At 38.5% G+C, this 72,089-nt stretch overlaps 1 protein-coding gene, 1 long non-coding RNA gene and 1 pseudogene across 2 annotated transcripts in view; all 3 read left to right on the top strand.

The window, feature by feature from the left end:
• LOC139713346 (gamma-aminobutyric acid receptor-associated protein-like 2) overlaps window positions 1-5,581 on the top strand; it is a 6,823-nt gene extending 1,242 nt beyond the window's left edge. Inside the window, exon 3 of the mRNA XM_071625089.1 lies at window positions 5,275-5,581. Coding sequence (XP_071481190.1) covers window positions 5,275-5,368 — 94 coding nt within the window. The 3' untranslated portion in view covers window positions 5,369-5,581. The remainder of the gene's footprint in view (window positions 1-5,274) is intronic.
• Window positions 5,582-13,971: 8,390 nt separating this feature from the next.
• Window positions 13,972-20,761, top strand: LOC139713342 (uncharacterized). Its single transcript, XR_011709633.1, has 3 exons — window positions 13,972-14,268; window positions 18,569-18,825; window positions 20,397-20,761. It is a non-coding gene; the product is annotated as an uncharacterized lncRNA (long non-coding RNA).
• Window positions 20,762-26,007: 5,246 nt separating this feature from the next.
• LOC139713347 (uncharacterized) lies at window positions 26,008-45,714 on the top strand (annotated as a pseudogene).
• The last annotated feature ends 26,375 nt before the right edge of the window (window positions 45,715-72,089 follow it).

The following is a 72,089-nucleotide window of genomic DNA, read 5'->3' as shown; positions in this document are numbered from 1 at the left end:
ATTTCAGTTCAATTCACCTCAATTCAAGTTAAAGCTATTAAGCTACCATTCACATGGATCACACACTGTGCATATTTTCCTGTTTCTGTGAGGTTTACACTGTAGTTTCTGTTTGGAGCACTAAGCTATAAATTTCTTTTACACTGTAGACCACAGAGACTCCAACCCAAAGCACCTTTTGATCTGGAGATTCTCCCGCCTGAAACCCCTAGCAAACGGGAGATTCCAAGTTGATGTGTGCAAAGCGCGAAATTCCCAGGGTTCTAGATGCTCTCTGGTGCTATCTAAGGCTTATTGTCCCCGCCGAACGAGTTCGAGCAGGGGACTATGAAACGGGCTCCGTACGTGTGTGTGTCCGTGTGTCCGTCCGTCCGTGTGTCCGTGTGTGCATCCGTGTGTCCGTCCGTGTGTGATCAAAATCTTCAATTTGCTACTTCTCTGTCATTTATGAGCCAATTTTGATTCTGTTTGCTTTATATGATAGCACTACATGGGAGCTTTGAAACTTCTACACAGAATTTCAGTCGTGACCTTTGACCTTGACCTTTGACCTATATTGTACATTTTGCTACAAAATGCTACTCCTTCGCCATTTCTAACCCGATTTCGATTCCGTTTGCTTTATGTGATGGCGCTCGGTGAGGGCTTCAAAACTTCTACACAGAATTTTGACTTTTGACTTCTTTGACCTTTGACCTTGATTTTTGACCTGTATTGTACATTTTGCTACAAAATGCTACTCCTCCGCCATTTCTAACCCGATTTCGATTCCGTTTGCTTTATGTGATGGCACTAGGTGAGGGCTTCAAAACTTCTACACAGAATTTTGACCTTTGACTTCTTTGACCTTTGACCTTGATTTTTTGACCTATATTGTACATTTTGCTACAAAATGCTACTCCTTCGCCATTTCTAACCCGATTTCGATTCTGTTTGCTTTATGTGATGGCATTAGGTGAGGGCTTCAAAACTTCTACACAGAATTTTGACCTTTGACTTCTTTGACCTTTGACCTTGATTTTTTGACCTGTATTGTACATTTTGCTACAAAATTCTACTCCTTCGCCATTTCTAACCCGATTTCGATTCCGTTTGCTTTATGTGATGGCACTAGGTGAGGGCTTCAACACTTCTACACAGAATTTTGACCTTTGACCTTGATTTTTTACCTATATTGCACATTTTGTTACAAAATGCTACTTCCGGCGGGGACATATTACGCACCGCGTAATTTCTACTTTTCCTTGTTTTTTCAACATGCGATAGCAATAAGTAAGAAATCCTTTCCAACAGGAGACACAGAGCCAGGGCGGAAGAAATTAAATCATTTACAAGCGGGAGAATGGGAGATTTTGCTAAAATGATTTTTCGGCGGGAGATCTCCCGTCAAAAATGGGAGAGTTGGAGTCTCTGAGACCAGCCCAGGTTAAATTCAATGTGTTGTTATACAGTAGTGTGTGTGTGTTTGTGTGTTTGTGGGGGGGGGGGGGGAGGGGGGGGGGAAGGGGGATGAGGAGGAGGGAGGGGGAGGGGGGACAATGTTGGAGAAATCACCAGCCACCACCATCATTTTGCGTGTGTTAAAAGAAACAAAAGATGATTAGGAAATGTATGCATGGTTGAACAAAAAGCAAAATTCTTATATGATTGGAGCTATCCACAGTGTACATATGTATGATTGGAGCTACAGTGTATGTGTCCAGGCACATATAAAGCTGTCGATGTAACTTGCCTTTCTTTTTTATTAGCATCCAAATAATTCCTCAAACTTGACCAAATTGTAAGCTAGCCAGCCAACTCCCGCATATAACCAATTTGCCTGAGTTCAGTTGTTCTGGAAAGCAACAGTCGGTGATTCAAGCAAGATTAGGGTGATTAGGTAATCTCCACTCATTGGAATAGCAATCAGTTTCCAATCATCTGTGCCACTTGGTGAAGAAAGCACATAATGTTCTTAGATTAATAAAGAAAGAACAGTCAGGACATTCACCTGACATTTGATAATAATGCACTATTGGAAAGCTTGTTGAAAAAACAAACAAACAAACAAACAAACAAACTTGATCAGAATGGGTCTGCAGTGTTCAATGCATGAAACACAGGTGTGCATACATATCAATTATGTAAAATGCTGCACACTGGCACTGGTCCGGCAGTCTAGACCGGTAAATAAAAATCACTGTTGGACCAGCAGCTTTCTCAGTAATGGACAAGTAAAAACTGGAAAAACTGGGTGCCTACTGGTCTGACCAGGTCTGACTGGCTTCAGTAGAAAAAAGGGTGTATTGTGCAGCCCTGGTATGAATGTGTAGGCCCAACTCACTATTATTATGCAAATACTTTATGGGGTAATGCATGCACTTGTAGGCTTTCCACACAAAATGGTGGATACCCAGTCTATAGGCCAATCTCTTTACATGTAGACAGGTTTGACTACCCATTACAGGTTGTATTTAAAGTGTGTACATTGTATAATTGCAGGATTCTAAAATACTATAGATGGGAAAGGGGTCAGTAAGGAAGTTCTTGGTCTGTCATCATGAATAGATTCATAATTCATTGACTTCTGAAACCAATGTATAATTTTTTTTTTTTGTGGATAATGTACAAGAATGAACTCGGTGTGCAACTTTCGTTAATGGTGATCAATAGAGAACTTTCATCTGGCACTGCCATCGCAAACTGCTCTCAAGTGTAGGGATGTTACCATTGCGTAAAAATTCCAAGAGGTTAGCAAATAGGAGATAAAGTCTCTCTAGAGAGGACATACATTGTAGTACACACAGTGTACAGTTAAATTTGAAATTTTTGCTCATTTCATGCAATCAGAAACTCGTATGAAAATAAAAACATGCAAATATTTTGGCTTGCAATGTGTTTCAATAGTTGATGTCTTGATTCTGTGGAATTAGAAACATACGAAACTCTTTTCACCCAGACAAGTGCGAAAAATTGCTTTAAGTTTGGAAATATTCACTTTTACAGTGTCTTGATGGTCACGAGCTGATATTGACCTTTTAGTTTAGAATTGTGAGTCTAGTGTGCAAATGTAGTCATAACAGAACATGATGAGTAATCCAGTGAGATTATGAGAATGGAGGAAATGACAAGCTGTGTAATCACAAATATCTTTGCTTAAAGGGGAAACAACCACAAGGGACATACATACATGTATGACCATGAGACTATGAATGGTGGATTGAAAAAGGAAGTCATGATCGTGGGTGGGAAATTTGAGATGGGCTGGTGGGTGTTCTGACTGAACTCGACTGGTTTGTTGTGTACACATCTGCTTCATTTCCATGACATCCTGTCCGGTGTAGTGTGAGAGAAACTGGTGTGAAATAGTTCTGTAACACTCTAAAAGCTGTGCCAGTTTTATCTTTCAATGTAGCTTTATATAGAAAAAAGAGCTACATTGTATGATTATAATCACACATTTTCCTCGAGATATATTAGCCTCCAAATTTTAAACCCATTTGAGTCGTTTCGAGTAATTCAGAAGAACACTTAACTCTTTGCATGTGCCACATTCACAAGCCTGACTCAGTCGATGGCGTGCCAAGTTCGCATACTCTGCTCAATGCACAGACCCACCCAAACTGATCTACATTGTATAGATAAATCGCCAAATGTCCTCTGCACAATTTCAGAATTTCTAGCAATTTCATTCCTGCCACATATACATGTATGTAGCTTGCATTTTATGTGGTGATTGAATATCAAGAACAGTTCCCTGGATTTGCAAGTAAGTTTCTGTCACTGTTTTGTGTGCAAAAGTCACGTCTACAGTATTGTAGCTGTACTTGAAAGAAAAACAATCATAGATTTGTCATACAATTTATGCCATTTGAGCAAAGAGTTGCATTTACCATACAGGTTTGCTCATTACATGTCCAGGGTAACAAAAATCTTCAAAAGTTACAAATAGATATGAAAAATGGAAGGTCTTCCCAATGCATGACTGTGTTGCTGTCTCAGAATAATGTGGCACAGGGCGTTTGCACCCTGGCATATACAGAGTTAAAGTTGAAGTTGGCTTTACAATGTCACTGTGAATTGTCTGAATTATCTTCTTGTGTTCACCTTTTCTAAAAATTTATTGTTGATGTATTCATGCTTAATTGTCAGTATTTCAAGACAAACAATGTACACAATATTGAATGTACGAACGTCAAACTCTGAAAAAATAGTGAAATGCTGCAAGTAATGCAATACCAAAAGCAATAAGAAAATCAAACAACAAACTTGTGTGAATTAACATTTTGTGTACATAGATGATTGATAGTAAAGACAATGAGATACAAAATGGAAGAGTCAGGAGCCTTGTGAAAAGTAAAATGCTTGTTGGGAATGGGTTCCTGTTGTAGGAGAGAGAGAGAGAGAACAAAAAAAAATGAGAAAGACAGAGAAAAAGATAATGTTTACAGAATTACTGTACTTCAGGGACTCACAAGATTCATATCATGCTACAATAATGATAGTTGGTTATGATGATAGTACAGAGGCAATACTTTAGTTACCTACGTATAGCAGTAACGGCAGAGATAGTTTCATCAATATCAGACATGCACAAAAAAGTATCATGCGTCACATCAATGATTTTCTTCTTTTCTTTTTGTTAACAACAGACACTGTGAGTAACATAAAAACAATCAGTGGGATGCAAATGGGATATGGATGAGGTTATTGCCTTTCAGGACTGTAAAATAGTCAATTATCTACTAGACTTTCACTTTGATATGACAATCATTATCGCTCTTTCTGTTTCTGTGTGAAATTTAATCGTGACATATGTAATTTGACTGTTTCCCTGAAGTGGTAGAAATGATAGTAGTTTTTCCTGACCATGAAGGGTGAGAGAAATTATGTTAATTGCATGCAAACATCACTTACAAGTAATGTAACATGTGAAACGTAGACAATTATGCATATTCATGTACATACATGTATATGATACATTTTAAGTATGTTCACATGTGTAATTATTATGAATATTGTGAAAATTTGTCAATTTCATTAACATTGCTTTCTTGCAGTATTTATGTGGTTGTTGTTTTTTAACCTATTGAGGACGGGCTGATTTCACTACAACATGCATTTCCCATAGATCCTTGCCCGAGTATACTGAGGACTTGTCCTAAACAGGTTAATAGGAAAAAGTGTGGTTTATACATGTACATACACTAGCTCTGCACAAGACATAATACATCTTGATTGATGCAAGTCTAACAGCATTTGTTGTTTGTGTGTGCGTCTATTTCTCCCCTGCAGCTCCACAATGGGTTCCGTCTATCAAGATCACAGAGATGCCGATGGATTCCTCTACGTCGCCTACAGTGGAGAAAACACTTTTGGCGCCCACTGAGTACAGCTGAACAACACTTGTGGACACTACAAAGTATACACGGCTAGCCAAATTTTTTTTGTTTGTCATTGGTGGTGCATAAAATGCAACAAACTGAATCAGGATGAAATGTTTTAGGCACTGGACATACTTAGTGATCAGTATTTGGGTTTGTGTTGTTCTGATGAAAGTCAGTATGTACCACTGATGACACTTTTCCTCTTTATTTTGCCTTCTCGTGTATAAAAGGGTAAAGATATGTGACCCGCTACAACAAAATGGTCCTAAAGTCGCGCACGGTCAAAGCCGTGAAAATCGAGTTTGAAGTCAGAGCATCAAAATCGGTCAAAACTTACGATTTTCTGAATTTGACATATTATTAGAGTCTGACATGTCAACTATCATCTGTCGAAATTTTGAAGCAAAATGATGAAAGGAAAGACCAAAAAATAGCGTTTTTCTGGGCCATGTTTTTTGGCGTTTCAACGAAGCAGAAACTGGTTCGAACATTTGGATTGAGCACCACAGATAGGCTCCGCCCCTAACAACGACCAGAGTGATCTCATTGGTCAGTTTGCTGCTTGCCGCTAACCGAAGCGTGAAGCTCGCACACTCCCCAGTCGACTGGTGCGTGCTGGCGGGGTGCGCTATGCCCAGCCGCTTCTCCTGGCATCCTGGTCACTGATTGGTCGGTGAGGAGACCGCCGACACTGTGTTTGAATGAGCATTTCGGGGGTTGCTAGGGCTTACCTTCTATTGTCCGGAGGTGAATACTGACTTGCGTGTCCCTTGATCGTGATTGCATCGCAAGGAAAACTTTTAGGGCACTTTTCTCGAAACAGTGATTTCCCAGACGTCTCGACATGCTCTCTTTTAAACATCGATATCTCCGCAGCCGATTATTTTTATAAGATGTGTTATATATCAATTTAAAGCAGAAAGATTAGGGATTGTGTCATGCAATTTTCAAATAATCGACCTTGCCCGACTTTAGGATCATTTTGATGTAGCGGGTCACATATTTTCTTCTGTTGCTTTTGTATATTAGTGTACAGTTTTCAGAGTTAAAGGTGTCTGGTGTGGGTGCAATGTGAGAGAATAGTTCCCTGGTCGAAGCCACATTGCCAAAAATATTCTCCAGGACGTAAGGTATTAAGATGTTCATTTTGCCATATGGAATGGGAACCGGGTAATTTAATGAATACTACTATCTAAGTCATGTTTTCTGACATTGTGAGGTATGTTTAGCATGCCCACAACAAATCCAACTTTGATCTGTGCAATTTAGCAAAGTGATTTAAAATACACTATTAATGGATCTATCCATAGCAGCTGTGCTTGATCATAATAAATAATGAATTCTGCAATGTCAATCCTATAGCCAAGTAAACCTTCCTTCACAGATATGTTTATTTATAAGTGATATCAAGAACCTGATGAAAAAGAAAAGAATATTATGTCATCTGAAATCACACAATGTCATGGGCGAGAGGTACAGAGAGGGCAGGTGTTCAGCTCATTGTCGCTGGACATGAAAGCTCATGCAGAAACCTGTCACAACTTTGGTTTGTTTCTGATGCAACACTTTTTTTTTTCAACCATATGTGAGTGATCAAGAATAACAAACAAAAGAGATAAAGAGAAAAAGACATACATGAACCATTTTCCAACTATCAGGTGTGCAGCGCATCACCTTGATTGCTCGACAAAAGCATTCTCGGAATTTGTTTCTCTGCTTTTCTATATCAAGAATCTGGCCTTTCAGTGGCACATTGCCCTGTTTAGAACATATCTGGTGATGTGCACTGTAGATTAACAATACAAGTAGAAGGTCCAACTTTTAGTAACAACAACAACAACAAAAAGAAGACTCAAAGAAAATTCAGTATGTTTTTGTTTCGTTTTTATTCGAAGATTATGAAGGTCACTTTTTCTTGCTATTTTATTTTTCATTTTTTTTGGAACAACTGAAATACCATTCCAGGTGCGTGAATGTTACATTTTTGTGTGTGACTTCTTGAGGAATATTGTCAACATGTATCAGTCTATCTTACAACTATCTGGCATTGTAGACCTTAGTAGTCACAGAATGAAATAAACTCATACATACCATAGATAAGGAGGAAGAAAAAAAAAACACAATTTTTAAATCTTATTGTATCACTCCTGCTGGCATTGTGTTGTGTGTCACTGTATTTGTGTATTGTACAATATTAGGGTTATTAATTTAGTGTATTTGTGTGATACATGGCTAAATTTAATGGCAAATTGTAATTGACTGATAACAATGAGAGCCCATGAGTGTGATGCCTTTATACAACATATTTATCAATATTTCTTTCTGGAAGGATATAATCAAACTTTTGTAGCTCTTTTAGGCAGCCGGGAGGATAAAGTTTGTAACAAGCAAATTATAAATGACATTTCAACATACGTACTTGTACTATAGTTCATAAAATTATACGTACATAATATTGTATGTGTATACTTTTGATCGTACATAAACATGCATACATTGTACAAATGTACATCACTGGTGTATGGAAATGATGTCTTGTGTACACATAGGTACATACACATATACATACAATGTAGTAAGTATCTCATGTGCATGCACATAATATATCTAGGATTTGTTTGTAGGGACTGAAAAAATCGGGAAGTGCAAATATGATACACACATTGTATGTACTCGCAGACCGAAACATCACATTTTGGAACGGTGCCAGTGTCATTTAAAAAGGCTTCTGTTGCAAACACTTTACACACAGGCAACCAGACATACATGGTAATGCTTAAAGTGATCAAGCTACACAATGTGTACAGTGTAGTCATCACTTTTCGTTTCAAGAGACTGAAAATAATGTTTTGGTAAATGGCACCAACAAGTAAACATTTAAAGTTCCAAACTGTGCTGACAATACATCATTGTTCTTTATCATGAACTCTTTTCCATAAAAAGTCACAAGACTTTGTGTAGTTATCTTCATAAAATGCATTGTATCTTGATCATAGACGTGCAAACAGAGGCATGTGAATGACAGTGATGCATGTGTAATAGCTATCCATATATGAGCCACCTAAAATGTACATGTTTGATTGACATGACCGTCTATTCAAACAACCACTCCTCTTGAATTGTGATGGTAAAGCAATTTATCTATTAGTCATGGCAAATGATTTCCATCGACTCTTGCTAAGCAAGGTTTCTTTATGGTTCTTGTGTGCAGTACTTGGCTTCCAGTGAGGAACTACATGTACACTATATGGGAAAATCGAATTCATTATATTGAAGCTAGATACAATAAAGTCTGATTGGATTGAACTTATGATGCATGTCTCAATTTAAATGCAGTACTTAATAGGCATTTGATGTTTGAAAACTGGAGTGCATGGATAATCATACCACAAATCTGTTTAAAAAAGAATCACTAAATGTTGTTTCAATAATTATAATGCTATGTAGTCAGTAGGATGTTGCTGTCCAGTGTATGATATAATTCCCTGCATGCATACATGCACAATTCATAGTGTAGGGGCAACCAACTTCATGTCAGAATGGAAGTCATTGGCTGCAAAGCAAAAGGTCATAAACAGTTCCAACAATTTCAAATAACTCCCAAAATAATTTTTCTATCATCCACATTCACAATATGATACTAGTAATGAAATTATGTTTATGTTTATTTTGCCATTGAATATTTCTGCTCCACAGAGGTGCTCATGCTACATTCAATTAAGGCTGATGTTCACTTGGGTACATCATCATTTTTTTTTCTTCTTTTTTGGTTGTTGACTGCAAGACATTCACTTTTGTACAACTGCGTATTTGTTTGGTTTCTCATTGTTATAGAATGCTGATAGAGTATGTGGGCATGTTTGTTTATGATGCTGACATGTCATGCTAAATTATGCATGTATACTTTTTTTTTTAACAGTACGTACTGCATTTTAGCAGGTGTACACTGTATCATGAGGAATATATTACTTATTTGTTTTTGTTTGAGCAAGTGCCATTTGTTATATATTTTGTCTTATTTGTTAATGTTCATTACAAATACCTGAACAATCAATATGTAGCTTACAACTTTGTTGAAAGTGCTGTCAGCTGCAGAACAATGTATGTGCCTTACTTCTGTGCGGGACTGAGTCAAAGAAAAATCAACATTTTCAGATATGTTCTTCAGTGTAAGTTTATTTCCTAGGGTATCAAATTTTGCTTGCAATGGGAGGAACAAACTTAAAGGACAAGTTCACCTTCATAGACATAAGGATTGAGAGAATGCAACAATATTAGTAGAACACATCAGTGTAACTTTGAGGAAAATTGGACAATCGATGCAAAAGTTATGAATTTTTAAAATTTTTGTGTTGGAACCGCTGGATGAGGAGACTACTACAGCTGGTGAGTCATGTGCGTACAACAGTATAAAGAAAATGCAAAAGAAAATTCAACATATTTTCACTTTTTTCGCATAATAAAAGAGCTCTTGACTTCCCTCTTTCTAAAGGCAGGGGGAATAATATTACCCATAACATTTGTCGGTAATGAGTCAGGGGAATGTGTACTTTCTTCAAAAGATGGAATTTTGTGAAATTCTCTTTATATTTTCTTTATATTGTTGTACGCATGTGACATCTAAGTTATTCATACACTGCAGTAGTCTTCTCATCCAGCGGTTACTACACACAAACTTAAAAAATTCATAACTTTTGAACGGATTGTCTGATTTTCCTCAAACTTTCAATGATGTGTTCTACTAATATTGCTACATTCTCTCAGTCCTTATGTTTATGAAGGTGAACTTGTCCTTTAAAGGGTTCATTTTGACGCACACTGATTGATTTTGAGTTAATTCAACAAATGGGCCACAGTGCAAGAGGGAAAGTGTGATTGAACTTGTGGAAGAACATCATAAGTACAAAATGCATATGTATGCAAAGTAAATGTTGATCCATAGAAATTGGAGAGAGGGTAGACTGAAAACATTGAACAATATTGTAATGTTCAAGGAAGATTCAGTCTGCGTAATTTAACTGTAATAATATCCAATTTGATATCCCCCCCCCCCCCCGATTAAATGCATTTGATGATGATACTGTATTCCATTACTATGCACAAGCAAACAATATACAATTCAACGTGAATGTGACATGGAGTACTGATGTACAAATAAGGGCTGTAATCTTGTTAACAAATACTCGTCATATTGTGTTCCCTCGTGCTGATTGGTATCAATTTTTGAATCTTAGTTGTTTCAAGAATGATTATAGCATGAAAGATGTGTTTAGGATGCCGTGGCGTTAGTACGATATGACTGCTCACATAAAGAGTATGAAATGCATAACCCCTTGGGGAAAAAAAATGGGAAAAAATGAAGTTTTAATTTATGACATTAATATAACATTACTTCAAATTCTGTTTGGATAATACTGTGTGATCTGTTTGATCGTTCAATAGGAAAAGTGCCAGTTTATATCTGATTTGACATATTTAATGAATGCTGGCCTAAACGTGATAGGTGTTAAGGTTTATTTTTGATGTTATCTATCGATTTGTTTTTTTGTTTTTGTTTTTGTTTTGTTTTTTAACCGTGTGGAATTACTGCCAAAGTACATGGGTACTATTATAATATATCATCCATATTTATATCAAATCATAACTTGGAATATGACTGACTAGTTTGTAACAGTGGCTGGTGCCTCTCTACACAGATTCTTCTGCTGTTGTGTATAAGCATATGACAATGGAAATAACACATTATGCTTTGCAATCCTCATTTCACAATAAAGACAATAAGAAGCCTTCTCACATTCCTTACTTAAAAGTTTATTTAAACCAAAAGAAAAAAAAGTATTATTTTGTTGTGTTGTAAATGTTATTTCTTGTATGAATGTTTATTTGAAAAATGTGCAAGTTATTCACATTTTTTTTTTTTGCTTTGCTTTTTTGGATAAAATTGTATATAGCATTTCTTATATCATGTACCATTTGAGTATCTTGTTTTGGTTGGCATACCTTTGGGTATCCCTTCTCATTGAACTCTATTGAAGGGGTAGTACAAATAGAATGTATTGAATGCATGAACTTCTGCAATTCCCAATATACTTGTACATGTATATTCAACGGTGTGCATGTATAAGGATCAACAATACGGTATGCATAATAAATCTGCATAATTCTCATGAATTATGGCTTTACATACTCTATTCCTGCAAAAGTGTTTACTGTACATGTATAGATGAGATTGCAGGTAACTGTAAAATGTATAAAATAAGTTGTGTAAAAACGATATCCTTTACAATAAAAGAATATATTATTGACCATGAAGGAATATTGTTCAATGTGAATATGTTACTTGTGAACTTGATGGTGCCTAATTGTGTGTGAGGTTATCAAGTACGTATATGTACATATATATTTTTTTCTTTGTGTGTGTATGTGTGTGTGTGTGTGTGTTGTTGTTGTTGTTGTTGTTGTTGTTGTTGTTGACTTATTCGTCTTTGATTGCTTTTCGCAAAACATGAATAGACAAACAAAGCAGCACCCAAAAAACAAACAAACAAACAAACAAGCAATATGATAATAATAGAGACTGAAGAGCTTGGACACTATAATATTTTGGATTACGAAGTAACTGAAGTAACATGATACACTTGCAATGTCCTTGAAAATGTAGAACTAATTGCTTTTTCGTATTTTCTTTTTCTTTGATATTTTTTCCCATTTCTCTGTCGAGCAATTTGAAACATCGAGACCATTCGTGTCAGATTAATGCCGACAAAAAGCTAGTCTGTATCCGACCAGTTAAAGGCATATTTAACCATTTGCAGATGAAACAAAAACCCAGCATTAGTGCTTCAAAATACATGTAGTTCTAAAATGAGAGTTAGGGATAGAAACAACCAATGTAAAAATTTGAACGAATATAATCGATGTTAAAGGGAACACAAACCCAAAGAGCAATGTGGATTGAGTAAAAGCGTTAAAATTAGTGAAACATCAGTGAAAGTTTGAGGAAAATCGGACAATCGATGCAAAAGTTAAGAATTTTAAAGTTTTGATGTCGGAACCGCTGGATGAGGAGACTACTAGAGGTTATGACGTATAAGTGGACAAAAATGTAAAGAAAATATAAAAGGAATTTCACACAAATTCACTTTTCTAGCAAAATGAAAGAGTACTTGCTTTCAGAAAGCAGGGGGAATAAGTGCTACCCCTAACATATGTAAGTATCAAGTTGATGGAATGTGTAATTTTCATGAAAATGAATTTTTATTGAATTCCTTTATATTTTCTCTATATTGTAGTCCACTCATACATCATAACCTCCAGTAGTCTCCTTACCCAGCAGTTCCAACACCAAAACTTTAAAAATTCATAACTTTTGAATCGATTGCCCGATTTTCCTCAAACTTTCACTGATGTGTTCTGCTAATGTTATGCATTCACTCAATTCACATTGCTCTTTGGGTTTGCGTTCCCTTTAAGTATTGTTGAATAAACAAAATGTGAACAATAGATATGATAAAAATGTTTCCAGACTAAACCATCTACAGTTACGGTTTAATGAGGAAAATAGTGATATCCTTGTATTTCAGGCTGTATTGCCAAAACTTTAATTACGGTAGAATGTTTTGTGATACAACTGACATACACATATGCACCAAAAGTGATATCTTGGACATTAATTTTTGAATCACTGCTCCCAAAGGTAAAAGGACCTTTAAAGTGAAACTTCAGTCCGTATTATTTAATGTAAGAATCACCCTATTCCTTTGATTACAGGAAGACAAGAGCCACGTTTTCGATTTAGAACATTCACGTTGTAGTGTTATGCTGTTTTGTTTTCAAAGTCAGGGTTACAAACACAGACAAAACCCAACTAAAAATGAAACTTGTGGAAATTGAAGTTATATGTTCTCACGAAAGTGATTTCTGTTGTAGGGCCTATGTATACACATAACTTTATAATTATGATACACTAAAAAGCTGAAGTGATGGTTGACATTGTCGCACAACACTATCCCGTTAGTTTTATTTTCCCCTCAACCTTATTTCCGTCAATAATTTTGCTATAATTTATACTACCTATACTCCAGTCATGCCAGTCACGAATTAACGTTAAATCGTTATCAAATTATGTTTGTGTGTAGGTAAATTATTGTGAAAAAATGTCATAATACCCGTATCCAAAGTTGTTTGCAAGAATGCAGAAATCCATATAGGGCCTAATATCAGGAATACCATTACATTTATAAAATTTTGAATAATATCTTTATAATGCTGCAAGATATTTTGGCTAGAAATAGAAGGAACACCACCCCACATGCAACATTGTCCTACTTCATGGTTTTTGTCCAACAGAAAGATGCCTCAAAGAACAGTGAATCAGATCAGTAAACCTTGCCTTTTGTCGTTGATTTTGATGTTAAAAATTGAGAGAGATCATGCAGCCCCCCGCTGTCGTATGTCCCAAAATTCAATATTCCGCAAACAAGTCTAAAAAAGTGCGCCCTCTATTCCAAACAATCATTATCAATACACCTCGTTTTCAACGGTGAGTGTGCATGGAGCGGGGAGCCCCTGGGCCTAGGACTTGCGTCTGTTTCAGCACTGATCACAAGAATGTTGAGTTTTGATGGAGAAAGACACGTATCGTAATTGGAAGGAAACATTGACGAAACAGCCTGACGAAGGAGAGAGAATTTGGGGTTCAGAAAGGGAGGCCACTTGGTCCGGTTACTGTCAAAGTGCACAGCAAATGACGATTATTACCTGAATTCAGCTTCGAAAATTATGGCTCAACAAGTCGACTAATCACCAACTACTCGCGACTGAATTGAGCGAAACGGCATTCGACAACCCATGTCCAGAACTATAGCAATAAGGTGGAACTTCAAGAAAGAAAATCCCGAAGGTAAGACTTTGCAGGAAGAACCTATTAGAAGCGAGACAGAAACATAGTGACAGAGTGGGAGAGAGACAATTATAATGATGTAAATGAAAAGTTTGTTTGCAATAACCGGTAAGTCCATTTTTGAAGATTTTGAAGTACGATCTCTGTCATAAAGTACAAAATAATACCTTTTAAATGATATTGGTCACTACAATCTCCATATAAAGGTACATTTTTGAAGTTATGGTCAAAAGAAGCAAAAATTTTCTTATTATTCTCCTTATTTTTCTTGACCTTTAATCGCAAGTATCTCCATTTGGCAAATATGGACTTATCGGGTTTTGCGAACAAACTCTTCAAATGATTCCTGTCGGCCTATATCATTCTATTTTTAAGCTAAGTGTGTTAGAAAGAGCTACGTTGTGGGAAGTTCAAATGTTCTATAGGGCAACCTTTCCAGGATGAATACCTTTAACTAATAAATATCCTAGACCGCAACGTCTGAATTTGTAGTCCATGATCCAATGTTGCTTGTTCAAGTGTTTACATTCAAGTTATTTCTTATTTTAACTTGAAAAAAAAAAAAACAACAACTGCTGGTCAGACCGATCACGCTGGCTTACATAGAATAATAGCTTCTCGTCACGGGCATGGTGTGGATTATGAAGTACAGAAAGAGAAGGAGAGAGAGAGAGTGAGAGAGAGAGAGAGAGAGAGAGAGAGAAAGAGGGAGGGGGAGGGAGAGAAAGAGAGAGGTATGGTAGAATAGCAAAACGTGAAATCGGGTTAATTCTTGCTTCGATGAATAGGCCCAACTGAAAAATACGTAAGTCATAAAGGGCTGTCGAAACAGGTCGGCAGTTCAGATTATTGTGACCTCGTAGTGTCGCATACGTTTGTGTCTATACTACGCTTTCTCTTTTCCTTTCAAATACTATAACATTCCTTTTTATTCCGACTTATAATTGCTTCATTGGCCTACAATGAGCAGGTTTTGAATGCATGATAGATAGAAGTTTTTAAAAAAATCCTTCTTAGAGTAGAGCCTATGTCCAAAACGCATCAAATATACTCCGTGGTCGTAGTTTTGGGTACTACAAAGTCATAGTCTAAAAGGAGGAAAAAATAACAATAGAAAAGTAATTGCCTCTGAAGCTGATCCTGAGCGGTGAATGCACTGTTGTATGATGATTGTGTCTGCATGGATTTGTATTTATGTAACAAACTTAATTTGGTATGTTCTGCGCATTATATGTGACCGTGCATCACAAAACAAACAAAAAGTCGCACCCTATGATCTTACATGAGGACTCAAAAAAGGTGAAATGGGTCAACCAAGTCAATCTTGAGTTTTTCATATTTTCAGAAAGAGCTCTCCTTTTTCTACATTATTCTTTAGGTTGAAATCATTACATGAATGGGAAGGTGTGTTTTCAGCAGTTTTTCTACAACCCTTTTTGGGGGAGAGTAGAATGATCAGGTGCGTCTCACAGGCCCTGTTGCGACACGGATTGTCGCCTCCTGCTCGGGGCGACAATCCGTGACGGGCGTTGGCGGCACGGATTGTCGCCCCCTACATGGATTGTCGCCCGCCCTCGAAGCACATTTTGCTGGGTAATATCGTTCTGGACATAATCATTGAAATACTTACACATAACTTACATGGCTACATCCATGCAAACATGCCATGTAAAAAGTCATGGTGAGGTTTCAAGGAAGTGTGTATGTGCGCGTGCACATGATAATTTAGTGTCCGTTTGTGCGTGTGTGTGTGTGTGTGTGTGTGTGTGTGTTTGTGATGGAAGAATGTGTTTATTATGTCAGTTTTTTGCGTATGTGTTTTTTAGCTGCGCGTGGGGAGGGATACCTAGTAAGCTGTTGCTGGCATAAACGTTGATATTGATTTTATCAGCAGCTTTGAATTTGATGAGTTTGTTTGGCAGATTTGTATAATTATGAATTCGGAGTGGAGCTTCCGTGCGGGCAGATGCTGCTTTTCTGCAAACGGTTCATTATGTCTTATTTATCAACATTGGGAAATCGTTTCATCAGGAAGGAATGTGGTATCGGTTCGGGTGTGCGTCGGTATGTGGGAAGGGGGTTACATTTCGTTATTGCAAAAGTTTGTTACTCTGAAGGCTCATTCGTCCGAAGGCTCATTTGTCCGAAAGCTCATTATTCCGAAGGTTCGTTATTCCGAATTTCATTTTTGGATCAACGAACCTCTAGGTATAGGGAATTGTGTGTTTCGGATATTAAAATGAAGCCTCGGAAAAAACGAAACTTCGGAATAACGGAACCTTCGTGTGTGTGTGTGTGTGTGTGTGTGTGTGTGTATGTATTTGGGTTGGTGAATGTGGGTGTGGGATGATTTAGGTTTTGTTTAATCAGGGGTTGGTGGGTTGGGGATTGGATTTGAAGAAGGATAGTTATAAATGGTATGACAGATGTTGGTAGGATTTAATATTTAGGATAGATGTAGGCCCTAGATTTGTTTCGGATGGGGAGGGGAGGGGGTGGTCGGGTTTTTTTATGACTGATTTCATTCTAGATTCGTGTAATGTATTTGTGTTTTTTTATGTATATGCCCTTGTAAGTAAGAAGGTGTTACATGATCCAAACCAATATATTCAAGGAATATAGGTTTGGTAGGGCCCTACATGTCAAAAATTTCTCGTGAAGAAATTGTTAGTAGGGTTGGTCTATAATCGAGTTATCTATGTTGAAGTGAGATTATTTGTGGTATAAATTGACAAATTGATTTGTTTCTGTTTCGAATTGCCATTTGTAACTTTTTTTTTTTCATGTTACACCCAGAATGAGTCGATTTATGAATGATTTGAATGAAATCAATGAATATCAAGGAAAAAGTGTTGAGTTGGTTTATTTGCATTATGAGGATTTGTTTGAGTGTTTGTTGGTGTTTGTTTGTATTACGTATGTATTAGCGGTGTGCAATGGCAGTTCGTTTGTGCTAAAATCAACTAACGATTGACAATTTTTTTTACGGCGTGTGGAAATTATTCGCTCATGCATAAAGCATGCCAAACCTATTCTGGGACAAAGAATGTTGGTATGGACTTTCTAGTTTATAAGACTGATGGAGGAAAATGACTGCAGTGAAAAATGAACAAAGACAAATAACATTTGGGGAGGGTACCTCCCTCGTATGTATTTTCTCTCGGTCTCTCTCTCGCCTAGCCTGCCTCACCGCCGATATTGGTTCACACACCCATACTTTTTTTAGATCAACGCTGGTGTGAATTTTTTAAACACGTGCTCATACACTCTGAAGGCGTTTGTATTGCCACAGTAGCGCCGCTATATTCCACATACACACGTAAGCATACAGGCACACGTATACACACAAACAAACCACTACCACTATGACCACCACACATGCACAGTTTCTACATAATTATAGTATTATTATACTCCAAACACACACACATACACACATTTACACACACACACACACAGACACACACACACAACAAATCATACACATCACATATCATGCAGCTCACAATACACACCCACACACGCACGCACGCACACACACCCACCCACACACACACACACACATACGCATAACTTACCAGTCATACCCATCCCACCAAAGCTTAACACCGGAGGAACCACCCCGAGCCCGGGGCGACAATCTGTGACGGGGCGACAATCCGTGTCGCAACAATTTTTTTGCCAACACGGATTGTCGCCTTCGAGGTCAAAAACTGGGAACTGCACAAGCGTCACGGATTGTCGCCAGGCGACAATCCGTGTAGGGGGCGACAATCCGTGCCGCCAGCGCCCGTCACGGATTGTCGCCCCGAGCAGGAGGCGACAATCCGTGTAGGGGCGACAATCCGTGTCGCAACAGGCCCCTTTTCATTTCTTGAAATCCTTTGCGACTCTTCACTTTCAAGTCTAATAACTTTTGAAAGGATAATGCTACTGCTTTGAAAGTTGGCACTAGTTATGGACAGAATGTCTTAATTTTTTTTTTTTTAATATGCTCAATTTCAATTCAATCTAATAATCTCTTCATTGTTGTTGCTCTGGTGGTTTACATCTTGTGTGTTTTGTCCCTTTCATCGTACAGCTAGCACGGCTTGGCAAAGATTTAGAGTTTGGATAGACCCTGTACTTCAGAGCCCCTTTTCTCAGTTCAAGCTTTTCTATAGTGTGTTTTTCCAGTATTTGGATAGGTTAGGGGAGTCCATTTGAATTGAGTTATACATCATCTTACAGATTAGATTTCAGAATCTGCTCCTAACTAAAAATTCATTTTTTACGACTTTTTGTTGATTTTGTGATGCAGGGTCACACAATTATTCAGATTCAGTGCATCGCTCGAGCTATGGAGGCTTCGGAGCTACGATCGAAGTATTCGGATAGAATACCTGTGATGGTCAAGAAAGCACCCAAGACTACTATTCCAGATATCGACAAGACGCAATTCTTGGTTCCAGCTGATCTCACCGTTGTGCAATTCATGTATATCATCAGAAAAAGGATAGAACTTCCTCCAGAAAAAGATCTCTTTTTGTTTCTTAACCGAGTACTCCCAGCTCCAAGGTAAGCCATCTTTCACAGAGCATGATTTTCTTCCCTTTTTTTAAAACTACGAATCATTTTTGTCGACCCCCAGGAGTGTACAATATTTATTAACAAAGGAATTAAAGAGAATAAAACAGATTTAAAAAATGAATACGTGCACTGTGCATTGTACGGATTTAATTTGGAAGACAATCCATGCATTATCTCTTTACCGCCTAATATCTTTCAAATTAATTTTCTCTACACGCATTCTTGACCATGTGCCCCTTAAAAGAAGTTGTTCTTCTCTCTTCACATTTATCTTACTAACAATATATAATAGAGAGATAATAAATCATGCTCTTTGCACAATATTTTCTTTTATTGTATGAAACGATCTGCATTGATTTCTTATAACTGCGTATATTCAAAATGTTATATTCTGATGCATTCTTGTTGGAAATTAAATACTAATAAATGGAATGCAACAAATTAAAAACCTCAGCTGATGTGAATGACATAAACTGAACAACCGTATATTTCATCGTTTTTATTTTGAATCTGATTTACACTGTTGTAAAAATTACGTAACGTTTCCAAGGCTTTGAATTTAACCTTGTATAAAGACGTTGAAGATGAAAGAGGAGTTAATGCAGAAGTTGAAGAAGATGTTGATAAAAGGATTGTTTTCTTATTTTCTGAGTGTTGAATCTTTCATGATGATAAATTATTATGATTATGGAATGTATTTCAATTATCAAGTGAAGTTACGGGCAAGATATATTATGGATATCACAATTATGATTTATGATGATTCTGCAAATATCATTTATTTTTGTTTTCAGATGTCCCTTGCATTGTAATTTCATTACATAATATAACATAATATAATATAATAATCATCACATAGCATCTTTACCCACTGTATAGTCTCTTCAGTGTTGACACTGTTTTACCAGAGGGCCCTACCATATTTATAACCTTACCCTAGCGTTGACAGGTACCGATTTATACACCTGGGTCGAGAGGGACATTGTTGGCAAAAACATCTTGTCCAAGGACGTAAGCACTGGGCGGGAATCGAACTCGGGTCCTCCGATTGGAAGTCGGGAATCATAATAATGCACTATGCCACATCGCTCCCACAGCATGTTATGTAAAAAATACGAAACATTTCCAACAGTCCAAGGCTTTGAATTTGGCCTGTATATGTTATGCATACTCTCTAAGAAAAAAAAAGAGTGAAATTTGTCGCTCTTGAAGGAGTAAATAACAGAAAAGAGTGAGTTTAGAGTGAAAATGTTTATATTCAGTAGTTTTGGAGTAATGAGTGAAAATGAACATTTTCTCTCAAAGTTCACTCGAATTCCACTTTAAACTCACTCTTTTTTGTTATTCACTCCTTCAAGAGCGAAGATTTCCATTCTTCTTTTTTTAGAGAGTATACAGGTTGTTCTTTGCACAATAACACTGAATGTCCTTAGTGTGTATCTCTAATTGTATTCGACGCTAATGGAAGGCACATTTCCACATTTGTATTTGTGGACAGTATAGATTCAGTTTCATTCAATGTAAAGATATTTGTGTTTGTATGTGTTATTCCTTGACAGTGCTACCATGGGTACTATATACGAGGATCACAAACATGAGGATGGTTTTCTGTACGTGACATACAGTGGAGAGAACACGTTTGGATCGACATAAGTTCTATATATAGGAATAAACACGACGTATGATGGAGTGGAATGACGGCGTGATCTGTAAAGTAATGTTTATGAAATCAAGTATAATTTCATATATCATGTATTTTGTTCTATATTCTTTGGTGGAGAATATTTATTGGTGTGCTAGTGTTTTGTTGTGTAGTTGGTATCGCACTTTTAAGAAAGGGAACACTGTAAAATTACAATGATTTTGAAAGAAGCAAGAAAAATTACGGGTGAGTACATCATTGGGATGATATCTGCCCTATGAAGACAACGGAATTGGGAATAAGGTTGATTATAAAATTATTTTGTCCTTTGAAAATCCCCTTCTGTATGGTAATAATGCACAAAAGGTAAGTCAGGGAGAAAACTACTGTAAAAGTCTTGACATGTATATTTAGATAAAAGATAACGTGTAGAATAAGGTGTGACTTTTTTATATGTTTATATTATTTATTCAAGGAAAAGATTACTCTGCATGTTCTGTAGTAGTTTTTCTGAGAACTTTCTGCGGATCGGTTAGCTGCGCCGGCTGGGAATTTGCCAGGCCGTCATCCTGCCGGTGGCTCCGTCTGTTGCTCACAATGTTGGTCGTTCCTGCTCTTAGTTTGATTGACGAGAATGTTGGGGTGCTCCTCCCCCCGGGCTGAACATTATGGCCTATATATATATATATATATATATATATATATATATATATATATATGTTATGTGTGTGTGTGTGTATGGCCTATATATATATATATATATATATATATATATATATGTTATGTGTGTGTGTGTGTGTGTGTGCGCGCGCGCGCGCGCGCGCGCCTGCGCAAACGTTGATAAAGGAATAAGATTAAACCCAACCGAAACTGAACTGAGTGAAAGACTATAAATAGTCATTTTGTTTGATATAAGTGATGTCCATTAAGGGAAAACGGCTGAATGAAATCTATATTCAAGGGTCTCTGTAATTTAGTTGGATGTAGTTAGGAGAACGAGTCTGGTCAATCTTACCAAGTGATGCACAAAATGTCTTCTGCAGAATATTGAAAACCCAAACGACTATTGAAATCATCGGTGTCGTTTCATCCACATGTGACCTATTCATGCCCGCTGTGTGAGATTCGTCCCTTCGTTTTTCGATCAGCTGCGCAGATCGTTTTTATTGTCGCAATTCCTATGCATATTATAGTAGTACACATTCTGACCTCAGAACCCTGTTTCAGAGTTTTCTTTTTACTTATCCGTGCACAAAAAATCACAAAAAACAACAAACTTCTCAATGAATCCATATTTTACAAAGACTTTCAAATCATATGCTACTGCAGTATATGTTCACGTCTTGTTTTAGTTAAATATTGCCAGATAACATAATTATTTGCCAAGCACGTTCATTCATAGGGACCTACGTCTTGTCCTGGGCAATGCATTATATACAGTATGAATATTGTTATTTCTGTTGTGTAATGTCTAGCAATGCTTTCCCTTGTTTGATATATTTCAATAAAAAGATGACGTTTATTATGCACGTAGCATTATGGTAAAAAGTATCGACTGCTAAAATACCTTTCGAGGGGCAAGGTTAGAATTTTGCCTCAATGTGATTACTCAGCAGTGCTTTGTTCTAAGTTGAGGGACATTTATAACATTGTTCTATCCTGGGTGGAAATGAACACGTGTTAATTCTTTTGTGAATTAAAATCGAAATTCATATCAGTCAAATGATTTTCTCCGTGCATTCTTTTCCTCAATTTTGCAATTATTCGACATGTTGGTGATGATCTACAGGAAGCCAAATGTGGCTTAATCTATGTCATTGTGTATAGCCGTATTTACATATTTTCCTAATCTACTTAGGGGATAGGTAATAATCATGATATTGACTGGTCTTGAGGGAGATACCATGCAGATAGATATTTCCCGCGCTGAAAGAATATTCCCCTCGTCTTCGACTCGGGCAATATTCTTTCTGTTTGGGCAATATCTTCTGGTATCTCCCTCAAGGGCAGTCAATATCATAATAAGTATTCACGAATGTTTATCATTTCCACAGTGGGAATACCTAACAGGAGACTCTAGAACTACACCTTCCTGTTATATTGCATCATGCAGTCCGTAATACTTGGGACCTGTGAAACGGATGCATAATGATTCTGAAGTTTAAGTATTGACATGATCAAAAATTCTGAGAGACTCCGGGGATTCCACCCATACAGTATACAGACGTGAACATGCAGATACAAGTGTATGATTCAAGTCTTCATTATGCATGATGTGGAAGTTTTTGATCCGTGTTCTCTTAGTAATCAATTATCAAGTTACACACGGTCAGAAGCTTAAGTCAAAGGAAGGTGTCGGATTAAACTCTTTCAGGCAGAGAACAATGAATTCTTGGAATAGACTTTGTGGTGATACTGTTGAGAAAACATCACTCAACGCCTTCATGTCTAAGCTCGATAATCGCTGGAAACAGAAGCATAATAACTCTAAACCAGATTTCATAATTATTGACTATCCCGTAGATACATCACATTGAACTATTCAGGCTCAGGATTGGGTATGTTGAATGTCCCTCTACCATGTCTACAAGTTTCTGATCTACTGCGCGTTGTCATAGGTAATTCAGGTACAAAGTAATTCAGATTCCAGATTAAAGACACATGCGTATTACTTTTTCTCTATCTGCACTGGGCTCGTCAGTCAAGCCTGAGAGTAAAAACACACGACTAAAATAGAGTCATTATGAGCAGCCACGGTGCTTTCTTCTTTTTTTTTTTCCTGTTTGCCACGCATATACACACACTTGCAACGGCCTTACAATAAAGTTGTACGGTATATTGAAATGTCCATCCGACATTTTTGAGCACTCAAACCAACAATAATATTGTCATTTTAAACGCACTCTGCGACCTGCGGTTCATTGCGTCTATTCAACTACTGGTGACTGAAGAAGTGCCCCAGTATAATATTGGTGTACATATTCCAACCATTAGACACACGTATACACTATCACACACACACACACACACACACACACACACACACACACACACGCTGTCAAACACAGCAGAAAGAGCTTCAAACATAATTATAACTCTCTGCCCGATTTGTTGGCGAATTCATAAGGCTGAACTACCGTAATTATAATGACTAGATTTCCGTAACGCATAGATTGCTAGGCCTATACATGTATATAATAAGTACACCGGGCAGACTATAGGCCTACACCTACTCACTAATTGCAGGTACCATCTCCCCTTCCACAGTGCCCACATTTAGTATGGGAAGCATAATATACTCCATTTTATTAGTCTATTTGTATACAAAAAACATACACGCAAAACAAAAACATACACGATTCAATGTCTGGAAGAAATAAGAAATCGCACTTTATTTAACACAGTGAATAAAGCACATCACATTGTAGCATCTACAAACAATCCATACGACCATGGCTTTACACACAGTTATCGTGATGTTACAAACACTGAAGAGTTATTACAGTTAACCCTAACTGGGCCGGGCTATGAGCCGGGGGGGGGGGGGGGGGGCTCCCAGTCCCCCCTCCAGATCTCGGCCGTCGACCGCGCGATCGCGACGAAAATTGGCACACACATTGCCTATGATGTAATCTAAAGTACTTTGAAAGTAATTTTTCAAAAAAATTATTACTTATGCTAAATTATGCATAATGATGCATGAAATCAGACTATTTGGTATAAATCACAAAATAAAGCTCAAAACAGGCACATTTTTTGTGTAAATATTTTTTTTAGTGTCCTTAGCAAATGTAATAAAAAAAATTGTGATATCAGAAAAAAAATCTTAAGTATTTTATTGTTCTTTTAATTTCTTATGTATTTCTCTGTTTTTTGACTTTATGTTTTTCATTGTTTTTTCGATGAAATTTGTCCGCGACATCGCTCTGAGCAAGAAAATATGTTATTCATTGATTTTAATCAATAAAACACCAAATAATCATGCTCTTATGAAATTTGCCTGTAAGCACGGTTTGCATTGAAATTGTACACGAATTCACGTTTTTGAGCAATTTTTGGTCAAACATGCATGTACATATTTATGCGTAACTTCGGAATCGCGCGCCCGGGCGTTACAAATTTGGTGTCAAAAGATGCGGAAGACTCGAAAGAAAAAAGTCATGAAACGTCGCGGCGATAGCTTTTTGCGATTGCGATACATCGCGCGGAACGTCGCGATGTAGGCCCCGGCCTAGTTAGGGTTAAGTATGTGCTCAGGTGCAGGGAACACACTTTTTGAAATGTCGGAATATTATGACAGTTCAGTTGATATTTTGCTCGATGTTTTAACTCCAATTTTTACTGCAAATATTAGGTTGGTCACCGGGAAGTAGGATTATTTCTTGTATGGTAATGATCTGAAGTGAGGATCCACACCCTGTACAACAACATAATCAATAATTCAGTCTTTCTCTTTGGGATGTATTGTAACAGGGCAAATTGACACACTAGTCTTTATAAGCATTTAAATACCCCTCCCCTATTGGTATAATGAAAGGGTCCACCACATGTCCCACAGAAGAGATCTCTCCCTGCACACATGCGACCTGCCTGCCACATCACCAATACTGAGATATAATCAAAGATCTAAACAGATGAATTTGAATTACACTTCTCGAAGTCTTAGCATCATAATAATGTAATCTTTAGTCACTGACGATGCTCACAAGCAATTCTGTGTTCCTATATGCATTAAATACTTATGTCAAAGAATAACTATTCTTGATTAGAGCAAATACTTTTGTTTTCTAATCTTTGTTTCGAAACGCAAATTACCATTTTTCTTCATTCTTTCTTCCTACCAGCTAAGACACGTCTGACAGTTGAGGCACAGACCTGAACCACGCAGCATCCACAAGCATCCTATGCTCTCACTTTGCAGCTGTAGGGCACGGTGCAAGGACAAGATTAGCCACGATGAAAGAACCAAAATTTGGGAGAAATTTTGGTCGCTTTCGTACAATAGACGAAGAGACTGGATTTCGAATAACGTCCGTAGGGTCCCCAAAAGCGTGCTTAAGAACAGTGAAAGCGAGTCATGCCGCACTTGCACTTTACTTTGGAAGATTGGTGAAATTAAGGTTTGGAAATCATTTTTCCTTAGTACTCTTGGCTACAGAAATGACAAAGTGGTGCAATTTTGCACTTTCTAACGTAAATGAGATTCCAACCTCGGGGGCATTAGAACAGAAGGTGATAGGAGAGGACTCCATGAACCGTCCAACAAGTATTCAGAAGAGTACAGACAGCAAGTTATTGATCACATTGAGTCATTTCGTCCTCAAGTGTCACAGTAATAGTGTGATCATGCGCGTCATCCCAGAATCCTACCATAAGAACTCACAGTGAGACAAATGCATCTTGACTTTTGTGAGAAAGTAAACCAGGCATGCTCCTACTCCTACTACAGGAGAATTTTTAAGAGTTGTGATTTATCGCTTGCTGTACCCAATGTCAAAAATGTGAAGAGCACAAACAGCTCCACAAAGATGGTCCACAAGAGCACCAATGCGAAGATTGCACTTGTGAGGAGTGTCTGATGTATCATAAACACAGAGAACGAGCAAACCAAGCAAGAAAGGCAATGGAAGTTGACTGTGCCCAAGTGGAAGATGACAGCAACATTCTTGTAGTCACTGCAGATATTTATGCAGAAGATCATAACTACGCCTAAATTACCCTCTAAAGATCATTTCTTTGCCAAGAAGTTAGTCTTGTTTAATGAAACATTTGCTTCAACATGAACAGGTCCAAAGACATGCATAGTATGGCATGAGGGAGAAGCTTGGAGAAAGGGTAGCAATCTAGCTAATTCGTATTTGCACTTCATCAAAGGTAACAGAGGTAAAAGCCCTTTTTACACTTGTGTTTCTTGACCCCGTACTTTCTCTGACCCAGGACTATCGTTAGTCCCGTACCAATTTTTTCAGCTTTTTACACTCGTCAATAAATCCCGTTCTAAGCTCTTGTCCTGGGCTAAGGAGAAAAAGTGACCTTTTTACACTCGTATTTCTTAGTCCCGTACTTTTCCAAACCACATGAATATTCATGATTTTGCTGTGCACTGTACAAGTACACGTACGTGTAGCGTACATTATAGTAGACTAGTTATAGTCATATTTGCTACAGGCTCTACTCTCTAAGAAAAATCGAGTGGAGTAATACATGAATAGTGAAATTGGAGTGAATTTTGAGTGAAAATTCATCACTCATGACGTCAGGGATCACTCGAAGATAGTGATCACGTCACTCCAAAATGAGTGCATACTCAGGTATTCACTCTTTTTAGAGTGAAAATTTTCACTATAGTCACATCATATTTGTAAATGTATGATGGACGTCATTTCAGCCACAAGTGCTGGCTATATTATGTATATTACTGTTTTGATGGTTATGATTATGTGCTATTGATTTATACATTAAGCATATGCTTTACACTAGTTTTGAGCAGGCCAAGATTCTCTATAATACAGTAACCAACAGACTAAAAGAGAAATCTTAAGTCCATGCCTTGCATATCACAAGAGTTTATGTGCCTTAATACTTTGTAACCAAAGTCAAACACACAGGCACCCCTGCTCACAAAAAGCACATAGTAGTCCTCCATTCATGGAGTGGAGTACAGCAGCCAGAAAAAAATGACTCATCCTGTTCTCGAGAATCCGCAAGGACGATGAAACTGGAGGAAAGGAAGGTCACTCTCTGACTTGTTGTTTTAATATATGCAGACTGTACCATGTTATTTAGATGTGAAAGTTTTTGTTTTGTAATTAATCTAATCATTTCTAGTGATACTATATCACTTTGTTAATATTGTGTCAAAGAGGGTTACTCAATGAATTTTGATATGTAATTCATCATTGTGTATTTTGCTTACCATGACCTGGTATTTAGCCATATTCTCAGGCAGTTTTACCTTCTAGCGGGAGAAATGGTAGGGTCTGCCCCCATTTCAGCATCTGGGAACTACATGTACTCTCATCCTCCATATTTGAATTAACTTTTGAGAATATTATTTTCACCCATTCCAGGTAAGCAAATACATAATTTCTACGCTTATTTTGACTATTGTAAATTATATTTTCAACATATTTGATTCATATTTGTGGATGGCATTAATTTAGTGAGATATAAATGGATTTAAATACCACTTGCAATTCAATTATTCCAGAGCACCATGTGGTGTCATATCTTTCAGATTAGTAAAATTATATCATGAATTAAACTTTATGTTTGTGACTAACACCCACATCTTGTTAAAGTGGATATGAAATGCACATTGTTTAGTTTACTCCATGCTACAGAGGCTTCAAAATGCGGCAGCACGCATCATCACACTATCCAAGAAGCACACTCACATCACCCCTATTTTGAGATCACTTCATTGGTTACCAGTCAAAGATCGCATTATTTTTAAGATTTTACTTTTGACTTTTCATTGCATTCAGGGCGCTGCTCCTCAGTATAACATTGACTTACTCCATAATTACATCCCTGCTAGATCTTTACGCTCGTCCAACTCCGGTTCTCTAATAATTCCAAGATTCACTACAATATGGGGCACACGTGCCTTTGGCCATGCTGCTCCCACCTTATGGAATAACTTACCTTCAGCCGTTAAAAATTGTTCTTCATCAGACTCCTTTAAAAGCAGTCTAAAAACTCACTTGTTTAAAGCCTCAATTTGATTACTCATTACATGTACTTGATATTTGTATGTCTTTTACTTCGTCACTTTCTCTTCCTTCCGCGCCTAGAGCACTCTGCAGAGTGGATTTGGCGCTATATAAATGGCTATGCAGCTGCGTGGAACATTTTATTCCAAATTTGCCCAAAATGCATAACTTTTGAAATAGACTTTTTATTTGATGCACTTCAAAATAATCATATATAAACCCAAATAGTGACATTGTCTAGTCAATCAGATAGACATAAGCTCTTCTATCTGACACATCAATGTCACAGGGTCAGAGCTTGAATGTTATAATTAAAAGCCCTACAAGACAATGATTGCATAAGTTTAAAATTATTATTAACCCTTAGTTCTAAGCAATGATTTTTGACAAATGATAATTCAGTGAATTAGTAGTAAAATATTTAATATATTGATTGATTATAAACACTGCATATTTGAATTAACTTTTGAGAGGAGAGGAGTTGATGCCAGATTGGTGTTAAAATATTATTTTATTCACCCATTCCAGCCATCCACATCCACACAACCCATACGATGAACCCGAAAACATAAATCATTGAGACCCTCATGCCTTAGTGGCACAACCCCTAATGTTAGGCCTTTATCAGTTGTATTGTAATTTGATATGTAGTAGTGGAACTTAGTTTTAAATGTAACTTCGGTTATGATGCTTACTACACACATACCATGTGGGACTAGAAGCATCTGGAGTTCATACTCCCTATTTGTAAAATAATGTATATAAATTATGTTGATAGTTAATTAACACGGCATAAAGGATAATCTATTCCTTTAAACAATGCCTCCTATTTCATAGGCAGTGTCAAATGTATATAAGGATGTTAAGTGTGATGATTATTACTGAGTAAAGTATGAATGATTGTGTGTAGTGAATGAATTTGGTTAGTGATGTGATAATTCATGACTGTAATTGTGAGTATTGTATGTGTAGTCTGATATTGATGTTTAATTCCAGTTACCAGTAGGCCGAAAGGTGGGGTATATTTCTACATTTCATCTTTAGGGACAAGCTGAATGGAACAGCTTTTCATTCCTTCATTAATAATAATGTCAAAGACATCCGCTGCGTATTAATAATACATTTGTTTGATAATTGATTCAACAAATTAACCGATCCTCCCCCACCCTAAAATTTCCGGTGCTACAATTGGTAGCAGAGCGAGGTTCATATGTCATAATTTTAAGAATTATTTTTCATATGATTTCATTTACCCAAATTATGCTGCAAAATTTACTTTTTTTATACATTTAATTATTTGCATTTGTTGCTTAATATAGCTTTTGATCAAATTTTCCCCCTTCCTTACTGTTCTGCACACTAACAGCTATATGTACTTGCGTCTTATATTGACTGACCATTATTGACCTCAAACGTACTGCCATGGACTTGTGCGTTCTGACCTTGACTCGACCTGACATACTTTAGATCATAGCTCATTCATAGAGTAAGACCCATTCGTCAGTTTCATCCCCATAGGGTTTAAAGGAATGTGTCATTCTGCCCTGTTTACACTGTAAATTTGCTTTTCTCATTTTGTTACTCTCTCAGTCTCCTCTGTTTTGTAAACTCTTTGTGGAGGTTCACCAGTGTGTGAAAGGTCTCTCTCTTGGTGGAGCAATCTTATGTGTTGTGGTGTAATGCTGGTTATTTCACACAAGCATTGAATTTGGTTGACTTTTGAAGTTATTTGTTGGTGAACAATTTTTTTTTTGTACCGCTTCAAGTTTACTTCAATGCTGTTGCACACAATTGCTGCTTTGTTATTTGTCATTCTCGCAAACTTGTTATTTATGTCACCTACTGAGGCTCATTTATTGATTCTCAGGCTTATGACTGTTGGTTTTGTTAAGCCAACATAAATCTGATGTTTCATTTTTGTCCTGCTTTCTCTCTTCTTTTCTAGTTTGGTCCTGTCGCACTGTTTGTGATTGTGTTCATGGATTGTTTTGCTCATGCTCGTTGATTTGCTTTAATGACCAGAAAGGCAATATTTTGGCCTGCATTTTCCTTGTGTCTTGCAGTCACTGAGGCAGATTCTATTTCACATGATTCTCCATTTTTTGGGTTAGCTTCTGCATGCTGATTCCTTGTACTTACTTTTGCGACGGATCATTGTAACTAGTCCCTTGTTCTTTCTCTTACTCACTGAAGTTTCTTTCGCTCACCTTGATTGTTTATATTTTGATATTGGCTGATTACTTTTCTAATACTTGTAAGCAAATTGATCTGCTATTTTGATTGTTTTCCTTGTTAAATTGTGACGTGGAGCTTCTATATAGTTACTCAAAGGTTGAGATCGAGAACTTGCTTGCTCCAGTGAACCACTCAGTGCCACATTCTTTGAAGACTCTATTGGTTATTTTGTGACATTGAAGTTGTTTGATATATCTTGTCTGGTATTTTGTGTTGATCTAAACATTGCATCTCAAACTGAAACCGACTCCCCTGTGCAGGATACTTCCTCTCCTCCAACTGCCGACTCGTTAGCAAGTTTTCTGGCGGAATCAGGTTTAGGCCGGGAGGAGCTGGAGACCCTAATCCAGGGGCACAAATTTGAACAGAGCAGCTCCATTGTTCCTCCGAATTCTGAGTCTCCCAAGAATATAGTATTCAATAATCATCCCCACGCCTGCCCAGACTTGGGATTTTCTCGGGTACAGAGCCAGTTAAACAAGGTAGACTGACAAACATTCCATGATGTTGCCCTCGAAATTGCCACAATGCCCTCCCTTGACGAGGTGACAAAATGCAGGGAGGTAATCACCCGACTTGTCTCTCCGGCAAAAAGGCAAGTGAGCAGCACGTGCTCTCCTGCCGAGTTGGTGGCGTACCTTAACGGGATTTACGGAAAGGTACAAAACAAGAACCTGCTATTGCAGGAGTTCATGGGAATGGTCCAAGACAAAAATGAAAAGCCCTCTGACTTTTTGAAAAGGGCTCAATTAAAGGTCAATAAGCTGGTTGAGGTTGGGGAGTTTTCCCCGAGGCAGCAACACAAAAGCTGTTTGATAGGTTTATGATGGGATGTCACGATGAGTACATCCTCACCGTGACTAACGTTCACAACCAAATAATTGCACCCCCGTTTTCAAGGCTCATCAACATCATTCGAGGGGCTGAGGCTACCAGGGAGGCAAAGCTTGCGCAACATAAGCCAGCCTCACGGCCACCAGCACGAAGTTTTACACAGCAGATGGAAAACCTTAGCCTCTATGAACGAGTGCCGGCCCACTCTCAATCTCACCCAACACCCCCAAATGGCAGCAGCACTAATTCCCCAAAGAAAAAAAATCAAAGGGTGCTTCTTCCAAACAAAACACACGGGCTCAGCCCTCCACACCAGCAAATTAAGGGACACGGCGGGTGCCCCTTTAGAATAATTGTTTGCTATAACTGTGGGGAACTAAACCATGTAGACAAGACATGCACAAATCCCCCCAATGAAGAAAAGAAAAAGCAAAATCTTGAAAAGCGACAAAGAATGATGGAGGCATGGGATGCCATGAACTCCAGCACCACAGGCCAGAACAATACATCCCCAAACGGACAGTGACTCCAGTCATGGGGCAGACAAGGAGTCCACACAACAAAAGACGCCCTCAAAATAAACAAAATGAACCACAAAAACAAAACAATGTAAATTTACCCCAAGACTTAGTAGGAGAGCCATGAATTGTGAAACCGCGTGTGTAATAGGGGATATACCTACCACATGTCTCATACATAGCGGCAGTGTTATCACTACCATACAAAAACAGTTCTATGATTCAAATTTGCGCCATAGGTACCCTTTGGAACAAATAGTGGATGGTGCCCTCCGAATTGAAGGTGCAAATGGGCAGCCTGTTCTTTATGAAGGGTACACATGCATACCAATCATCCTTCCCCCTGAACTTGTTGGCATAGACAAGGCAGTCAACGTCTTAGCTGCCATAGCAACATGCCCCATTTCCTGCTCGTCACCCCTCATTATTGGGACCAACGTTTTCAGAGATTTGGCAGAAACTGCAGGGCCCACTTGGGCCCAAACTTTCTTTCACAATTGGAAGTTCCACCCTCCATCCGAGCATGAAGACTTGACGTCTTCACATTGCTCCTCAGCCCAGAAAGTTGTTGATGAGTACTATGAGAAAGAAGGAGGGAGTGACCTGCATGTTTTCGGGAGACCCCACTACTGGCAAGGTTGGGAAGGCCCGAATCAGGTTGCGTCATCCTCTAAAGGTGAAACCTTCCAAGGTCATAGAGGTTAATGGGACAATTTCCAGCTCACTCCCTGCAAGTAGGCATACATGTAGTGTGCTCAACGAGGCCATATCAATAGTATCCTCCGAACCCTGGTAAAAAAAAAAAACAAAAAAACAGCGTAGTCAAGGAACTTCACAACAAAGGGGAAAACTACCTTTCAGAAAAGTCGAGGAAACAGACTGGTCGAAAGTTCTTGCCTTACACACGATGCAGATTTCACCAGAGCAAAGTCAGAAAGCTTGAATGTGATCGAATCACCACAAAAATGGTGAAAAATGTATGAGAGGGTTTCTACAACTTGGGTGGCCTTAAAGGACAGAGGGAATACATAGCTAGACATATCAGCTGTGCTCCCAATAGAAAGAAAGTCGAAAGACATGAAAGATAACCTACTTTCTTCCCAGTCCTTTTAATCCTGGACACAAGCTACAAGTCTGCAGGCAAATGTTTCTCTCGACACATGGGATTAGTGTCACGATGTGACTGAGAGTGCGAGTGTGGAATGTGTGAGATTCCTTTGTTCAGGCAAGCCATCAGGTGGGAAATGGGGACAGCAGGCGTAAACAGCATAGAAAGTTAGAATCGGGCAAGCCAGGTGGAGAGAAGTGGTTAGGGAGAAAGGACAGTGTGGAAGAAAGAGGGAGGCTCAGTGGAGTCAGGGTAGAATGGCTAATGTAGAAAAGGAGAGAATAGGTATTTAGTTAGGGGGAGATAGTTGGGATAGATAGGTTTAAAGCCAAAAGGAGGAATTAGTTGGAAAGAAAAGGGACATGTAATAAAAAGGGGAAAGCTAGTTGGAACCAGTTTAAGCACGTAGAGGGTGGAGTTATATTAGAGGCGACAAGGAAAGTAAATTTGGAGGGAAAATCAGTTGGATCTGAATATCTGTCAGAGCAAGACATGCTCTTCTAACTCACTGGTGATAGGAGTAGAGAGGTAGCTGATCGGCCTACAACGCAGCGCTGCATTTCAGGCAGGAGAGTCATGGCACAGCAGCCCCACGCATTAGGGCAGGGCACGCGCAAGACATGCTGCAGGCACTGACAACAGCTGAAGTCTCCTCCGATATGTCACGATGTGACTGAGAGTGCGAGTGTGGAATGTGTGAGATTCCTTTGTTCAGGCAAGCCATCAGGTGGGAAATGGGGACAGCAGGCGTAAACAGCATAGAAAGTTAGAATCGGGCAAGCCAGGTGGAGAGAAGTGGTTAGGGAGAAAGGACAGTGTGGAAGAAAGAGGGAGGCTCAGTGGAGTCAGGGTAGAATGGCTAATGTAGAAAAGGAGAGAATAGGTATTTAGTTAGGGGGAGATAGTTGGGATAGATAGGTTTAAAGCCAAAAGGAGGAATTAGTTGGAAAGAAAAGGGACATGTAATAAAAAGGGGAAAGCTAGTAGGAACCAGTTTAAGCACAGTAGAGGGTGGAGTTATATTAGAGGCGACAAGGAAAGTAAATTTGGAGGGAAAATCAGTTGGATCTGAACATCTGTCAGAGCAAGACATGCTCTTCTAACTCACTGGTGATAGGAGTAGAGAGGTAGCTGATCGGCCTACAACGCAGCGCTGCATTTCAGGCAGGAGAGTCATGGCACAGCAGCCCCACGCATTAGGGCAGGGCACGCGCAAGACATGCTGCAGGCACTGACAACAGCTGAAGTCTCCTCCTCACCATTACTTCAGGGTCTGAACACCAAATCAGACATCGACACTGACGAGCTGGGCTCGACGTCATCGCTAATACGCTCGACGGAATCCTCACTACATCGACGGAATCATCGTTATCTCGACGGAACCATCGTTATCTCGACGGCATAGCAAATACGCTCGGCGGAATCACCGTCAGGTAACTCAACGGCATCATATTGACGGCATCACCATTAGCTCAACGGCATCTCGGTTAGCGTGAGGGCGATTCCCGCTACCCTGACAGAATTCCCGTACCTTGGTAGTCCTCCGGTGCAAGCGGTGGCATCTCGGTCGACACGACGACAACTCCCTCCAGCCGGACGACATCCTCGACATCGCGATTATCCAGGCAACTTCTGCATTACCGCACAGACTCGTTCACACCCCCCCCCCCCCCCCATTCCCGTCGGACAGTATACATAGAAACCACACGTGCGCACAGTAAAGTATTGAACCACAGGTATTTTATTCAACCCGGGTCTAGGATGTGTTTATAAGATTAGTCTAGGATGTGTTTACATGAGGAAAGGATTTATTAGCATATTATATTATCTCATTGGATTGCTCCTGAACGTTTCTGGGCAATTCCGCGGTAACGGAATTACAAATCAGAGAATTTTGGCTCATATTCTTTCACCCTGTATACAGGATTGATTACTTTGCCTTCTCTTGATACATTTAAAAGATGCAGAGGTACTCACACTGTCTCCCCAAATACAAATTTGTTAAATGTTCTCACTTGGTTGGTTACAAAGGAGGTCTATGTGCGATGGTAACGGAATTACCAGAAAATTTAGTCACAACTTCAACTCTGACATTGGGAGTTGTTTCTCTGAAATCTATAACACATACACTGTAGGTTGTTGTCTGATTTCATCTTTGATTGTGTTGACTTCAATTCAGTTGTATTGTTTTTCAAATATTTCATCACATTTTCAAAGCAGAAGGCTTTTTCCCTATAAAGTCAGTGGTAACGGAATTACACAAATGGTAACGGAATTACGCCTTCTGAAATACACTGGAAAAAATACACATTCTTGGTACTCATGTATTCTGAAATGTCTTGATAAAGATTGTGCATGCCTTTAGCTGTAATATAACCACTAAATAAGTACTCTCTAGCCTTTGACCTTGAACTGGTACAAGTGTATAGGTGCCAAATGAGTTTTTATTGTCAAAAAACATAAAATGTTCAGGCTAATGACCGTGATTTGAAGTCGTAACTATGTCAATCAGGATCTCGTAACTTCTAAGTACCACATCCATCAAAATTTGTCTACTTTCAAGTTAAGAATTTCACACTCTGCAGGTAAATGACATCTAAGACACATGGTAACGGAATTACGCTAGAATAGCCCTACACAAGTACAATTCTATAAATCCAGTCAACAATACTCAAATTTTCTTGTATTTCTTTTGTTGATATCACGCAAGACAGATTTCTCTGTTTTCTTCTTCCTAAATAGGCCAATAATTGACAATATGTGTGAATTACTTACAAGTATTGTACATAAATATTATGTGCACATGCATAAGAAAATAATAAAAAACTGTCCGGATTGACACTGAATTTAAATCTAAATCATAAAGTGCCAATTTACAGTGCAAGAGCACAGTGTGCAGCCCCATCATTGAACACAATGTTTAATATTAAGGATGAACACTAAAGATGCTTGAAACTTTTAATTTGTTAAGTGAAAAGATGCAGTTGTGGTTCAATGACAAATATAACAAATTACAATTCAATCATAAATAGACAAGAAAATTTTCTTATATGATTATGGTACTGCACCAGTGCTTAATCATTATTATCTATATGTTGTGGCATATATTAATCACTAAAAACTTGTGACATTTTACTAATAGCTGAAGTTGCCCCCTGGTATATACCTAATGTAGTGCATAATTTGATAATTCCCTTACAGTGTAAGTCCTACTTAAGCCCACCAAAATAAAATGAACTAAACTAAAAGGAAATAGAAAACAGCAAAATAACTTGAACAAACTACATTTTTTTTACAACCATTAGAGTCCACCAAATTCTGTTACAATGTATTTCATAGAAAGGTAAGAGGGCCTCTTTTATCCATCTGCAGCTCACTGTGTTAGAGTTAGATTAATCAACCTGTGAATAATGTTAGTATTTACTTCTGACCACACAAACTTTCCAAATGACGTCTTCAGTAAAATAATCATGACCAGGCCTGTAAATTTCCTACAAGTTTCCTGTCTCTGTCTTTCTTCTTTGACTTTGTCTATTTTCTCATCCTGAGTGTTGCCATAAATTTACTCACAATAAGTGTGCATCTTCTCTTTTGCAGTAAGTTGTATTTTGACTACCTGAAAGCAAATTATAAAATACACTGTAATGGCACTTGTATGAAAGGAAACTGGATTGTACAGCAAATGGTAACATGAAGAGTAAAGGTAGAAGTAGAAGCCCATTGACTTTAATATCTAAAATCTTCTTAGGCTGGGAAAGTCTCAGGCCTAAATGTTACATTTTAGAGCTGTATCACAATTACTGACTGGGTAAATGTTCATCACAAATGGTGTTTTTGTCTTTATTCCTTCTAAAAAGAAAGGATTAAAGAACAAATTCCAAAGGGTAGCAGATGCTCTGTGTCAAATGGGCATGAAAATCAAAATACATGTCTCTGTGGAGGAAAGATCTAAGAAACAGATGAAAGAAGGTCATAGTCGTACACTTACCATTAAAGATAAAGGACTTGAGGATGAAAACAGGACACGTTCAATAAAAGGTCAGACTATCGACTTGGTGATAATAATAAAGCCTTTAGCAGACAGAAAGATCAAAGGTGTCACATTCAGTGGGCATCCCTTGTCAAGTAATGACTTCTATCACATTGTGTATGATCCTTCTCTTAAATTCTTGATCTTTGCTCACAAAAATTATCCTGTTCATTTCTCTCTGTCAGTAGCAGTGCTCTCTTTTCCTTTTAAAGAAATTTTATGTCCTTCATCTTCTTTGTATTACCTTTGTTCAATTTATGCTGCATCACACCCACTCAATAGTCCCTCATCACTATACTTAGATTTTGTATGAAACCATGAGACTTTTTAGCAAGAAAATATACATTGATATCTCAGAATTCAGCATGATTTTGAACATTTGAGAATGAGTATCTGTAGCAAACCTTATAAAGTTATCAGTTAGCACAGTCTCCATGTACACATGTAGTTCTTGTACATGAGAAAAGGTGAAAGAAGGGAGGAGACTTTCAGCACAAGAAGTCTTGTCAAGCGTGTACCTTGATGTCAGGACTCACTGTCAGAGGCATCCAGCTACACTGTATGCTGAGTCATGTCAGTGTATCATACCATACAGTTTCACTCCTTTACTGCCAATCCTAACACTGTTAAGCTCAATAATAATGCCCTGAAGCTATTTCATGAACAGTTCACATACATATTGGCACGAAAGTAGGATATGTCATTCTCTTCCAAATTAGATGTGCGTGTAATTCCGTTACCATGTAATTCCGTTACCACAATTACAGACGAACTGAAGGAGATATTTCACAAAATGTTTTGTGACTTTTCAGGGAGTCACATGTAGAGAAAAAATTTACAAGGGGAGAAAGAATCAGTGATTAGTTTGTTCAGGAGAAAACTTTTTTCAATTTTATGGTAACGGAATTACGTCAATTTGTCAGTAGATTTTGAAACTTTCTCCAAAAAATATCATAATGAGAGTGACTGAATGCTTCATTACATGTGATTGTTGAAGCATAGGAAGAAAGATGTGGAAGTATGGATAAAGCAGAGAGATATTTAAGTTGTTTCATTTTAAATTTTCATTTAATATTGTAAAATTTTAGATAAATACAATAAATAGTCTTCCAACTTTAAAAGTGTGTACAACAAAAACGAGGAAAGTTGTTGGAAAAGGGTTTTTTGTTTCCGTAAATACAACAATCCATCTGTATGGGAAACTGAAATTTCTGAGCATTTACGTAACTTTGAATTTTGCTGTTTTTGCCCTTCCCATACGGAATTGCCCTTCTATAATTTCTTTGGTGTAAATACGAACGCAATTGTAATAGGTTTTTTTTGTGGGAAAGTATTGTAAAAATATATTTTTTGTTCATGAAGTCTTGTTGGAAAAATAAATAGCATAAGAGCTGCATTTTTTGTTCAGTAAACTCACGAAGTGTTGAAGTGTATTAATTACAGTGTATCTCATAGCAGAACCAGACTTATCGTCAGTCGTAGATAAATACAGATCTTAGAGCTGACAATTAGTACCCGCCAAGTACAAACCGTTTTGGCAAAAACAAACAACAAGACAGGTACTATTGAGAAGGATAAACGTGGAGTAAACAAAACCTTGACCCAACACAAGGGGAAAAAAATTCTTGCGCATCTTCAGAAATTTCCGAGAGTTCCATCTCATAACTGTCGTGCCAATTCTGACTACACGTATGTCTGCCCAGAACTCATGAAGAAAAAATGTATGAAATGTTTGTGAAAGAAAATGGGAAGTGTGCCTCTGAAAGCACGTATGTGGGAGTCATGAAGTAAATGAAAATCAAAATACACCAGCCAAAGAAAGACATGTGCGGAGTGTGCTCAAACTACACAAATGCACAGGGTGTCCAGAAGGAAGAGTTATAGCCTGTGTACACTGCCCACAGGGCAGAGACAGATTGTAAATTACGGCAAAAAGCAAGCAGCGAGCAACCTCTTGTGATGACTATGCCAGTGCCATCTTTGATCTCCAGCAGGTAATATACTTGCCCAAAACAAACAGAAATGAGGTCTTATATAAAAGAAGACTTGCCTGCTACAACCGCACACTATATGAATTGGGATCAAGAGAGGGCATCAGCTTCTCAAAATGAAACGATCACCAAAAGAGGCTCAAACGAAATCGCCTCATACCTCTTGGATTATCTTCTAAGTCGATTTCTTTAGTGATGGCTGTGCTGGCCAAAATCGAAATTCTGTCCTGCCAGGAATGGCCATGGCATTCCTTCATGAATCCAGGCATGTCCTGTGTAAAACATTTCACTATTTCGAAACCAGCCATGGCCAAAATGAGAGCGATTCGATTCATTCACACATTGAACAAAAATATCGAAGTCACACAAGGTTCTGCACCCTGCTCACCTTGCCTCTATCATGGGGAATCACGATCAGACCCAAGGCCATACAGGGTAAAATGTGTCCAAGCCCAAAACATGTCATGGAAGTCCTACTCCCAGGAAGTATGCATAATTTGGACAAGGACATCAGAAGAGGGTGTAACAGTAGATTGGCCTGCCTTCAAACAGCTGCAGGTTAAGAGTGTCCACTTGCAAGATGACTTCCACACCCTCTCCGTAGGCCAGGGTCATCAATGTAGAAACCAAACACAGACTGTTAAGCTTCCAGGTCAGGCAAACCAAAGCAGACCAAAACTTTCCCAAGGAAGGTATGAGGACCTTGTCAGATTAGACTCCTGTGATCAAAGACATCCCATTCCAGGGTGGCAGCTTCGAGATCCTCCCATCTACTGCCAGTATGTTGTCTTATTTGCCAGAAAGACAAGAACATTGCGGAAGCTCACAGCAAAAAAAAAAAAAAAAAAAGAGAAAAGAACAGTTAGTTTGCTGTGAAACTATAACAGCTGGTAAGCTAGTCACTGCAGCTGAGATGAAGAAAGATGAGGCTCTCCTTATCAACATCAGAGGGAAAGATTTAGTGGCCCTGGAAGCAAGATATAACAAGAGTTATTTTCGGTCATACACTAGATTTCTTAATAAAACTTGTGAGAGAAATTCTGAAGATGTTGTTTTACATGACAAGGGATACAAACGCTTTTGCCAAACTGTAGTTGAGGAGAGAATCATCAAAAACGGGGAAATTTTGAGGTTAACAGAATTGAATTACCTGTTCAAAAAGTCTGTAGAAAAAGAGGAGGGCTTGAAAATCCCATCCTACAAAACGTTCAGTCCTAAAAGACGATTGCAACATTCTTATCCATTCCTTAAATTTGTAAAATCATCAAAAAGTAATAAAAGTGATCTTGTGTTTGTTGAAGACCTTTCCACAGCAAAAATTGCAGAGGAAGCAGTGAACCACTCATCGAGTGCTGATGATACAGACACTGACACTGACACTGAAATGGGTGCTACAAGTAACAGCATTGAAGCACAATTGGAATGTAGGCCCCTCTACAATGCTGCTCTGGCACTTAAGAATTCCATCAAAGACACATGTGATGCCACCCCTCCACTAAAGTGGCCACCAACTTGCAAGGACTTGGCTTCACAAGCAGCTCATGACATAGTTCCAGATGAGCTATTCAATTTTCTGGCATGGACAACAGGCATCACAAGTTATATTCCCCCACAGGGTTCCCGTGTGAATATAGATGCTTCCAGCAGCAACAAAATTGTGTCTGTTTGTCAGGACATCATCAGTCTTGGAATGAAGGGAAAAACGATCGATGCCAAAACATTCAGCTTTGGCAATGTCTGTGCGCAACATGACTGGATCAGCTCAGTTAATTGGGCTGTTGAATGGCCTGGGACATTGCATCTCAAATTCAGCAGTCCTCGAGCATGATACAGCCCTTGCAGAGGTGCAGCGCAAAAGAGGAGACGAGTACATTCCACCAAACATCAGACCCCACATACATACTACATTAGTTTGGGACAATAATGATTATGGGGAAGACACACTGTCGGGAAAGAGCACTACTCACAATATCAATGGTATTATTATTCAACATGGAGATCAGACTGCTGCAGAAGAACCAGAACAACCTTCTTTAGCAAGATCGAGGAAGAGATCACTTCAGCCACCTACTCCAAATATTGAATTCTACACTGGAGGACAGAGGGCAGGTCCAGAGCCATATGGTCAGGGTATATTGGTAGAGCTCGCACATTATGAGCAGACGCAGGGAGATGCACGGACATTGGATAATGCTTACTTTCTTTGCAAGGTACCAGAAACCAATCTTGATTCCTTACCTGGGTAGACAGGCTTTAATACCATTCTGCACAGAGATTCTATTCCATCAACCTCAACTATTGGATATATTTCTGTAATAGATGCTAGTCCTACTAATCTCAGCACAGTGAATACAATTCTGCAAAGAAGTATTAGCATCGCAAACAAGCTTGGCTTAAAGCAGATTGTTGTAGTGTTTGACCAGGCAATTTATCCTAAGGCCCAGGAGATCCGTTTGCAAAGTCCTGTCTTCATGAAAAGACTTATACTTCGAATGGGAGAGTTTCATACTGCCATGACATTCATGGCCTGTATTGGGAAATGATTTAATGATGGTCTAAAGGACATCCTCATTGAATCTGAGCTGGTTGCACCAGGTTCTATTAATGGTGTGTGCAGTGGCCATCACTACAACCGCAGTGTAAGGAGTCACAAGATCGTTTGTGAGGCATTGCACAGATTACGACGGCAAGCTTTTATCGAAACTCAGCCAAATGAAGAGCAAGACCTTTTGTTTTGCAATGCTTTAGAGCTGCAAGCTGCATTTCCAAGGGATTTTGACACTGCTATAAAGTCTGAAGGGATCACTAATTGTCTCCTCCAGAGGTATGCAGATTTTGTGGACAAGAACAGCAAACAGAACCTGACATTCCAGTACTGGAGTAGCTGTATTGAGATGGTGCAACAACTACTGCTGTTCATCAGAGCTACCAGAGTTGCTGACTGGAATCTTCACCTATCGAGTGGTCGCTCCATGATGTCATGGTGTTTCGCGTACGACCGTGTAAACTATGCACGATATCTGTCTGCATATTGGCTTGAAATGAATAATCTGAGCGCTGATCATCCGGACATTCATACTGAATTCCAGAATGGAAAGTTTGTGGTTCAGAGACAACAGGAATATGGCTTTGCTCAGGTTGCTTGTGATCAGGTAATAGAACAGACAGCCATCCGTGATTCTAAGACCAAAGGAGGTCTAACTGGACTAACTGTCAATAAGGGTGCTGTTCAAAGGTGGACTTTGACCCAGCATGAGAGGGCTGGAATTAGCAGGCAGTATACTGCGATGGCTGGTCATAGAATGTCTGCAAGGGCCCGCAAGGATCTTGATGAATCAAGGAAAATATGAGATGAAAAAGATGTAAGAAGTGTTATGGATACCATCATTAACATGGTCAATCCCTGTGATACTTCTCTTGAATCTGATCAGCTGTATCATATCACCTCAGGGAAGGTTGCTTCAAGCCCAGTGATGAAGGATCTCCAAAATGTATATGAGAAAGGAGAAGAAGCATTTCAGACCTTCTGTGAGAAACGACTTCAAGCATCAGACATCAGCTTTCACGACCCTGTCAAGAAGATGTAGTTGAAGACATTCAAGGACACCTGTAATCACCCAACCAGAGCTTGTTGAGTATTATGAGAATTTGCCTCACAAATCTCATGTTTCTTTCCTTTCTCCATGTTCTCCTTTACTGTATATTCAATGGAAATTCATAACATGGTCAGATATATCAAGATAGCTGGTATACCGAGGTAATTTTGCAGGTCCCATTCGTATTATATATTCCTTAGTTTTACCTACCCCTGATAATAACAGTAAATAAGACAAACTTCACACAAATTCTCACTCTGTGAAAAGTATGTTACATTAACATACTATTTAGAATGAACATTAATGAAGTGGGAGTGCTGTCAGAGAGAGGATTGTACGCTGAACTTGTTAATTCAGTCACAGGTTCGAACCCGAAGAAGAACACTTTTGCCCTTGAGCAAAGCAGTTTATTTACATTTGTCTTTGAAAATCTCTCTAGCTGTCAGATTACTATGTCTTTATTTTAGACATTGGCATTCTTAGAACTTACGAGAAGCTTTGTTGAAATGAAATGTATATGTTTAAGAAGCGTTAACAATGACTATTTCATACCAATATTTCCTGTATTTTAATAACCATCTTGATTCCAGTTCATCATTCGTAGTTAAAGGTTCTTTGAGTCAACTAATGTTTGCTTCATAGCCATGAGTAACTTATTTTGTGTGACTAATAAATCGTTGTTTTCATTCCATGATGATTATGTAACTTGAAAATTCAATGATGGAAGTACAAACAGGATAATACATGGTTGCCTACAAGCTTTGCATGTAAAGCTGCTATCCAGACAATGATGAAGACTTGTGAATGAAATCATTTAACCCCCCCCCCAAAAAAAAAAAAATAAATAAATAAATAATAATAATAAAAATAAATCAATTAATTAAATAGAAAATAAAAAATAAAAAAAAATAATAAATAAGATAAAAATCAAGATCACTTCAACAGCGGAAAGGTTGTATTCTTACTTATCATGAATCAGGTTGGGTATTTCTGAAATAAAATATCTGTATCAATATTGATAATAATGAATATGTATCAATTATCAAATAATGTATACTTTTGCTGAATGGTAGAAGAAACTTTGTGTCTACACAATTTCCAATTTAAGATTCTGTGATTTGTACATTTAATGTACACAATGGGTACATGTTCTTATTACTGCCACATGCATTATGATTATGAACTTTTGCCATATTACATTGTCAAATTTTGAAAAATGAAATGATCTCAGGTAACAAAAGGTTAGGTATAATGTGATGGAATATATATTTTACACATTTATTACATTAAAGGGACTGTACAGTAATGGTTGAGGCGGGGATTCATGTTTTGAACATTCCTAAGTGAGGTAATGAAAAGCCTGTTATGAAATATGAAAGAGCATGAAATTTTATGAAGGATTCAATGTTTATTTGATGAAAATTGGTGTTCATATTGCTAAGATATCCAAAAAAGTGCTAATAATAAAAGGCAACATGCTTTTAGGATTTCTTCGTTTCACCTTGTTTTGGGATATTTCAGCCATTTCAAAACCGATTTTCATCGAATAAACTTTTGATACCCCTTAGAACTGCATGCTCTTTGACATCTCATAGAGTGGTGTCTGAATATCTGGCAAAACGTTAAAAGCTAAATCCTCACCTCGACCAGTACTGTACACAACCTTTAAATCTGTTTGTGTTTGTCAAGTTAACTTTTCGTACTGAGTAATCTTTGATGTATGTATTCATGAGAGAAAATGTGAGAAGAAAGAAATAAAATGCGATAAAACTGAAATGATTCAGTGGAGGAGATGAGACCTAGTTATCACCAAAGAAGAAGTTACAAGGGCCCTTTTGCTGATGTATCTGTGATTGTGTCATTCCTTGCACAGGGGCCATTCTTGCGCTCAATATTCTGAGGTTGTGCATGATGTATGTGTGATCTAAGTAGTCAGAAGTCAAAACTACACTTCGGAGCAAAATACTAATCATTTCATTATTTTGTTTATAACATTAAGATCAATATGCAGGCCCGTAACCAGTTTTTAACAGGGGGGGGGGGGGGTAATTATTCTATAAGCCTTGAGTCTTTTTCTATTGCAAAGGAGGATTGTTGGGTTTTTTCCATCCCTTCCTCCCTCCTTGCCCCTCCTCTTCTTCTTCTTTTTTTAGAATTGTAGAACCCCCTTTGGCCTGATATGTATGACTGCATGTAATTACTGATTATGGGACAAAGAAATGGGCAACAGTGAGGCAGAATATAATGGTGTGTAGATTGTATAGTTTGCATGCGTATCAAAAAAAAAATGTATAAAATATGTATGTACAAGTATATATATATGTGTGTATTATTGTTATCATTATCATTGTTTATTATATTATTATTATTATTATTATTATTATTATTATTATTATTAATATTATTATCGTTATTAGCCATATGAATGAGGGCACATGGTAAGCAGCGAGGAAAAGCATTCTTTCTTTTTCATGGGCCTATCCTAGGACAAAGCAACATGGACTGATTTTATGTCACTACTCTAATTAATTTCAATGTTGAAACTTCCAACATAATTCTGTATTTAATATACACGTAGAATTAGGCATTTCATTAACATATAAACTGTAAATGAATGATTGAACAAAACATGGCCTATTCTAGCGAATCAACCAGTCTGTCCGACGAGTTCATCACCGTAACATCTTGTCTTTGCTTCCTGTTTTCCAGGATGGCTTCTAAGAACCACGGCACACAAGGGGTAGCAGAGAATTACAATGCTGTTAAGACGCTGACCCCTCTCACCGATGACGAAGAGCGTTTTAAGGAGGCCTACCTTAATGGAAAGATAGCAAGCAAGGAGGAGATTTTGCTACACGTGACCCAAACGTTCGAGAATGTAGTGTGGGGAAAACTGAAAGAGACATTTACAGCGGATACGCATATTCGCGCTCTGGGCATCGGGATGTTGGGGGAGCATGAATTGACTATCTTGCAACGCCTCCAAAGATACTACAAGCGAATCACGCAAGTTGCTGTCGAGCCAAACGGCATGATGCTCCAAGCGTTCGAGGACAAAATACGAAATTTCTACTTATCCAAGTCTGTCGTGACCGAAGTCTTCCATGGAACCAAACAAGACTTCATCTGCAACCGGAGGCACAACAACGAGAAGTTTAACCTGATAACGTCAATCCATAGTTCGTACTTCTGTATGTTGATGACTTAGAAAAGACCCTGGAGCAGCTATTAGGTATGCTCAAACCTCGCGGAATTCTCGTTCATATCCAGTGTGAAGACGACTTGATACACATAATGTACCCGGAAAAACCATGGCTTCTCAGCAACCAAAACGAAAAACCGTTCTACACGTCCAAAGACGTAGTTGATTGCGTCAGAAACAAGGTCTGCGATGTCACCTGTTTTCCAACGAAGATTTCATACGACGTTACAGAACTCTTCCAGGAATATTCCTCCCTTGGTAACAGGATTCTCAACTTCCTCACTTCCCAGAGTCACTTTCGGGACACAGCTCCTGTCCATATGGTAAAAGAGATTGAAGGATTCTGGCGGGAACGCAGTAAACGTGACGACAGAGGGCGCTTTATAACCCACAGCACTGACTGCTGCATTGTTATCGTAAATACTATCTCCAACGTTACCTTATCTGCGTAGAGCTACTAGACGTCAGAGTAAAAGAACCTGAAGTATTGGCGATCCAGATACCTTGTGGAATCATATCACTACTTCAGACAAGTGACGCAGGCTCATTGTGACATCATTGGAGTCGTGGATATCAACGCGATCCTCAATTGTGACGTCATCAGAGTTAAAGGAAGGAAACAACGATTGGATTTCATCGGTTGTATTAAGAGATCGAGGGATTTGTGGTTTGTAGATTCATATCAACATTGCATCACATGTCAAGCCAGGATGCATCAAGTAAGATCTTTCCATAATATTCTCTTCATGTAGAATTCTATAGTATAGGCCTATTCATATCTAGACTAGCAGTTATGGGGAAAGTTAAAGATATATGTGGCGTGTGTGGAAAAGGAGTTACAGGGAAAACAGGAGGTATCCAGTGTGAGGGAATTTGCCAGTTATGGTTCCATCCGCATTGCATTAATCTAAACTACCATGAATATATAGATTTAGGGAATAGCTCCGTTATATGGATTTGCAATAAGTGCGGAATGCATAACATTGGAACGAGTATGACGACAGGGATTGGTAGCGATATTTTGGGGTTTTCGTCTAACGATAACACTTTTGATGCTCTCGACTCGGGCTCAGAAGAGGAGGAAGAAAATGCAGATGACGTTAGTAATACGTCATTCACTCAGAGTGATATTGGTTCACCACTTCATATGTCTTCACCCAGTAGAAAAGTTGTAAGACCTAGGAAGTCTAACTTCCGTTCCATTAAGATTCTCAATGTCAACTGCCAAAGTATTCGCGCCAAAAAACAGTCTTTCCATCTTCTGACGCAAATACATGATCCAGAAGTTGTCATCGGTACTGAATCATGGCTATCGTCATCAGTCAATAATAATGAGGTATTCCAACTGATCAGTATCATATTGAGAGAAGAGATAGACCTAATGACCCTCATGGTGGAGTGTTTATTGCTACTAAGAGAGAACTTGTAGCTACAAGAGAAATCGAACTTGAAACAGATTGTGAAATTCTCTGGCGTAAATTAAACATGGCGGGATCTAAGACTTTTAACGATCCCTGTGTAAATTGAATCGCGATCATATGGTAGTCATAGGAGGTGATTTTAACCTACCTGGATGGGATTGAGAAATCAGACAGGTGAAAGCATGTCATCACCCAGCGCTTCATCATGCTTTTGGTTCTATGCTTGATGACCATGGGTTAACGCAGGTAGTTAAGGAAACAACCAGGAAAGAAAACATCCTTGATCTATTCCTAGTAAATAATCCAACGTTAGTCACCGATGTCTCAGTTGTACCAGGCATTTCAGATCATGATTGCCCACTTCTCACAATTGCTGGTTGTCCAACTCGCCAGAAGCTAGTAAGAAGGAAAATCAACATCTACAGCAAAGCGGATTGGGAGAAATTTGCTGATTTCATGCAAGGTGTAGGCAAGGAAATTGAAGATAAGCTTGACTTTTGCTCAGTGAATGAGGCTTGGGTTATGTTCAAGAATGGAATAGAGAAGGGAATGGCAGAGTTTGTTCCACATAAGATGACATCCAAAAAGAATGAAATACTTTGGATTACAAACAAGATTAAAAGGTTGATCAAAAGGAGAGATAGGTTGAACAAAAAAAGTCGGAACATGAAATTGAGAAACCACGGGGTAGTCGCTTTTCAATTGGAGGAAGAGTTGAAAGCAATTAAGAAATCACTGCAACAGGAGCTAAGGAGGGCTTATTGGAATTATGTGGAATCTCTCTTTTCTATCGATGAAGATACCACAGAATTTGAGAGTATGAAGAGATTTTGGGGCTTCATCAAACACAACAGGACTGATAATACAGGAATAAGAGAACTGAAAAAATGATGGTATTACGATCACTGATCCGATTGCAAAAGCTGAAGCATTGAACCAACAGTTCAAAAGTGTTTTCACCAAGGAAACTCCCATACCGAATGACTTACTACCGGAAACCTCAGACTTTGAAGAAATGGAGGATATTTTGTTTACATCAAAGGGTGTAGAAAAGTTGCTTTGTGGTTTGAAGATATACAAGGCCCCTGGACCGGATGGTATAACTCCACGAGTCTTGAAGCAGCTGGCAAAAATTCTGGCTCCAATTCTTTGCAATATATTCCGGTTGTCATATGAATTAAGTGAAATACCAAATGATTGGCGTGAAGCAAATGTTGTACCAGTCTACAAGAAAGGTAGTCGATCTACTCCTGTAAACTACCGCCCCATTTCGCTGACATGTATTTGCTGCAAACTAATGGAACATGTTTTAGCCAGCAAAGTTATGAAGCACGGGGACGAAAATAACATCATTTTTCCCCTGCAATATGGCTTCCGTAAGAACATGTCATGTGAACAACAATTACTTGGTTTCACAAGCGATTTACACAGGAAGTTGGATGCAGGGTGTCAAACGGATGTTCTAATCATGGATTTTTCAAAAGCTTTTGACAAGGTTGGACATGAGTGAGCGGCTTTTACGTAAACTGGACTATTACGGTATCAGGGGGAAAAATCTGAAATGGATTCAAAGTTTTCTCAATGGAAGAAGTCAGAGGGTCGTTTTGGATGGTGTTAAATCTTCTCCAATAGCAGTGGGATCTGGAGTGCCTCAAGGGTCGGTTCTTGGGCCTTGCCTCTTTCTGCTTTACATCAATGACTTGCCTGATGGTCTCGCGTCAAAGGTTTGCCTTTTTGCCGATGATGCAATTTCCTACATGACCATCGACAATCAACATCATATGCAAAATCTTCAAGAGGACTTAAACAAATTGGTGACTGGGCGAAAAAATGGATAATGGATTTGAACACAGATAAGTGTAAGGTTTAGACAATATCCAGGAAAAGAAGAAAGGTGCAACACGTGTATCATCTAAATAACGCCCCTCTTGAATGTGTTGAATCCGTGAAGTACTTGGGTGTAACCATCACTTCTGATTTGAAGTGGACCCAACACATCAACAATACTGTCAATAAAGCCAATAACGTGCTTGCATTTCTAAGACGCAATCTTCGCATAAAATTTTCTGATGTTAAAGCCACAGCTTACAAAACGTTGGTTCGACCAATTGTTGAGTATGCTTCCACAGTTTGGGATCCATCTACCAAGAACATAATTCACCAAGTGGAAATGGTCCAGAGAAGAGCTGCGCGATTCACTTTAAATCGCTATCATAACACCTCGAGTGTCACCAAAATGCTACAAGAACTTAATTGGACCACTCTGGAACAGCGCAGAGAAAATGACAGGCTAATTATGATGTACAAAATACACAATAATCTTACACCTCTTTCAGCACAGGACTATATTATCAAACAGGCTACTCAGTTGACGAGAGCCTCGCAACCACACTCCTATCAGGTACCATATTCGAGAACTGAATCGCATCGCCATTCGTTCTTCCCAAGAACCGTAAGGAACTGGAATTCCCTGTCGTCAGAAATTGTTTCAGCGCCATCTGTGGGATCATTTCGAAACCGTCTAATGGTTGATCACAGTGGCTAGTTATTTTTGTCATATTTTTCTATGTGCTTGTAAATATCTGTAAATAAATTGTACTATAATGTAAATAGCACCAGTCTGCAAGAATCTTCAGTCTATTGAAGGAGGCAGACTTAATCAGAAGAAGAAGAAGAACCTGCAATTATCTTGTATTGCACCCTTGAAATAAAGTCTGTTTGCCCACAGAGACCGCGTAACAAAAGCGGCCCAAGGGAATCCTTACGAAGTGTCACAAATATACCGATAGAATGCTGTTTGACTGCACGCACACATTCCTGAATCTTACGAAATGTCACAAATGCGATATGAGGCGAAAATCGTTGTTACAGAAATGCCGTGTTGAACATTTCTTCCGATTTTTGTTGAACAATTCAAGACTTGAAAACAAATACCACACAAAACGTAAAGATATTTGCTTCATTGTGGTATAATTCGATTCGGCAAATTCTAGCATAGTTGGAAAATACAAGAATTGAAAAAGCAGTGAAACTTCAAATGCATTATTCTCGAAAGTTCGTTTTTGCATTCCGAGGACCGACAGGACGGTTTGTAAGATGCGCGATGATCTGTTACGTGAAAATGTTTTCCCATGGGAGAACATTACAAAAATGTTCCGCCCGTGGGCGCATGTAACCAATGTGCTTCCATCACATGACTGTGTTTAGCCAATCACTAACCGGTATTTGAATAACCCACATAATACCACCAAATAGCTCACTGGTCCCTTCAGTGAGTCAACCAAACCCCATCACAGCCAGATACATGTGAAATTCCCTGACAAAGTGCTGATACGGAAGCGCGCCCGGAATCTCAAAGGCAACGGGGATAATCATTTTATTCATCACAGACGACCTGCCGAAACGAGTTAGAGAGGAGCGACAAGGCTAGATTCCTACCCTAAAATCGGCAAGAAGTACCGGAAAATTGACATAAATTTCTTGAAGCTGTATGGGGATCACGTGTGGCTATACGGAAAGCACAGCAGGAAAGTTTTTTCATGAAGATTTGAGGAAAGGAGAAATCCAACAAGGATCCAACCATCCAAACAGCTATGCGAGTGCTACAGGGAGTCCATCGCAACGCAGACCAGTGGTGAATGGAAGCCAAGGAAGGGTTCCACCTCCAACAGGAGAGCGGGCCGGGCTATTAGATTGTGTCGAGAGGGAATCACCAGTGACAAAACCAGAATTATGCCGATGACACATAAAAACATAGAGAAACAAAGAAAGGGAGGGACGAGGTCCCCATCCTAACCCCGCAGCCAATCCTCTGTTCCTCTAATGAGGAACAGGTAAATGTCAGCATTTCCCACCATCCAATGAAGAAAGCAAAGCAGAAGGCAGTGGATACTTTGCCAACAGTAACTGGGAAGAAGAGGAAGCAGCCCCTTCCGCTTTTCAGAAATCATATTCAATAATATAGTAACTGCCATTACAAAATCACGAAGTCGACCTTGTACGATATAAAAAAGTGAAAAAAAAAATACAAATACGAACAACTTAGAGGTTAGTGCCATACTGGAAAGTATGGTGTGTATGGAGCAGGACAAAGAAAGAGAGAGAGTTGTCTCAATATGGAAGAGATAATGTATTCATCTTTCTTCGGCTTGACACCAGTTGAAATCAGAAAATTAGCATATGAATTAGGTTTACAAAAAAACATCCACATATAAACTTGGAGAACGCCCTTTCCACAGAACAAAGATGGCGGGTAAAAATGTTTCATTAGTGGATTTCTTAACAGGAATCCAGACATTTCACTCCGAAAACCCAAGGCGACTAGCATCCCACAAGCCATTGGCTTCAACACAACTGCCGTAAATCAGTTTTACAAGAACTTAGACAAAAACAGTCTAAAAAGACATCCGCTTCTAAAGAAATCAACCAGATGGAAGGCAACAAAGAAGGTCACCTAAAAGTGTTCCAGGAGACAAAAAGGAAAAGAAACGTGGGAGTGGTTGGAGAAAACAGAGCTCAACTGATACATGGTTTTGCATCTTTTGCATGGAGGAGCATATCCATCTATCAACTGAAGACTGGACTGTATGCAGACTTTGCCGCAAGTGGGCTCACGAAAACAGCACAGATTATGAAAGTCATCAATCATGCTCCCTTTGATGTATCCTTGACCTATGCCGTTAAATCAATAGACGAATACTGGTGTACGAATTTTTATAATGCATTGATTGTAGTGAAGTTCGAAAGTTTTATTGGACGTTTGGTTTTGAAATGTAGGGTAAATTTAGAATATGTTTCCATGTCATATTATTTGTTGTTGTTTTTTGTTGTTGTAGGTATTAGATTACTCCAAAGTTCAGATGTTTTTCATAAATACCTACTGGATATAACACAAAATACACTTTTAAGTGTTCTATTGCTTGAAATCAGATGTGGAATAGAGATTAAAAACCAAAACTTGTTAGACTTGTTAAATTGGCTTGTATCATTCTGAAATTTAAGTGATTGGGGGCTTGTGCTTTTCACATTTAGGTTTTTGGCTTCAGATGAGATCTGCCCACAGGTAAATTTCTGGAAGCTCACAGACCATTCAAGAGAGTTTGATATCTGGCCGACATTCAACTTTGGGCATTCCACGTGACAGCCGAATTGAATCTAGAGAGTAAGATATCCAGGTGGCCTCTGTCCAGTGGCTATCACCATCATGTGAGATGTACAGAGATCATCCATGGATAGTCCGGTTGATATCAAACTCTCAAGATAGTCTGCAGAAGTATTTCAACATGCTGAAAGAAGCACTTACAATGGAAGACCTCATCACCAAACCTCACAGAATCTACAACATAGATGAGTCTGGAGTCCAAATGATTAACAAACCAGGCAAGGTGTTTGCTGCAAAAGGGCAGAAATCTATGGTAGCATTAACCAATGCAGAGCACGGGGAAAATGTGACAGTGGTTGTTTGCTGCAACGCTAGTGGTACATATACACCCCCATATCTCATCATGAAAGGTTTGCGACAAAAGGTCGAATGAACAGATGGCATTCATCAAGCTCATCACTCATCAAGCTCATGGACCAATCATATGAAAACGATGATGAACTGACTGCAGTCGATCTTTGGCGTATCCTCAAGGATCTCTCCAAGCAAGACCGACACACAAGCCTTCAAAGCTGAAGCCATTTATCAAGCTCATGGACCAATTATATGAAAACGACGACAAACTGACTGCAGTCGATCCTCGGCATATCTTCAAAGAACTCGCCAATGTCAAAGCCTCGGTTACAACTCTGAAGCGATTGCACGGACGACTGGGCTAGAGAAATTGCAAGGTGCGGTACTGTCAAATGGTTTGTGTTGCGAATAGAGTGAAAAGACTGGACTTCTGCCAGGAGCTGCAGGCATCGAATTAATCTTTTGACCATGTCACCTTTACAGATGAATCAACAATTCAACTCAAAAGCAACGAGAGCATTTCGCTTTACCAAGGAAGGTCGCAACCGTCCCATGAGGGATACCCTGAGGCACCATGGAAACTCTATGGGTAGGCAGGAATATTGAGGCGTGGCCCAACAAATCTCCTAGTCTCTAGAGGCATCATGGACTCTGCCTTCTATGTCAAGAGCATCCTAAACGACACGCTCCTCCAATTCATCAGGGAAGTGTACTCCGATCACCACAGACTACAACAGGACATCGACCCCAGGCACTGCTTGAATCTCGCAAAGCAGTGGTCAGACCAGCAATATCAGTGACTGAATTTGACATAGCTACAAGAGGACTGAAGCCAACGGAGATAGTGAGAGTACTACAGGCCAAAGACGTGACAGTGACTCGTGAGTCTGTATCTCGCTTCCTGTTGAGGTACCAGAAGACTTATAGCCAAGCAACCAACACACAAGTCTTCAAAGCCGGAGCCACTCATCAAACTCATAGACCTATTATATAAAATGATGACGAACTGACTGCAGTTGATCTTTGGCGTATCCTCAAGGATCTCACAAATGTTGAAGTCTCAATTATAACTCTGAAGCAATTGCATCGACGACTGGGCTGGAGAAATTGCGAGGTGCGGTACTGTCAATTGGTTCGAGTTGCGAATAGAGTGAAGAGACTGGACTTCTGCCGGGAGCTGCAGGCATTGAAGGAATCTTTTCACCTTTACAGATGAATCAACAATTCAGCTCAAAAGCAACGAGAGCATTTTGCCTTACCAAGGGAGGTGGCAACCGTCCCATGAGGGATACCCCGAAGCACCCCACAAACTTTACGTGTGCGCGGTAATATCGAGGCGTGGCCTGATATATCTCCCAGTCTGTAGAGGCATCATGGATTCTGCCTTCTACGTCACGAGCATCCTGAACGACATGCTCCTCCAATCCATCAGGGAAGCGTATCCTGATCACCACAGACTTTAACACGATATCGACCCCAATCAATGCTCGAATCTCGCCAAGCTGTGGTCAGCCCAGCAATATCAGTGACGGAATCTGACATAATTATAGCTACAAAGGGATTGAAGCCAACGGAGATAGCAAGAGTACTGCAGGCCGAGATGGTGACAGTGACTCTTGAGTCTGTATCTCGCTTCCTGTTGAGGTACCAGCAGACCGACATGCTCCTCCAATCCATCAGGGAAGCGTATCCTGATCACCACAGACTTTAACACGATATCGACCCCAATCAATGCTCGAATCTCGCCAAGCTGTGGTCAGCCCAGCAATATCAGTGACGGAATCTGACATAATTATAGCTACAAAGGGATTGAAGCCAACGGAGATAGCAAGAGTACTGCAGGCCGAGATGGTGACAGTGACTCTTGAGTCTGTATCTCGCTTCCTGTTGAGGTACCAGCAGACCGACATGCTCCTCCAATCCATCAGGGAAGCGTATCCTGATCACCACAGACTTTAACACGATATCGACCCCAATCAATGCTCGAATCTCGCCAAGCTGTGGTCAGCCCAGCAATATCAGTGACGGAATCTGACATAATTATAGCTACAAAGGGATTGAAGCCAACGGAGATAGCAAGAGTACTGCAGGCCGAGATGGTGACAGTGACTGTTGAGTCTGTATCTCGCTTCCTGTTGAGGTACCAGCAGACCGACATGCTCCTCCAATCCATCAGGGAAGCGTATCCTGATCACCACAGACTTTAACACGATATCGACCCCAATCAATGCTCGAATCTCGCCAAGCTGTGGTCAGCCCAGCAATATCAGTGACGGAATCTGACATAATTATAGCTACAAAGGGATTGAAGCCAACGGAGATAGCAAGAGTACTGCAGGCCGAGATGGTGACAGTGACTCTTGAGTCTGTATCTCGCTTCCTGTTGAGGTACCAGCAGACCGGACGAATTATAGCCAAGCCATTGACATGCAAGCTTTCAAAGCAGGAGCCATTCATCAAGCTCATAGACCAATTATATGTAGACTACTTTATTCTAAATATTGATATACATGTATGTTTATATACAAAGCTCCAGTTGACACACAAGAGATGGATTGACCATTAGGAGGTTGGGTAAGGAATCTTCCCAGCTGGTTTCTGCCATTCATAAAATTTATGTTGATTGGCAAAAACGTTGGTGTAAGTAGAATGTGGGAACTTCTTGACTGGAAGTATGGCTCCCCATAGGCAGTCGAACAGGATCTTCAACAGAGTATTGAAGATTTTCCTAAGCCTACACAAAGGGAGAATAAGAAACTAGAGCAGTTTTGACATTTGCTCCTGGAGATTGAGTATGCCAAAGAGAGCGAGAATTTCCCAGGTTTGTTGCATTTGGAGTCTGCCAGAGGTTTGTGCTTTATCATGCAAAGATTCGCAATGACCCTAGCTTCATGTTGCCTCGAGACACAGAGCATCAAGATGTTGCAAGGAAAACAGTCAATGTAAGGGCTACAAATGTCAAGGATGTCCATCCTCCAGCTTCCAAGGACTTTTTGTCCCATCCACAACACTAAATCAATGAGTGTAAAGTATTCCTTGTAAAAATGGTACCTGAGAAGAATACTGTATTCTCAAGCAGTACCAACTTTGTTTCAGATGCTGCTTCTCGGGACACAGATCGGGAGTGCAAGGCTGAGGTGAAATGTGAATCATGTGGTAGCCAACGCTATTTGATGATTCTTCACTCTGAAAACAGCAATGTATCTGCAAAGAATTGCAAAAAACATTTTTCTAACCCACTATGGAAGGCTGATAACAGACAACATCGCTATGTTTGGTGCGCTAATACTAGACTACATATGGAAAGCCAAAATTGCAATGACAATTCAGCGCGATCAGCACAGTAATATAGTGTAGGTATGCAAATTGTTAATAGTTAATAGTTTAGCAGTCAAATCCAAAATCTATTCGACATTCAAACTAGTGTAATTTACCCATTTCCAATCTCTAGGATTTCGTTTCCAGTGTAGCCTAATTCCCTCCAAATTAGATAAGGAAAGTCAGTTTCACAAGGTCAAAATTTTCTTTGAAATGTTCAAAATGTTCAATAAGTATGTCTCTAGCCCCAGTTTATAAAAAAAAAAAAAAAAAAAAAAAAAAAAAAAAAAAGAGGAAAAAATGGCCGCCCTTCGCATGTGGACGTGAGTACTTCACGGTGAGAGCAGAATTCTTTTATCGGTGACGAATATGACCAAGAGTGACTTTTAAGTGGTAAATTTTCTTCCTCTTACTTTTCTGTAACTTTTGTGAAACTCAGTGTGGATTTCGTATGCAACTGTGGTCACAATCATGGAGAAAAATTCACCGTACGCAAAGAAACCAAAGTTGATCAATGATCATGCGGACACTGCGGTTCCTCCTCGTGAGTCTCCCGGAGCCGCCGGGGACGTTCTAGCGCGTGACCCCTCTGCTAGACGAGAGCTTCTATCTGCTACGGACAAGCCGTGCTACGCTGCTGTAACAGCCGCCGGCCTATCGAGCTCACAACCTCCACAATGGTTTGTACAGTTTTTCACTGAATTTGAGAATAGACTGGATGTTCGCATTGAGTCACTGCTTGACAAAAAATTTGGCGACCTCACATCAATAGTCACAGAGCACGATGAGAAGATCAAGAGCCTCTCTTTTGATATCGCTAACCTGAGAGATACTGTACAGGCGCTTCAGACTGACAATGGAAAGCTGGAGAGGAAACTGGACGATCTTGAAAATCGTTCACGACGTAATAATCTTGTTGTCTTTGGGATTCAGGAGTCCGACAACAAGGAGGACTGCAAGAAACTCATTCAAGATTTCCTGCGCTTCGCAGATGTCCCCGAAGAAGACATCAATGATATCCAGCGATGTCATCGAACACCGTCATTTCGACCTCAGGGACAGGAGAATGCTCCACATCATCCAAGAAGGATCCACATAGGTTTTGGTTCCTTTACTGCAAAGGAGAGGGCACGCAAGGCTTGCATCAACAAGCTGAAGGCTACAAGATCGCTGTACCTGGATCACAAAGCATTCGTTGCAGAGGATCTCTCACAACATGTTCTTCAACTTCGAAAATCCAAGGCTGGTGCATTCAAGCGGCTCAAGGAGGAGGGCAAGCGCCCCTTTTTTATTTTTCCTGACAAGCTGTGCTTTAGAAATCCAGACGGAAAGATCACCACAGCATAATCTTTAACACTATGGTATATTTTCTGGAAAGTCGGTTATCACATCGCCACCCATGTTGATTGTTTTTTTTTTATTGGTTCATATACATGTACCTTGCTATGTTATCATTAAGATAGTCGTGACCAGGAAAGATATGTGCTTTCATCATTTTAGAAAATGATCATTACCGGTACCATATTTGTATTAAAAAATAGTAGCACTTACACTAGTTTGACCAGTGAGCACCGAGTACTGTTATTTCTTTTTTTTTTTGATAAACACAAAAGGTATTTATCACACGTCATATTTGGACACAATTCAAATATTATGATTAAAAAATCACGATTTATTTCCATTGTACAAAGGTAACTATCACTATTTTTTCCGGAATTATTTGACTTGTTTAAGATGACAAACATGGTTGACCTTTTGAGGAATTCTGTGTGTTTATTAAATGATGAGATACAGTTGTATACAGTCACCCCTAGAGTGTCAGGATAAGGTGAGTAGTGATATCTTATGATTTAAGATATAATCTGGGGCTGAAAATACTTTTGTATTTTTTTAGTGTGTATAAATTTTATATGGTGGAGACAGGGGTCATAAGACCATTAAATTGTTTTTGTTTGTTATTTTAGAGTTTAAATTTCAAAACTTATGCATGTACTGTATTTTGCATCTTCTGTTTGAAGGCACTCTAGTCATCTTTCAGTTACAGTTCTGCTCGAATCGCCACATGCCTTGCACTATTGGTTTGGGCTGTTTTTTTGATTTGAGGCCCTTTACCTTGTAACCTAGTGCAACTCTTTTTTCTTCATTAGTTGTCCTAAATCTGTTTTCGTTTGATGATGTTGGTGTCAATCACTTTGAATAAGTTTTTTGTTTATGCAGCTTTTTTTTTCTTGTGGAATGCTTTCAGTGCTAAAATTCATAATACCCAATCTGATTTTATGGATTACATATTTTTGTTATCTCTATTTATACAGATGTGTACTAATTCATTGTGTGTTAAATATTTACATTATGGATGTTAGATTATCAACTTTCAATTGCCGGGGTATACAAGATCATATAAAAAGGCGAAAAGTGTTCCATTACTTACGGTCAATTGACAGTGATATAATTTTTTTACAGGAAACCCACTCTTCTCCTTGTGATGAATCTTATTGGAAACAGCAATGGGGTGAAAGGGCCTTTTTTTCAAGCTATACATCTAATAGTAGGGGTGTCGCTATTTTAATTCGTAATCATATTTCATTTACTCTTAATTCTTTATTTGCTGATCCTAATGGAAGATATTTGATTTTATCAGTGGTAATTAATAATGTACCTTTAACTTTAGTGAATGTTTATGGTCCCAATAATGATGACCCTGATTTTTTTCTCCAAATATTTGCTAAGATTGAACAATTCAATTATACCCCCCTGATATGTGCTGGAGATTTTAATGCTGTTTTGACACCCTTGGACTATAAAGGTGGTAAGCAAACTCATGCAAATGTTAAATCTAGGGATATGATTTCAGTTTTAATGGAAGAATTCAATTTACATGATATTTGGCGAGACTTTCACCCGAACCTAAAACAGTATACAAGACACCAAAAGAATCCTATAGCTCTTTCTAGATTAGATTTTATATTAGTCTCAGAAAATTTTGTTAATAATTGTGTTAGTTCAAAGATTCTTCCTGGGATTCAGTCTGATCACTCAATAGTTGTTTTAAATTTTAAGGACTGGCAAGTAAAAAGGGGGCCAGGGTTTTGGAAACTTAATTGTAATTATTTACATAATGATTCAGATTTCATTAACACCGTAAAAGCGAAAATTGAAGAATTTAAAATTGTACATCGTTATTCTGAATGCAATCCTAATATTATATGGGATTCTTTGAAGTGCTCAATTACAGCGACCTGTATAGAGTATAGTTCTCGGAAAAAGAAGGAAAGAAATTCCAAAAAAGAAAAATTGTTTAAGAATATTGAGGAAGTTCAGATGAAATTAAGCAGAGATACAAGTAATAAACACTACATTGAAGAACTGGAAAATATGAATTCTCAATTAAATAAAATTTTTGATTATGAAACCCAAGGCTTAATCATTCGTTCGAAAGTTCGTTGGATAGAAGAAGGAGAAAAGAGTTCGAAATATTTTTGTAATCTTGACAAAAGGATGGGTGAAAAGAAAAGTATATATAGAATTAAAAACGAAATTGGTGCTGTTATCTCAGATCAAACTAAAGTAGAGAATGAAATTTATACTTTTTTTCAGACTTTATATAAAAATCATATTGAGGATAATGAAGAAGTTGTGGATGATTTTTTGGAGTCCATTGATATTCCTACTTTAAACGAGAATGATAAATATTTCTTGGAAAAACCATTTTCTAAAAAAGAATTATATGATACGCTTTTATCAATGAAACACAATAAATCTCCGGGATTTGATGGGCTCCCCGCAGAATTTTATGTAGTTTTTTGGCAAGATATCTCTGATTTACTTTTAAATTCCCTAAATTTTTCCATGGAAAATGGCTTTATGTCTTCTTCCCAGCGGAATGGTATAATCACTCTGATTCCAAAAAAAGATAAGGACCCTTTGTTTTTAAAGAATTTTAGACCGATATCTTTATTAACCGTTGATTACAAAATTCTTGCCAAAACATTGGCAAACCGTCTTAAGAAAATACTAGATCAATTAATTCATACTGATCAGTCTGGGTTTATGAAAGGGAGACATATTGGGAATAATATTCGATTATTAATTGATACAATTCAGTATACTGATTTTCATGAAATACCTGGAGCAATTCTTCTGTTAGATATTCAAAAAGCTTTTGACAGTGTAAACCATAGTTATTTATTGAAAGTTTTAAAAAAATTTGATTTTGGAGATAAATTTATTGGTTGGATTAGGTCAATTTATTTTGGAAGAAAGAGCTATGTCTTAAATAACGTTTTTTTAACAAAACCCATCGACATGGAAAGGGGAATCTTTCAGGGTTGCCCTATCTCCCCATATTTGTTTTTGTTAGTTATTGAAACTATGGCTCAAGCTGTAAGACAAAATGATAATATTAAAGGTATCCCTGTGGAGGGAAAGGAGTTAAAGATATCCTTATTAGCCGATGATTCCACATGCTTTGTAGATGGATCTATAAATTCTTTCAATACTTTGTTTAATTTGTTGGACACTTTTGCTGTTTGTTCTGGTTGTAAACTAAATATTTCAAAATCTGAGGCTGTATGGATTGGTTCTAGAAAAGGCTCCCTTGACTTTCCTTTCTCTGAAAAAGGCCTTAAATGGACGCAAAATCAATTTAAAACCCTTGGTATAACATTTTCTTTGAATGTAAATCAGTTATTTAATTTGAATTTTTTGCCCAAATTAGAATCAATTAAAAGTGTACTTAATTTTTGGCGAGCTAGGAATCTCTCTTTGATTGGGAAGATTTGTGTTGTAAAAACCCTATTATTGCCCCAACTCCTCTATCAATTTTCAGTCTTGTGTATAAAGATTCCTAGTAAGTTTTTCAAATCTTTGAATACTATATTGTATAAGTTCATTTGGAATGGGGGCAATGATAGGATTAAAAGGCAGTATTTATGTAATGATTACTCCCAGGGTGGTTTACGAATGATCGACCCCTCGATTTTTGCTCTTTCTCAGAAATTGAATTGGGTTAAAATGTTACATGATGAAAGTTTTGACAGTTTCTGGAAACGTATGGAGCTTTCAGTTCTAGAGAATTTCTCTCCGGTAACGGATATTTTGTGGAAAACTAATGCTCCAGAATCTATTTTAAAGAAATTGCCATCTGTTCAGTTAGCTGATTCTTTAAGGTCCTGGTATTCATTCAGAGAAAAATTGGTTAAAATTGAATTTGGATCAGCTTATTCTGAAATAGGTGCATGCCAGTCTTTATGGTTTAATAAGAATATTCGATCCAGATCAAAACAATACTTTGTATATGATAATTGGTTACAGAAGGGTTTGATTTATATTAATGAGTTATTGGATCCTGTTCACCCTGGGAGTAAATTATTTGAAGAGCTGGTGCTTGATTATGATATAGATAAATCAGATAGGAGGAAATATAATTTTTTAATGAAGAATATTCCACAAGAATGGCTCACACATTCAGAAATAAATCAAGATTTTATTTTTGAAACGACTGTAGGTAAACTTATGCAAACTCGTAAGGTTTCCAAGTATGTATATGATGTAATGTTGGAAAAGGTCATCCCAGTTAATCATTTTTCTTTTTGGAATGACTCATTTAACCTAAATTCTCCCATATGGGAAAAAATCCTTATGAGAAATTTGACAAGCACCATTGATACTCGATTACGATCCTTTTTTGTAAAACTGTTTTATAGGGCAATAGCATTAAATGAATTTTTATTTAAAATCAAGAGAAAAGATTCATCATTATGTTTCTTTTGTAATAAATCGCCTGAAACTTTTTTACATTTGTTTATTTTATGTCCCCATATACTACCTTTATGGCAAAAGATAATAGATATTATAAATCACAAGGAAAAGAAAAATTATATATTTTCTAATTTTGAGAAAATGTTCGGTCTCTATCGAGACTCTTATATATCATATATTTTTTTATCTGTAAAGTATTTCATATATGTCTGTAAATTCCAGAATAAAACCCCTACTTTTGAATCTTTCCAGGCTTACTTAAATAATAATAAAGAAATAGAATATAGAATTTCTAAAAAGAAAGGCAAACTTGGTATTCATTTTCAAAAATGGAGGTTTGACATTTAATTTGCGCTGTATATTTTTTCTACACGGTATTTTTGTCATATTTGTTATGTGATATTCTAAGTATCCACTTTGTTTTGCTGCACTTTTTATTATGTGATTCTGTAATTCGATTGATTTTTTTATTCTTTGCTGTAAATGGCATTTGCTTTTTACCAATAAATACTGAATGAAAAAAAAAAAAAAAAAAATTGCTTGTAGAATCTAATGCCAGCGTTTTATTTTTGAAGATAGAAATATGTTACATTATAATCATATCAAGATACTTGAGACCTGTCTCTATCTTTATTTTAAACAGGTTTCATCTCTGGCTTTGATGGAGGGACCGTCCTTCTACAAGGCAATGAAACATAGAGGAGGGAAAGAAAGTCTAACTAGATTTAGGGTCTATTGACAAATACTTATTCATAAGAGATCGATCCTAGATCTTTGTACAAAGTACTTTTTATGCAGACTCTCTACCCTGCAGTTACAAGTTTCAAGCCTTCGGAAAAAAAAGTAAAGATTTACTTCTCAGTTGAACACTCAAGTGTTAATTTTCTTTTCTTCTGGCTTTAAATTTTGTGTGTAAAACGCAATTCAAATATAATCCCCCCACCAAAAATAAATAAATAAATAAAACACAAACAAAACAAAGCAAAACAGAAATATTTCAATGAATAGCATTAGTCCCTTTTAAGAATATCAATTCATATAAGCTTTGTTTCTTGTGTCTGATGTAATTGTGCTTTATCTTATACGCTCGGACATGTGGATTAACATTCATTATCTCAATTTCTCTTTCTCCAGATGCTCAACTCCACAATGGAAAAGTTTATTTACAAGGAAGCTCAGCTGACATACTTCAGAAGGAAGCAGTCAAGGTGATTCAAGGCTGCTGTCAGCAGTGTGCAGCAATCCTGTCTGCAATATGTGGGCCCCATGCAGGAAATGTTCATGTTTCTTATGTTTCAAACATTTATTACGAAGATAACAAATCCCATAATGCATCTTCTCTACAGCTTAAAGGTGCATCATCTTCATTCATTCAGTTTAATGTGGGTGACTCCTCCTCTCTGATAGTAACACAGTCTGGTCATGATAAAAGAGTCATAGTGAAGGCCATACTAAAACAAAGGCTGTAGAGGTCATGGGCAACACTGACCACAAGGAAGAAGATAGCATAGAAGCCAGAGTTGCTCTATGCCAGAGGACCCCCTCCCCCCCCCCCAAAAAAAAAAAAAAACTTCACTTGGAAAGTACTGTATAGGGACTTGACCACCCTACATAAAGGGGATACCCCAGTCATTTCTCATCCAGACTACCAGAGATTCTATGAACTCCTTCCCCACCAATAAGTATGCAGAAGGATACTTCCCTATCAATGCTTGTCATAATAATAATAATAATAACAATAATAATAATAATTATAATAATACAGTGCCTATACAGCACATATCATTACCGTAGTGTCTTTATGCACTTTAAGGGAGAGGGATGAAAATGGAAAACTAGATATGTCGCTATGGCGACTGGTATGCCTCCGCCATAATGCATGATTCTCCTAATAGGTCTATAGTACATGTGGACAATGTGTGATTACATTTTCACAAAATTGACAAAATATTAAAATGACATGTTTGTCACAAATGTATCTAATGTTCACCTTCCTTGACCTATGTTTAATTGGATGAATAGGAGAGCATGTATTTGTGGATTTAAGAACTTTAACTTGACTTTAACCCATTCATAAGTTTACGCACTTGAGTAATTTTCAAGGTATAGAGGAAAAAGTGCCATTTCTGTATTGAACAGTAAATTGTTATCATTTTCATCTGGCCTTTGATTCATAAGAGAATCACTGTCAGGCAGAACATACATAAATATGTACTGTTTCAAGATAAATTGAGCCACTTCCGAGATATGGAGAAAGAAGTAAGTTCAGCACTTTCACTTGATCTTTGACCTTTTGACCTTTGACCTTCTTGGCAAAAAAAAAAAAAATCCCAGAGAATCTCTAGTGGGTTATACATGCATACATAAAATTAAAAAAAGATAATCCTGGTGGTATTGCACAAATATAAGGAAAATAGTAAAATTTTGAAGTATTGCCCTTGACCTTTGACCCCTGACCTTTGACCCCATGAACCCCAAATTTCCTAGATAACCACTGCCAGTCAGTACATGCATATATACTTTGTTCCATAAAGATACCTTGAACAATTTCCAAGATACAAAGAAAAAAGTGAAATTTGAACATTCTACTTGACCTTTTGACCTTTGACCTTTTGACCTCATGACCCCAAACTTTCACCAGAGAATCTTAATTGGGTAATACATGTATACACTAAGTTTCAAGAAAATATCTTCAGGCATTGCATAGATATGGGGGAAATAGTGAAATTTTAAGCATTTGACCTTGACCTTTTGACCTTTGACCTTGAGCATGTGCACCCAAAAGTTGATAGGCACAACTTCACCCCCTAATGCACATACATGCCAAGTTTCATTACGATACCTCAAAAGGTTTTGATAGTTACCCTGTCCACAAAATTCATTACGGACGGACGGAGGGACGGACGGAAGGACGGACGGAAGGACGGACGGACGGACGGAAGGACGGACGGAAGGACGGACGGACGGACAACCCGAAAACATAATGCCTCCGGCACCACTTCGTGGCGGAGGCATAAAAAGAGAAATGAATTGTACAATGTATGTACCGTAGAGTACAATTTAAGGGCTAAAAGTAGTTATTGTCATGGTTCCAGCGTGCATGTGGTTATCACACACATCATGTTAAGTTCCTGGAAATTAAAGAGCATTATGCCATGATGTAGAGATCTAATAGCAGTGCTATATTTTTCTGACCAAACATGGTAAATGTTAAAGTTTTGATTTCAAACACTTATTTTTTTTTTGTGTGTGTTTTGCTCATGTATGGGCTTTGCATGAACAGAAGTGGTTTGGACGTAAAGGCGACACACCACTGCCTCTTGCTTCATTTACATTTCTTGTATGTTTAGTTCTATTTTAATGAGTGAAACCATCACAGCTGTTCATTTCACTTTGGCTATGGTTTGTTCCACACCATTTATAAAATTCACAATGTGTTCATCGTTATGACCGGAGTGCACTATATTACTAGTGTCTAGCATGATGTGCCATTTACTTCATTTTACTGGATTTATGTTGAAATATATTCATGTAATAAGAGTGTAATAGTACTCATTCACATTTTCTTCGTATCCCATATTGTGATATTTATTTCCTACAGATTGTCTGGAATCATCTCTACGACCCTGCATCCAGTGGAGACAAAGGCACATTGTATGCTGTAAGAAACTTCCTCAATGCTCGAAATGTGACGGCTGACCCCATGAAGAACGCAAATGCTGCAGAACATCTACTATTAAAGACAATTTACCATTGCCCTCATACTAGCAGCTGCCCTCAACTTCTTTGGTATGGATGATTTTGATGCTGCACCAAGTAGAAAGAGATTCCAGCTTGATCTCCATGGAAAAACACAGACCTATGCATCAATGATCATGCACCAGTTTGTGGACGAGGTGGCCCTACCATCAAATGTAGAACTTATTCATGGCACAGCAGATTTCATCTGTCACATCTGCCAGAACAAGTATACTTCAAAGAAAAATCATGAAATGTAAGAAAGAAAAGCACCCCAGTCATGAGCACCATCCCCCCTCCAAATCATCAGATGCTGCAGGGAATGATGGAATACAGAACTATTCCATTGGAGCCCTGGAATGGGACTCTTTGCTCTCGACTTCACTGAAGTACGGAGACATGGACCTGGAGCTAGGATAATCCCCTTGTACAAATTCATGCTGCTTCACTGCAAGGCAGCAAATAAGCCGAAGTACAGTTATCATAATAATGCGAACCTTGGCACAAGTTAAGGTTTTCTTTTCCCCCAAGGCTTTCCTATGAGTTGGTGTGGAACAGATTCGTCAACACAAGTGGGAAACAGATGGCAATTCTGAGGTTGATCGTCTTGTTGAACACCATAACCGTGTGTTTAAGGATGCCTGCAGTGGTTTGAGGGGGAATCTGACTCATCAGAATGTAGACCGCATAACCAGATCTGCTCAAGCAATCGATAGTCTGGAAGAAGAAATGACAGTCAAGCCACAGAAATCAAGCAAGCATAAAGTTTCAATGAAGGATGATGCATCTCTAGCCTGTGAACTAGATAAGCTTGATGTATTTGGATACCAACCTGGAAGAGCTCATCACCGCTTCCCTCAGTTCCCAATGTCTGTCAAGTGAGAAACTGCCAACAATGCCTGTATTTCTACATTTCTCCTAGCCTTCTTTGGGTTCCTTCTTTGAGTTCACAACCCAGCAGAAACATGAGATTACAGACAAAGTACTAATCAGAGATGACATTCAGATAACTAAAACCCCTGGACAAGTCATGTGAGTATGCATCCGATACTCCAAAACAGACCAATACGGGCAAACAACCACATTGAGAATAGGAGACAATGAAGACAAGGAGATATGCCCGGTGTTGGGCATGGCAGCCTTCTTACAGGTGAGGCCCCCCATGAAAGGGCCACTGTTCTGCCACACAAGTGGTTCCCCACTCACCAGGTACCAATTCAGTGCAGTTCTGCGGAAAGTGTTGGCATGCATAGGTGCAAACCCAAGCCTTTATGGCATCCATTCATTCCGAATAGGAGCTGCAACCACAGCAGCCATGGACGGGGTACCAGGGGAACAAATAATGGCCATGGGGAGATGGCGCACTGATGTATACAGGAGGTACATACGGTAAATTAGGAAGCAACTCCTATTAAGGAGATCAAGGCCAAGAATTTTTAAAAAAGGAAAAAGAAAGGAGAAGAAAAGAAAAGAAAAATGGATTCTGCTGAAAAAAAAAGAAAAAAAGAAAAGAAAAATAAAATTTAATAATGAATAAAGAAAGAAAGGAATAAGGATTAAAAAATGATAAAAATCCGAATAAATAATAAGAATAATAGTAATAGAGAAAATAAAAGAAGAAAAAAGAGTAATAATAAGCCATAAGAGGCAAAATGGTGATGGTGTCAATCACATGATATGTGATCATTATGATAATCCTCCCTTTAACATTACCATAATTATTTGGGGATATAATAGCATGTATACACAGATAAGCCCTCTCGCCTACAATAGTTATATCATGTGTAGCACAAGATACTGCCGGCTGTCCTCTTTTGTCATTTCAGGGCATCCCAAAATCTGGATAATGGGTGACAGCATCGTGCGCAGAGCCAAAGAGAGGGCCGCAGCAACACACCAACTCCAGCTAGGCACACCATACACCATCCAGTGGCATGGCCAAGGGGGCACAAGACTTGAGGATGTAGAAAGGATGGTGAACAACGGGCTGAGGTATTCTGCTCCCCCATCAATAGTGGTGCTTCACTTGGGGACCAACAACATTGGCCAAATAGATGCATGTAGCTGCAGGGCAGCAATCAAACCAGCCCTCACCACACTCAGAGCCAGGATGCCACAAGCTCTTATCATGTGGTCTTCAATCCTCCTTCGCATTGTCTACCATGGGAAGCGACTAACAGGTCATACTAACCAAGATGCATTGGAACGTGTGCGCGTATCGCTTAATAATTACGCGAGACGACAGACAAACCGCATGGGTAACACCTCAATCATCACTACCTGTTGGACCACGGATCAGACATCCTAATTGTGGACCTTGTCCTGGCAATAAAGAAAGCACTATTCCAATAATAAGCAAGACTGGGATAAACCCAAAGAACACCACATGTTGCACAACATCCAATTCTGTTAAGGCGCATTTACACCGCATCCGGCACGGCAGCACGGCACGGCATTCCGGTACGTCACACTGCGCGGCACGCCGTTTTCCCGTTTCCACTGCATACGGCACGGCAAAAAATACCGTGCTCGGATGCCGTCCGGCAGACATCCATCACCCGATGTTGTCATGACAACTCCTAGTCCAGACAAAATGGCGGCCCCCATAGAAGATGTCGATGAGGCAATTTTTATTACATTCTCATACATTCTCCTAAAAAAGGGCGAAACGACAATGGGTGCACACTCTTAACAGAAAGAGAGAAACACACGGAGAGTATTCGATGCTCATAAAGGAGCTCATTAGCGATGAAGAGAAGTTTAATGGGTACTTTCGTACGAGTGTGCCAGAGTTCATTGAACTGCATCGACTCATCAAGCAGGATGTGAGAAAGCGCAACACAAACTATCGATCCCCCATTTCATCTCACGAGAGATTGGCCATTTGCCTTAGGTAAGAAGTCTAGTAACATTAGAGCTCTACCGGTTACCAGCTGTAAAATCAATACTCAAACAGAGTGTCTTTTTCATAACTTTGATTGGTTTGTTTTTTACAACTTAAATTTTAAACTTCAACAGTTTACGGTGATTCGAGGGAGTTTTAACTTAGAAATAATCTTGATTTCTTTATTTTTCAATTTGTAATGAAAAAATATTAATCTGAATTAACTTGAAAACTCAATACATCTATGACTAAATAGTATTAGTAGACTCTAGTTGGTCTCAACTCTGAAGTATCTCACAAAGCCTGTGTTATCTCCTTTTAAGGAAGGCGGGTAAATGCCAATTCTTTGTGATCGATCTAAATTCTAATCCAAGGGCCCCATTGAAAATCAACCTTGGTAAAATATTTCGAAATAGAATATATAATAAATAAAACAAATAAATCGATCATACCTGGTTATGGTCGATCACAACACGCATTTTAAAGCTTGGATCTGCTATCAGTTCAAATAATAATATTGGATATCAGATAACCTTAATAAACCGTATGACTGCAAACAACAAAAATTGCTCACTTAAATTAATAAAGTCAGTTCATCATAAGAAATGTACATCTTTTAATCCAGTGGTTGTGGTTGATCCATTTTTAAAAATTCTAAAACTGAGCTCCTGACCAGTCTATTATTTTCACTTGGATGAAAAAACAATCTAGCATTAAAAAAAAATAATGAAAGATTCGCATTCACTAAGAAAATACTATGAAAATTGTTATTCAAATCGTCTATGATCAAAATTTCAGTATAGCTGGCTATGGGGTAAAATTTTAAATTCGCACTTTCGTGACGCACCAAATGATAATCGTGAAGCATAATTTTTGCACAGGTTCACTTTTACATTTCATCAGATATTCTGGATGCATGTAGAGTTAGGACATTCAGCTTAATAATAGTTGTTAAACAATTTCAAATAGCACACAATACATAAGTATAATTGCATGTTTCTATGTGCTTAGAGAACAGATACAACAAGAAAAAAGCCTAGATTAAAAAAAAAAAAAACCTGATCAATGACGAAGGCAGACGACAGGCAGTCCTGATCAATGGTACAAGATCGAAATTTGTAGACGTTCAATCAGGAGTCCCACAAGGCAGTGTACTGGGTCCATGCCTGTTCTTGGTGTACATTAACGACATGCCCGACCTGCTTACCTCATCAGTCAGACTGTTTGTAGATGACACAGCAGTTTATGACATGATCACCTCACCCGAGGATCAGACCCAACTACAGCACAACCTAGATCAGCTCGTGGTGTGGGAGAAAAGATGGGACATGCTTTTCCACCCAGGGAAATGTGTCGTTCTCCCTGTCACCCGAAGGAAGCGACTTATTTACCCAGAGTACCATCTCCATGAGCATAAGCTTGAGGTTACTAAGAGTGTGAAATACCTGGGAGTCACACTCAGCTCTGATCTCAGCTGGACCGAACACATCTCCAATATGTGCGTCAAAGCCCATAAGACCCTAGGATTCATGAGACGTAACCTGAAAATCTCTTCGCGGAGGATCAAGGAGACGGCATACAAGTCCTACATACGACCGACAATGGAATACGCCACCACTATATGGGATCCCCATGCACAGCAGGCTATAAAAATGCTGGAAGCCGTACAGCGACGTGCAGCTCGTTTCGTCATGAGGCGCTATCACAACACCTCAAGCGTATCGACCATGCTGGAAGAGCTGCAGTGGCCCTCCCTCGAAAACAGACGACGAACTGCCCGCTTGTCTATGCTGTACAAGATCCAGCATAACCTTGCCTGCGTGGACAACATAAAGACTCAACTACACCCACTCACATCTAGACAAAGAAGGGGACACAATCAACAGCTGGTCATCCCACAGTGCAGAACACAGTACCATCAGAATTCATTCCTGCCACGCACAATTAAGCAGTGGAACAGCCTTCCCCAGGAAGCCATCGAGGCCAACACCATCGACACCTTTGTGTCCTGGGCCTCGAGACAGGAGTAATCCAAACATCAAATTCTTTATTAATTTATTACTTATTATTCTGTATTATGAACTTTCAGAACTTTTATTACTTCTTAGGATTATCTATTATTCAACGAAACAAATAATGCACAATCTACTGCACCGTGCAATACCAGCCTACCTATTATAGTGACAGAATAATCAGCATGTTGATTGCGGTCACTAACCAGGAAGAAGAAGAAGAATGATAAAGCCACTGGTTAACATTGTGGATGATCGATTTAAAAAATTCTAAAACTGAGCTCCATGAGACCATGACCCGTCCAGTTATGTTCAGATGGATGAAAAGAACAAAGGATGTGAAAATAATGAAAGGCACAAATTTACTATCAAGATATCTATGAAAATTATAATTATTATTGACGATTATGATTCCAGTACAGTAGTCTAGTTGTGAAACACTAAATGATATTAACTTTGAAGCCAACATTTTTCACAGGTTAATTTTTCTATCCAATCACATATTCTGAAAGCATATGGTAACATGCAGCTCAGATTTTTAAAAGTGAACACAATGTTAACCAATGCCTTTATAAGTTTTCACATTCAGCTTTCATGTATGCAAATATTGAGGACAAATCACGGATTGATTGTAAAATATTGAAGGGTTGGTAGTGGGACAAAATTGCAAATCATTTCCAAATCCCTCGAAGTCTGTATTCATTGGAGTAAACACTCACACTAGATTTAGTTATTTCAAAATGATTGCTTCCTTACCTTACTGCGATAATAGAGGCGAAAATACGGCTAAAATAATAACTTTTGATCAATTTATTTGGCTATATTTTTGCAAAAATATCAATACAGACATCAGTTCAATCTCACTTTCACATTCTAGCCTACTGAGTATCAAAAAATATTGTGGTTTACCTCAAATTTTACTCCACAAATCAAAGATTTCTGTTGAATCTGTGTGCAATTTTCAAAGGCACACTTTCTCACGTTACCAAAATTTTAAGTTTCTTTTTCTTATATTTCTTGTGTTCTGTGTCCAATTTGAAAAGCAATAAATAACAAATTCAATGGTTATACATACAGTGATAATTCGTAAATATCAAATCCTTTTCTCTGTAGCAGGAATCATTAAAAGGCTGGTATCATTACAAATATATGGCCACTCAACGTGTAAAAACATGTAATATGTGTAACGTGTAAAAGTAGATAACAGCTCTGTTTTGATTTTAAACTCTACATGATTTCTCTAGATGATTTCTAAATTTAAAAGAAAAACTGCATGTGACTCTGGACAAAAAAAAAATAACTTTATTACTTGAATGACCCAAAACAAGATATGATCTATTATAATAAAATATTTCTCTTTTAGAATCTTGGCAACCGGCGATTCGTACCCTACGATTGCCTACAGCTTTCCAGTAGGCAAAGCCACCGTTCACAGAATTGTGAAGGAGGTACACGTTGTATGTGTGGCCATATGGCTATATGTATTGGTACATTTTCAAAAGTACTGATGGCCCTAGTCGATCACGACTACTGTTTCATCGCAGTTGACGTCGGTGCGTATTGTTCTCAGAGCGATGGAGGGATTTTCGCCTCCAGTCACCTCGGATCGGCACTAAGCAGGAACGTGTTTCCTCTTCCACCTCCTGCAAGCCTGCCCAGCACACCAGACAATGACAAACGCCCTCATGTTATCATGGGGGACGAGGCTTTCCCCCTAAAGACGTACCTAATGCGTCCCCACCCAGGGAAGAACCTTCCGGGCGACAAGCGAGTATTCAATTATTGCCTCAGTAGAG

Source organism: Diadema antillarum, unplaced genomic scaffold (assembly GCF_040938485.1).
Source record: "Diadema antillarum isolate AM-2024a unplaced genomic scaffold, OU_Dant_1.0 seq00001950_RagTag, whole genome shotgun sequence".
Classification (NCBI taxonomy): domain Eukaryota; kingdom Metazoa; phylum Echinodermata; class Echinoidea; order Diadematoida; family Diadematidae; genus Diadema; species Diadema antillarum.
The sequence above is the reverse complement of the archived record's forward strand: the minus strand, read 5'-3'. Positions and strand labels throughout refer to the sequence as shown.